This window comes from Nuphar pumila, chromosome 10 (genome assembly GCF_984573655.1).
Source record: "Nuphar pumila chromosome 10, dmNupPumi1.hap1.1, whole genome shotgun sequence".
Taxonomy (NCBI): domain Eukaryota; kingdom Viridiplantae; phylum Streptophyta; class Magnoliopsida; order Nymphaeales; family Nymphaeaceae; genus Nuphar; species Nuphar pumila.
In genome coordinates, this window is record NC_143258.1 from 93906462 (window position 1) to 93978550 (window position 72089).

Here is a 72089-nt window from a genome sequence, read left to right on the forward strand (position 1 = left end):
GCAGTTCTCACAGATATGTCCCATCTTCTTATAATATGAACACTTAGCACCTCTTCTGCGACCTTGTCCCTTGAAGTTATATCCTTGTTGTATTTGTTCATTCTTATTTGTGTTGATAATAAAAGTGCTTTTTTCAGCATTGTCAGTATTTTCAAAAGTAGTTTCAAGATTCATAACATGCATGCGAGCCAATTCATGCATAATTAGATAGCAAACTGAATGAAGAGAAGGCAAGCTTTGAGTCATAAGAATTTGACTCTTCAAGTGTTCATATTCGGGTCCTAAACATGCCAACAACTGAAAAAAATGATCTTGTTCTTTCAACCTTTGTATATCAAGAGGGTTATTGAGATTGGTGGTGTATGAATCTAATTCATCCCATATGCTCTTAATTTTTCTGAAAAACTCACTGAATGGGGTCTGGAAATTTTTCTTAATGTCACGCAATTCATTTGTCAATTGATACATTCTGGATATATTATATTGCTCCTCGTATATAGCCTTTGTCATGTTTCATATTTCTTCAACCGAGTCAAGAAAAAGAAATCCATCACGATTTTAGGGTCCATAGAATTCAGCAGCCATGACGTTACGAGATGGTTATTGGATTCCCATTCCTCGTATGTTAGAGCGCTTAATTATGATTTAGGTTTTCTTCCATTTATGTAGCCTAGTTTCATTTTTTCGCTTAAGAACAAGGTAGCGACTTTGGACCATGGTAAATAATTAAATCCATTCAAGAGAGTATTTGTGATTTTGAGGTTAGGACTAACCTGTTCTTCAATCACTACTTTTTGTGTGCTATTGGAACCATTGCCGAATGATTGAGAAATTGATCCGTCTGCCATTGAAACCCCAACTCTAGAAAGATCGAGCTCTTCCACAGGTAGATCCTTAAACCTAAAGCTTTGATACCATGATGAGAAATAAAAACACACGACAAACACTCACAAAACGAAGACAATAGTTATGTGGTTTGGTCTCATGTAGACCTATATCCACGAAAAGGTCGAATCCATATTCTTTTTTAATTTTTTTTACATACACCGTATAGTGCCTTATATACATTTTTCCTCATAAGATAAGAAAAGTATGATACTCATCTATTGCCTGATTGTTAGGCAATACAATCTTCTCAAAAAAATTGTTAGGATCATTGAAGATCCTTATCAACAGAAATCTTTATCGGATATGAAAAGAGATCATCTTGACCCAGCTTGGATAGAGATGAATTCTCAACATAAACAAACAGAGCAACTCGTGACTCAGCTCGGTTCCGCTCATCGCAAACTAGTGTGTGATCAGTTTGTATAGTTGGTGAGTTGAGCCATGAGCGGCTCGTTTAGCTTAAATGAGTTGAGGCCGAACACAAGGTGTTCATCTTGGCTCGGCTCATATAAATAAAATATATATACTTTTATAAATAATATATATTTTGTGTAATATGTAAAAGGAAGAATGCATAAAATATATATAAAAAAAAGGATGAATGAAAAATATATACACAAAATATGGACTATTTAGTATAATTTATATATATTTTTAAGTATAATATATAAAAATGCATATACTATGTATAAATAACATAAAGTGTTTTTACACGAGCCAGCTAGTCTCAGAGACAAGCTGAGCTCGAGCTCGGCTAAACATGAACACGAGCAGTAACGAGCTCAATCCACCAGTAAACAAGCCAAGCCTGAACATACCGTGTTTGGTTCGTTCAGACCGTTTACCAGCCCTAGGTGCACCTACATCCATCCATGCATTAGAGACCATAATTTTTCATATTTTTTACAAATATAATCTACGTAGATTGTTGAGAGAGAGAGAGGTGTTGGTTCTGTTCATCGATTGAGTAAAAGGCAAGGAGCGTGTTTTGTTTATTGTGGCATGTACTTCGTGGACATTCTTTAATTTCTTTCATTCTTCTCCTGCACCCACCGCAGAGAGAGAGGAGGGGTTGTATCCACCATCTCTACAGTAAAGCAATTGGCCTTATATCCTCTTTTTTCTCAAACCTCAGATCTGCTTCTTTATTTTTTCCTGTTCTCTTTTCTTTGTTAATGTAGTTAAACAGTCCGTCCAATCTTCCTTTTTGTCTCTCCCATCTCCACCGGTTTGACAAATTCTTCCCATGATTTTGAGTCTTCTACTGAACCAGCTCTCACAAACTTCATCTGCCCACTCCCTACATCCTAGTCCTGAGATCAACCTTTCTTCCAATTTCCTTTCTTTCATCTTCTCTAGAAAAGATTTCTGAACACATTCTTAGGATTCTCTTCAGAACTGCTGCTTTTCTTGGGAAATGTTTAAGTTTCTTAGCTGAGCTTTACCTGAACAGTCTCAGCATCTTGGATGGCATTAGAGATCTTCTCTGACAACTCCGGCTGGACCATTAGCCCCCGGATCTCATTCTCAAGCGATCTCTCGCAGACCGATCGGCTCGGCAATCACCGGGAAGACTCCTCCCTCTTACAATCTCCCTCCTGTGATTTCCATTTCTGCATCCCCGAGCAGAATTACTCCTCCCCAGCTGATCAGCTTTTCTGCAACGGGAAGATCCTCCCTCTTGCAGCCGTCTGCACCCCTCCCCGGCCGACAGCGCCTCAGATTTCGCGATGTGAGAGCCTAAAACAGATCTTCGACAGTGAAAAGCAGCCGTCTTCGACGCCCACCGCGTCCAAGTCCTTCTGGGGGTTCAGCAGAAGCAGCAGTTTGAATTGCAGGAGCATCACCAAGTCTGGTTTTCTCTCTTCTCTGAACAAGTTGACAAGGAGCAAGTCGATGGGATCGAACACGAAGGAGGTTCCTGCGAAAAAGCCGGAAGCGCAGCCACCATCGCCGATGAAGGCCGCGAAGAAGCCACAGGTGAAGAAGAAGGAATACACCAATGGTGTGAGGATCAGCCCAGTTTTGAACGTGCCACCACCTTACATTTCTAGAGGGACGAGCAGTCTGTTCAGTTTCGGGTATTTTCTCTGCAGAAAGGAGAAGAACAGGAAGGCATTCTGATAAACTCTGAATCTGTTTTCTTCTTCTTCCTCTTCTTTTGTGTGGGTATTTTTCTGGATGTTGTGATTCTGCAGAGTTTGAAGGATGAAGATGTAAATGAATATTTAGGATACCTCACGTTGTGCAGACATAAAACTGGTATGTTTGTCTATAATGATCTGTCTATGTTGCTTTCTTTCTCGTCTTGTTGTGTTTTACATTATTGAGGTCTACTACCAGCGTTAAAAAGACACTATGGTTTAATCTTATCACTGTTACCATTTGAAAAGTAAACCATTTGTAAGCTAGTTAATGAATGAGTTGATAGCCCATAAGGGCTCCTACCTCATCTGTCACAAGGCAGATCAGGTTTGCACACTAGTGTGCCGATTTACATGATCCGCCCAACATCTTTTGTTGGGGTGCACTCCCCAAGAGGCAAGGAGGATCTTAAGGATTTTTCCACCGATATCTGCCAATGTGTGGTAAGTGACAGGGATTTTCCCTTGGCCTAGTGAAAAAAAGAAAAAGAAACAATAAGTTGATGCTTTGACTCTTATGAAGTGTTTGAAGGCAACCACTTATCAACTAAACTTGGGTAAGCACAACCATGACATCTTATCTCAGTTTTGTTGATAAGCTTGTGCCTCCCATCATATGGTTAGCATTAAATTTTCTTCCTTCTAGACAATAACTTCTATTGGTGGTAGTGGTACTGGTGGTGATTATTAATATGAATTTTATAGGTCAAAGACCATTAGGGTTATGGTAAATTAAGGCTAAATTGATATAATTCATGGTATGCCAATGTCAAAAATATTGTGGAAATTATGAAACTCAGTTGAATTGAACCAAATAAAAATAATACACTTCATGCTCAAATAACCAGAATGCCTACACTTCTCTTTCCTATGAGGGTAAATAAATAGTTTTCAACTAAAAAAATCATATTTCGTGATAGGATGGACATTAACTTGAAGTCGCTATTTGGCAGTTTTTAAGGAAATGCTGTGGCCTATATCAGAAAAATCAGGCTCGTTTTTGTACTTAAGGGCTAAAAGTTGAACCCTAAGTGGAAATTTCTAGAAAACTTGAATCTAATAGAGTTTAAGGATTAAATCATGTACTTTCGTGTGCATATTGAGTTTTCATTGTGGTTTAAGGCTTTTACTCTGACTTCAACAAAAAATACCATTTTTTCTTTTTTCTTTCTTGGTGGATCAGACCTTGCGCAGATGATCTACATGGTTTGTTTTGGTGGAAATCGGCTTCTGTATTTGTGATTATTATATGTATGCAGGTTTTTCAAGGGCTTGAAAAATCAATGATTCAAAATACATCAAAATTTCACTAGTCAAAACTTTATGGGGTTAGATTGAGTTGATACAGACCTATGACTTCCATCTACATTGGGCGGTCATGTCGACATGACCAAACGTGATCCCTTTGAACTCAGAGAGTTCCAAACTTTGCAGTCTTGGTAAGAACAGGTTGAGCTTGTTGGTTCTATGAAGTTAATGAAGGATCACCCATGGGATCCTGCTCTTGTTTAATGCGCATAATGGAACCTTGCACAATAACAAGAGTAGATCTAATGATCGCACCAAGTACCTTTAAGTAGGGATGCAAATGGGTCGTATCTATGATGGGGGTTTCATAATTTTTTACTGTGTTGGATCCGAATCCGATCTGAATCCCCATGTATTTAACTCTTTCGGATCCCAACCATTTGCATCTCTGCTTGCAAGGCACTCGGTCTAATCGGCCGCAATCAAGGTTCGATTTTCATGGATGTCGCCCTTCTGCACAAGCCAATGCGTAGCATAGGCTCCGAGGGTAGGGGTCCTAGCCTCGGAGTTTTACGCTGTCAGCATGACCACCAAAGGTATAGACCAAAACTTTATGCCAGTGCAGTTTCTTCAGGTTATGAATCCAAAAAAAAAAGGCACTCGATCTAGGGATGGCAATGGACCGGGGCGGGGGACAAGGTCTCCACCCCTGCCCCGTCTCAAAATCCGAACCTCCATCCCCGTACGGGGATGGATTTTAACCTCCACCCCCGCCTCCATCCCCATTTCATGTTCTCTATCCCCGGTCCAAACAAAGGCGAGGAGGGGCGGGGCCCGTCTTCCCTCCGCCTATTATCATCCCTTAAAAGGATTGGGGATGGGGCAGGGCAAGGATAGGGATGGGGACGGGGCGGAGCAGGGAAAAGTGTAAGTCCATCCCCGCACAGAGATGAATTTTAACATTTATCCCCACCTCCATCCCTGTTTCATGCCCTTCATCCTCGGTCCAAACAGGATGAGGCGGGGCGGGGCACGGTTTTCCCCCAGTCCACTGCCATCCCTAACTGGGTCAAATCACTGGGTGACGTGCATCTCTTGGTGGAAAATGGGAGAAGTTCATTGGTCTGCTCTCTTTAGCAACTAGCCAAAATTTAAGCAATAGTTTAGACAAATGCACACCAAAAAAAGATGGTACTTATCTTCTTTTTCCCAATCATTTAGGTGAAAGAAAAGTAGACAGAATGCTAATGGTAAAGCAGTAAAATTTTGAAAAGAACTTGTTCATCATTCTCCAAATGTCTTTAGACCAACTGAATTGGGTCAAGTCCAAGCTTCATGATTGTTACTCCTCAAAAGTGAAAAAGCAAAAAAAATGACTCGTTGTGGTAAAAGCAAAAAAACTCAAACTTATGCCATCGGGCTGCAGTGAGCCTGGTAGGACCGAATCATGTTCTTGTCTTAAGGGTAATTTTCAAATGGCCACCAAACTTTTGTTACGTTTAACCAAATGCCCCACTTTTCTCTACCACCCTTGGCTTAATCTTGGGTTAATGGTGATTATAAAGTTTATCATTTATCCTTAGAAAATGCATCCGTAATTTTTTCTTATGCTTAATATATATTCATTTTTCTATATGTAAAGCATTCCAAGTATTAATTATTTCAAATTCCCAAGATTAGTAGAGCAACACATGGTTTTCATTTGTCAGACATTTTTATTGCTGAAGATGAGAAAGTCAAGACAAAGATGTGAATTAAAAGATTGACACTAAAATGGGATTAGTTATTCTTTTAGGAGTAGATTGGTCATTTTATTACATGAGTTTAATGAGATTATTTTCTTAACATAAAGTAAAACCTTAGGGGAATATATATATATATATATATATATATATATATATATATATATATATATATATATATATATATATATATATATATATATATATATATATATATATATATATATATATATATATATATATATATTATGACGAGAAACCTTAATTGAAAACCATGCCCCTGCGAGGTAAACCCCGAGTGGGGTGGCCGACACCCAAGCCCTCACAAAGCCCACCAGTTAAACTTTGGGGGATATATGAAAATTCGAAAAACATTGGTCGAAGATATTTGAAAAATGGAAAAAACATTGTCCGATATATTGAATATGGCCCAATTTTTTGTGATCATTTGAAAATTACCCTTGTCTTAAGTGTAATTTTTAGCTTAGCATTGATTTTTTTTTTTTTTTTTGTGTGTGTGTGTGTGTGGGGGGGGGGGGTGTCAAAGAAAGCACTTAGAGTTAGGGGTGGCAAAACCTGATACGACCCGCCAACCCGCCTCTTAGGCGAGTTCGGGTTTGGCTTAAACGGGTTCGTGTCATAAACGGGTCGACCCGCCTAACCTGTTTATTAAATGGGTCGGGTTCGTGTTAGGGGTATGTCAACCCGCCAACCCGTTTAATAAACAGGTTAGGTGGGCGGGTCAACCTGTTTACCCGAACCCGACCCGCCAACCCGTTTACCGGACCCGACCCGCCAACCTGTTTACCCGACCCAACCCGTTTATTAAATGGGTTAACCGGGTCGTGTCGGGTTACCCGTTTAATAAATGGGTCGGGTTCGTGTTTGCCATAGCCGACCCATTTAATAAACGGGTCGGGTTCGTGTTGAGGTATGCTGACCCGCCAACCCGCAGAACACGACCCGCCAACCCGACCCGATTGCCACCCCTACTTAGAGGACCATCAAATTATCAATGACAGTTGAACCATTTGAAACTTCCTCAGATCTCACGGGGCGCTTGTGCCACGAAGAAACATATGGAGCCCAATGCATTTTCTGCGGGTCCCACTGCCTGATTTGAGTTTGTATTTGCAATTGTGGTGCTTTGTTTTGCATAAAGTGGGAGTTTGGATTCCCAGACTCATTTGTAGTGTTGTAATTCCTCACTCGCTGAGTTCAGCTAGAATTCTAGCTTTGTTTGGATTCCCATGCATTTGGAGTCAGAATTCTCAGTTTTTTGTTTGGATATGATTGGAATTTCATGTTCTGTTCAGCTTTAAATATTTAAACTTAACAGTCTAGGCATTCACTAACTGCAACAGATTGTTAGTCTGAATATAAACCCATTTATCACTTCAAATCATGCTAAAGAAAAATGAGAAAAATGGGACCCTAATCCCTTAAAGTATTAAAAGAAGAAAAAAAGAAAAAACTGTGATAATTTGCAATGATATCTCACACTTTACCTCTAGAACTAATCATACAAACCAAAACCCTGGTCCTAACAAGGTGGATAGCAGAGGAGACCCATACATTTGAGGGAAGAAAATTGTCCATGATGGTGACTACCACATGGTCAACATGTGGGGCTTTGAATTCTATAACCTATTTAAGGTAGGAATCCAGGAAAAGGAATTGAATATATTATACTTTTGAATTTTTTGGAACCCCATTTCCCATTTTTGGGTCAGTTGAAAGTTTGAAACATGGGAGTTCTTATTGACATGGAACTTGAATTCTGAAATGGGAATTATAGGAATTTTCACTTCCATGAATAAAACAAACAAAACTTGCAAAAACGTCCACAACATAAACAAGGAACTTCAATATATTCCAGAAAAGGATAAGAACAAGAAAGACACTAGAAAAAAAAAAGCATCCAAGAAGCATTTGTTAATCATATTGCACAAATGTAGGACCCAGCTGAAGTAGATCTGGTGGAATCCAGAGGCTGTGCTAATTGTAGGACCCAGCTGCACTCAATGTTGGACCTGCCCCGGTGCGCAACAGGACCCATCTGTGTAGCCTTTTGGTAATGGATTGGAAGTCTTGTCATGATCTTTTTCTTTTTCTTTTTCCTTTTTTTCTTTTTTCCTCGTCTATTTATTTTTTGATATTTCAAGCTGAGGTCCAAGTGGAATTTGAAGGCATGGCCCCTTGGTTAAATGAGATTCCTTGGATCAAGTCTAACACATTCAACCAATTCATGATCTTCTTCTTAGAATTTGGGGACTCGGGGTTGCTTTCTCAACTTAGAGATCAGTGATATCTTCAAAGGTACCTTATGTGAGTTGATGAAAAAGCTTCAAAAGCATTTTGATCAGATTGTGCCCTTCGCTTTTGGGGTCCTTTCCTTGTGTTAGGTGGTTTGTTTGGACCGTTTGTGGGCTTATATCTGCAAGATGTCCATGCCAACCTTATCAAACTTGTTCAGGTTGAATCTGATTGCTGGATAGTTAGGTCACTTATCATAATCGAGGGGTCTAGGGTTTGAACTCCACTAGGACTATCACCCAGCTTGCCCATCAAAAAATTGAAAAAAAAAATTTATGGATCGCTTTAATCATGCTTAAAATCATTCTTCAAGCAAAATTGAACAGGAAATTTCTTTACTTCTTCAATTTATAATAAATGACCAAGATGTGTTTACATGTTATAAGTAGTAATTGTTCTTCCACCTTGGGAGGGGATGAATGTTGGAGTAATTCCCATAATGTTTTACCTCTCGTCGTTTGATTGTAAGTAGCTTTACGTAGGTCAAAACCCATTTTTTTCATGAAGGATGGAGAAACCACCCTCAGAGTATAAAGATACCTGGCCGCGCTGAAACATGCACCTATGATCGCGCGATGGCGTAAAACCATAACACACCCCTCACCCCAGAGAGTCACCTTGCTCCGGCTTAATATGCAAGGAGCTGACGCCTGCAAGATTTGAACCTAGACTGCCCGTGCGGCCAAAGCCCTATCCCACTATGCCAAACCCCTTTGGGGCAGTCAAAGCCAATTGGTTGATGTTTTTTTAACTCTGAAAGTTGGTATTTGTTTCATTATTCAAATAATGTGTGGCAATTTTTTATCTGCTGTTTAAATCAAAATCTGTTGGGTAATGTGGCTTTGACTTGCCACATGAGACATGGGACCTACTTAAAGTCTCTTTCCTAGGTTTCCAAGGAAACCCCAAACAATTGGGGTTTTCCTTTCTTTTGAAAACTACCCATATAAGAGGGTGGTTCCAACATGGGATTTTTTAATGAAAGGACTTTGAGGGTTCTTGTTCCAAGTGTAAATAACATCTTGTTCCGATTGCAACTAGGAAAGAGAAAGAAGGTAGTGCAGACTTCGGTTTTGACTCATAGGATCGAGGTAATCCGCATTTTCTGCATATTAGTGTTTTTCTTATTGTTCTTGAAAGGCCTCTAACATCGTGTACTTGTCGATTTCAATAGATTTTTCTCGCCCGTGAACGTAAATTGAATCGCGTAAATTTGATATCTTATGTGTTTGATTGCTTTCTTGTTCTTTCATTACATCATATATTTGCACGCTTTGAACACCCACAAAATAGTGGTTAATGGGTATCACCCACCATAAGTGTATTGTCTTTTGTGCCTATCATGTCATGGAACAAATGGAATAAAACGCAAATGTGATCATCTTTGATGTAAAGATTTTAGCCTAGACAAGGGTAAAAATGTGCATGGGTTAGAGAACAACCAAAATTCCAACCCTATCTGAATGTGGGCATCTACCATGTTCCAATTAATCTGATCTAGGGCTACAACCCAGAAGAATGTTAGCACCCCCCACCCACCCAGAAATCCCTGACAAGGAAACATGCAATTCAGATCTAGGTTGACCGAGAATGTTATTTACCTTATCATAAGCCATAAAATAGTGGGATAGTTCCAATACTGAGGTCCTGTTACACATGGGAGGGTCTCTGGCTTTGTGTAATGGTGTACAAAAACTCCAGAATTTAGTACAGAAATAATAGAGCAGACATATGGATTACACTTGTGACCTTTCTCATGTAAACACACAAGTACCACCAAAGAACAATAGTTTTTATATAAAAACATTAAAAAATCTCCTTATTTTAAGTAAATTAATCATATTGCACATAAAAAATTTATTAAATATTAATGTGTGCATAATTAGCCAGAATATGTAAATCTCAATAAGCTTGCAAAGTTTCTAAGAAGCCTGTTTTTGAGTGATGAGCTGGGTTTATTTATTAAATGATCAAGCTTGAGTTGATCTCTTACTAAGTTGTGCCTGAAGCTGGCAGCCTTTAGATTAGAGCCAAGAACTGAATGTGATCTAAGGGTAGCAGGTCCAACCTGGACTTGAACTTGAACTTGAATTTTAGCATGTGGGTTCAGCCCATTTTGCAAAATGAGCCAAATACTGGATGCTTATCATACCTATTTCTTTTCTTTTTCCTTCACTAACATGCATGCTTTTTTTATTTTAATTGGAAAGCTGGGATTAGGCAGACGTTACAAAAAAGATATCCGCTAAGTCATTACATATTGTGCTTGGATCCGAGAACTGATATGGATTGTTAGAATGCATGAAATGGCAAAAAGTTATTAAGTAATGAATACATGATTAAAAAGGTTTTGCATTAAAAAAGACTGATGAAAGAAAACGGCTCCAAAACTTGAGTCTTAAAAGAGCCACCGCCGGGGTCGCCCGCGTGGCCAGCAGTGTGGTTGTGAAGGTGTTGAGTTGAAGACCCCAGATCAAACCCCGCAGGCACACGGGTGTGTCCGTAGCTTTCAGAGCTAGGTGGGCCACATAATTGCAGGGTGGTCATGGGGCCCCACCCGGGGGTTTCCCTCACTTCGACATCATAAACAAAAATCATTTTAATTTTATTGAGGTCAACAAATTTGACATCTATATGATATTTTTATTTGATAATCTAGTTAGGGCATAGGAACTACTGAACTCAAATTTAAGAGCCAATAATGTGATCCAAACCTGAGATTGGATAGAACTTGTTCCATAATTGAGTTTTTTGAAAAGTATTCTTCATAAACAGGTGCAGTTTTTCTTTCTCTAACCAACAAGCCCTTTTTGCTGATATTTTGAAAAAGGCAGTTTCCTTTTTTGTTTTCAAATTTTTATTTAAGAAATGTGTTTTAAACAAAGCTTCTCCGAAAAAGAAACGTCTTTTGAGCAAAGTTTTTTCTAACTATTACCTGACCTACATTGAATAATTTAATCCAGTTGGTAGAAATGCATCAAAATTCTTTACAAAGCCAAGCCCAACCTACTGGCATCCTGATCTGGAAGTGAACACTGGACCAGGTAGCATGGTAGAGTTCATGTACCATGCATAAGAATTAAGGGCCAGATTTGCCCTGAAATTTTGGACCAAGTATGGGTGGGCCTACCGAGTAATCAAATGGAGCTCAAGCCTGCAAGCATTTTTGTTATTTATTTATTAATACATTTCTTTTGGTAATGGCAAATCTGTCCTGGAATGAACCCAACTCAGTATATAGCACACAACCTAGTTTAGGGTAATTCGGCCTCTTTTGGAACTGGGTGTAAGCTCAAGCCCAAAATGACCGGAAGTGGGTCCAGCTCTGCTTTCTTTTCTTCTTTTCTTTTTTCTTTTGTTTTTTTGATTGGCCCACTAGGGAGTACACCAGCTTCAACCTTGCAACAAAGGATGCACACCCATGAGTTTCAAACTCGAGTCCCGTCAAGTTTGCTAAGTTCATGAGTTGCCACTACCAAATGAGGACGCCTTGTGGGCAGGTTTGCTAGTTTTACTCAATCTCATAAATATTGTTCTCGAGAAGATATCAGCAAGGAAAATCTTATGATAAATGAAAAACTTTTGATTATTGGGAAAATATCAAGAAAATGTTTGTATATACAATATACAAAAGTATATGACATTATAATGGTAAAGAAAATACAAGGATGCAAAGCGGTAAAACTTTTTTTTTAATATTGTGTTAATATCGGGATGAGATTTTGACATTTTCAAAATAAGAGGTGTTCTGAAAATATCAGAATTTTTTAGGAAAATGTATTGGATTTTAGAATATATTGCCGAAATTAGGGTTTTACTCAAGTAGTGGCACTTGAGCATGGGCTTGAGTCTTACTCTATCTTGTAAGTTACCATGCAGCTGCATGTTTATGCGTAAAAAGAAGTGAAGCACATGGATGACAAAGGAACCAAGGATGCATGTCTTTGACTAATATGTAGTGTTTGTATAATTCATAGTCATTAAGGCCCATGGTCCATGACCTTTTTTACCAAAGCCTTCATGGTAGAACTGATCCTATATAGGGCACCTTGAGACCCATAAACCTTGTTCTTCTAATCATCTCTCTCCTGTACAAATGTGTAATCTACCCAAACTGTTACGTCTTGTAGGGCTAGGACTGGCAGCACATCCTGGTTTGAGATTCAGACTGGCTGGGTTAGGGCATTGAAATTAGATCCAGTGCTCTGATTAGCTAAACTATGCCCATGTACACTGCTAATTAACCCTGCCCATTGATAGCCTTAAGTGTAGGCCAGAATCCACCGTTAGGAGAGAGAGAGAGAGAGAGAGAGAGAGATGACAATATTCATTGTACTTGAGCATGCCCTTGCTATTTTCTACCCAAAAGGGTTCATTCATCTCCCAACTCATACCCTTTCATCATATTAGTTTTGATCAACTCTGACCTTATAGATGGATTATGATGGTTGATTTGATAGATATAGAACTTTTACTAGTGTTTTCTGATGAAAATTATGTTTTTTTAAATCATAAAATTTTGGTGTTTTTACAACCAGTAATTTTTGAACCGTTGAAACTCCTGCACACAGGTTGGATTCGGGCGATTCAAGTACCAATTTTCACTAAACAGACCATGGCTTAAGCCTCGGATAAAACGCCCCCTTAAAAGTATTGCAATATAGCTTTGGATGGGAGTTTTAGCTTTTCCTACCATTCCACCATATACATGCACTTATGCTGTCTATCTAATCCAATCCGAATGTCTAACCCTTTCCAGGATCACAGTCAGTTTCCAGTTGAGAGTTCTTACGCTTTTTTTTTTTGTTAATCCTGTCATTCTCTTGTTCAAAGGACACCAAAAGAGATTTTGGAGCTGTTATGGATGTTCAGGTCCCTCACATATGCTGCAGACTTTTATGTACACACTAAAGATTTAACAAGCCAGGAACATTGCCATGGTCAAGTTGGTTTTAAAGAAAATTTTCATATGTTTTGGAATTTGTAGTTAACTTTGTTAACATGGAACGCTGGATTAAAGCAATAATTACAACAATCATACTTGAGAAAAAGACAAATTTCCACAATTTTTCTCTACATAATTCATAGTATTTGAACATAGTAATTCTCTCATCTGATATAGGTAATTCTTATTATTATTATTTTTTACTAGGAGAAACCACCTCAGGCGCAGAGATCTAGTCGTGCTGGCTCAGCCTGCCATACTTACGGTCACTGTCCTGTCAGCGTAAAACTCCGAGGGTTTACCCCTCAACCCCAAGGAGTCGCCAAGCTTCGGCTTACATGGGATTTGAACCTAGACTGCCCATCAAGGATCTTAGGCCCCATCCCACAAGGACAAACCCCTTACAATAACCTTTTCTCACTGAGATAAGTGCATGTTCTCAATGAGGTAGGACAGCCTGCAAGAAGACTTTCTCCAAGGAGAGACCATGACACCTACAAAGAGTGCATACATGTTCCTCACCACAATATTCTGGCATTGGGGCAATCAAGGATGTCAAGAAACACTGAACATGGCAAAGTGCCACTAATATCTGCTATTTACATGGAACCAGAAAGGAATTGGCAAACAATCAAAATCTTCTCAAAAGCGGATGAGAAGAACACATGCACGAAAAGACAAATCCAATATCTTTAAATTCCGATAGGAGTTCTGCTCTGAAAATGAACATCCATGTCTATGTACAAGTAATGTTTCTCTTCAAAGTGAATAACCAAATTGCTGAGATGATCTCGATGTATTAAGCTGGGTTACATCTTTGCTTGGACTTTGCAGACATTAAAGCAATAATGATCTTCTTCCTTGGACCCTATGGCATCAAACCAACATATAGTCTGTTAATGGATGACAAACAAGGACGGACAGAATCTCACAGTAATCTGACAAGCCTAGAACAAAGTAAGAATACCATTGGCAACCCAAGCTCCTTGAGATCTTGTTCATTCATGTGCTTTAAAGCTATCATGTCAACCTGTAGGTACAAAACATTATAAATCTAGTTAAGTAAGAATACCATTGGCACCCCAAGCTCCTTGAGTTCCCGTCCATTCATGTTGCTTTAAAGTTATCATGTCAACCTGTAGGTACAAACATTATAAATCTAGTTTCAGTTGCCTGCCATGCAGAGGATTAGGGCCCATTCGTTTCACAGAGAGAGGAAATGCCCTTGGTATGAAAGGGATGCCTGTCAAGAACCAACCGGGACCCTAGTGGCCCAACGTTAGCCCTCCAGGAAAAGGTTCCCCAAGTGGGGCTCTATGAAAGCCCTGTAGGGGCCCATAGCAGGCCAAATGAGGCCTGTGATTTTCCAGTGGGAACCGTTTCTTTGAGCCATCATGGAACCACAGCCTATTTTCATACAGGCCTATTGGCAACACATACAATTTATACAAGAGAACATATAATCCCCCGCCAAAATAGGCAAAGAAATGCACAAAGTTCAAATATGGCACCAGTGTGGACAAGGATACAAGGACACAAGACCTCTTCAGCCTGAAAGATAATGGCATATTTGCTTAAGCCAAGTCTCCGTAGAAACAAAGCCATGTCCAACTTATCCTGTAACACAGAAAAGAAGACATGTTCAATTGGATTCAATTTAGAATTTGGATCTTGGCAATTGTTCATGCATAAGATCTGCTTGATTTGTTCAAGTATTTGAAACCAATTAATAACTCCAATGAAAGCCAAAAAAATTAATAATATGTAAGGATCCAAACTAAGGCACAGCATCCAAGTTTAAATATAGAAAAGCATTTTCTGACAGCAGAACTCCAATGAGGATCAAATTTAAGCAAGAGAAAAAAGTAGAAAATGGTGAATTAAAACTTACAGGAGCTGGCTTTTTCTCTCCAGCAGAACTTAGGGTAGATGCTACCTGCAATGCGGGCTTTTTTGCAGAAACAAGTTCCATGGAACGCCTTCCATTGCTATTCACCACGGGAGAGGGATTAGCTTTTGTTAATTGACCCTTAGGCATGTCCATTTTCTCACTTGGAACTCTTCCACTGCTTTGATGAGGATCCTTCAAGCTTTGGGGAAGGTCCTTCCTCACTTGCAAAGTTTCTGAAGCAGATTTCCTGACTAGAGATTAGCAGACAATGAGCAAAATCACAATCCAAAGAAGGCCATAAATTTCACGATTAAATTTAAGAAACATACCTAAAGGTAAGGATTCCTCTTGACGGAGTCTAAGGAGCACAACATGGTCTGATATTTTATCATCTTGACGCTGTCTGCAGGAACACATGCAGGTAATGGTTCAACAGAATTAGCTCAGCCAACAAGCATGAATCACAAAACGATCCAGACATGATTTACAAGATTCATCAAGTTGCAAATAAGTCTTCTTGATGAACTCTAACGGGCGCAACAGGATTTGATTTTTTACCATAAAAAAAACATGCAGTTAATGGATCAACAGAACTAGTTTAGCCAATAAACCATAAACCATAAAATGATCCCAATAAAATTATTTACAAGAATTCATCAAGTTGAAATGAGATTGTCAAGCACCCTAGACCCTTAGGCTGTTTAGGATTTGTTATCTGATAAATCAGTAATGCCACTAGAAACTCCATGAATGCTCCATATGGTGTTCACTCAACAGAGTATTACAATGTGCAGCTCAAAGCGATAGTAAATATGATTCATGTTAAATCTTAAAAAGAAAAAGTTCTTTCTACACCTTCAGAACATTGAAAATATGTGGTATACAATGTAGAATTGATAGCTTCAATGGCACTTAACAGTAAGATTGTGAGATACCTGCTAGCCATTCCAATCGATGATGGCAATTAATCTGTTGCACTATGCAACTACCAAAGGTCTGGCACACTATTAACCATCAGAAGCGTTTCAATAACTATTCCCAAATTTGTTTTAAGGTTTTAACTATGAAAAAGAATTCTTCGTGCTATATATATAAGGGAGAGAGAGAGAGAGAGAGAGAGATCATAACCAGTCTTATCTTCAAACTGTTCTAAAGAGTACAAAGTACAAACTGCATGGTTCTAGGTGTTTGCTTAATCAGAATTTAAAGATATATTTGATATAGCACAGTAGAAACATGCATTAGATGAGGTATTTTTCGTGTTCAGATGTGCTTTTAGAGCAATAAATAAATATCTCATATTGCATTAAAATTTGACGGTAGAAAAATAGTTTTTCTAGTTAAATTCATTTGATCCAAAGCATGGTTAGTAAATAAGCAATGATAAACACATTTACAAGGTGAAGTATAAAACACAATCAACCATGTTTTCTTGAAGTTGTTAGGATGGTTAGGAGATCAAACAATGCTAGGGCCTACCAATTATAACATGAACACACCCACACAAAATAGAGGTTTGCTTGTTTCTGAAAACCAGTTTCCACCGACTAATGGTGCAACCAACAAAGTATCAAAAAGCATACCTGCACATGCGCTATGACCACTTTTAACTTACCCTGCCCCCCACGAGCTTCCTTCCATCACCATTCTAAAATCCTAGATCTTTTCCAACACAAACTACTAAGCTGTGATACATAAAAAACATAAACTGAATAGAGAAAAATACCAAAGCCAATTACAGGTTGATGGTTGTTCTTCTGGTCACAGCCAGAGGCGGAGCCAAGTTATGGGCAGGGTGGGCATATGCCCACCCTGACCTCGAAAAATCCCCCAAGGAGGTATCGGGTCAGGGTGGGTAGTGTCCACCCTAGGGTGGGCACCACCCTAGCCAGACCCAATGGTCGGGGTGGCAGGGCATGATATGTGTGCCCACTGCCCAGTGCGCTGCGACCCCACCTCTCACTCTAACTCTCTTAGGCTCACCCCTCCTGACCCCACCTCTCTCTCCCTTGACCCTCTCTCTCTGCGCAGTGCGCCCCACCATGACCCACCTCGCCACCTCCCTCTAGCCTCAACACCACTAGACCAGAGGAGATCGAGACGCCATTGCCTCCGCCGGTCCGCCCTCCGGCCATTCTCCGACCACACAGGTCTCTCTCACTCTCTCTCCACCCAATTTTCCTAATGCCCAAATAGTGCTCTCAAGTTTTAGAGTGAAGACCTAGAAGAAACAGAAATTTCCCTTGGGACGACAAACCAGTTTGTCGTTCTGCATTTGGACGGGAAAGTAGTTTGTCATTCGGCAATGTGTCGACCATTCGTAGGACGGAAAACAGCTTTGTCGTCTGTCTCATCGAGGATAAGGATAAGCCTCAAAAGAGGTGTATCCCAGTTAGAGCTCACATCTTCCTGCGAGTTTCCAAGTGAGACTCTTCATGGATGAGCTTTATCTCCCATTGGGATAAGCATGGATCCATTTGGGATAGATTCGAATTCAAAAACCCCTTAATACATATATCATCCATGATTCTTATAAATAGGGGCCAACTCCTAAAGACTAAAAGATCTAAAAATTCCTTACCTAAGTGTTGGCCTTAGAGAGATCGAGCCATAGCCCTGTCCTCACCATGCCCCTCTCTCTCAAATTGTCATACCTTAAAAGATAAATGCACCCCAAAGTCTGAAAAAATAGATTTTCATATTGATCTGCTTGTTTATTCATTTGTTTTAATTTCTATATTTAATGTGTTTCATGAGTGCTTATACACATTTGATTTTATTGCATATCTCGTTTTGCAAAGGGTTGAAATCCCGAATCCGGACTATCTCGAAGATCGAAAAATCTGCCCCTGCTCTACCTTCTCGTAGGGAATGACGGCCAAGGCTTAAAACAAGTGTCCCACACCTTTTAAATGAATTTGAAAAAGGGTTTTGCAAAATTCAAGTGAGTCTTATTTCTTTTACCATAAAATTTATGTTAACAGTTTTTGGCAATCGCGGTGGGACACCATATTTTTTTATTTTTCGTACTTAAGAAGTGCATTGTCAAAGGATTTTGGGTCCTAAAGAGCTCAAAACCTCCAAAAAATTGAGTATTTTCATTTCGGACAGCAAACACCCTTTATCGTCTAGCCTTTGTCGTCTGCAAATTCTGTTGTTTGTAGAGTTTGCCATCTGCAGACCCCTTTCTACAAGTTGTGACGTCCGCTGCCTTTTGTCGTCCGACACTTTATGTCGTCAGAGTTGCTTTGCCACTACAAACCCCTGTCTTCCAGAGATTGTCGTCTGTAGACCGCTGACTCGTAGGTCTACCGTCTCCACCCTCTGCAGAGTATGTCGTTTACGGAGTCCCTCTTCTTGTGGACTTTGTCGTCTACAAACCCCGTTTTGCAAACTCTGTAGTCTCATAGGCTTTGTCTTTCAGAGCTCTGTCGGCCCATAAGATTTTGTTGTATGTGGCATTGTCGACTATTTATCCTTTGTTTTCCATTGTAAAACTATGAAAATCTCACTGTTGGTACCTTTGTATGGCCGTCTTATTTGCTTTTTCAATAGATTTTATTTTGCTTTAGGGTTTTTGTTTTTTTTTATCTCGAATATAGGGTTTTGCATTAGGTGCATGCATATATTAGGTATAGGTTTTATCACATTTTTAAAAATACTTATTCAAGAAAATTCATGTCACTTAAAAAATAGGAAAATACAACCTCTAACAAGTTAGGGTTTTGTTTGAGACCTTGTTTGATTTATTGTGTGTTCTTTATATTTTTATCCTATTTTATTTTAGGATTAGATCTTTCTTTTATTTGGGTTCTCAAAAATCTCTTGTCCTATCATTTGGAAATTTGAATCTCCTACCAGTACCTTTAAGTTGTTAGCTTGAGTATATCGGTAGAGGTATCTTAAAGCAAGATAATTCATACACCAGTACTTTTAAGTTGTTAGCTTAGGTATATCAATAGTAGACTCGAGAGGGAACCCTGAATAATAGAACCCAAATAGACCTCACAAATCCGTGGAGCAGCTTTCGAACAGAGCTAGGTTACCCATTGTTTTTAAAGTCTTGGATTACTTGTTTGGGCCTCTGTTTGAACCAGAGTTACCTGAAGTACCCTTGAAAGTGAGGAAGCACAAAACGTCGCACTTTCAAAACATAAGCTTGCTTTCCCCTTTTTTCTATTTTTATTTATTTATTTATTTATTTATTTATTTATTTATTTTCTCTTTTTTTGCTTCACCCTCGCCTTCTAGGTCGCTTCCGGTTTGCTTCCTAGGTCACTTCTGGTTGGCTTCCTAGGTCGGTTCCGAGACGATTCCTGGTTCGCTTCTAAGTCGTCCCACGCTTTCCGCTTCCTAAAATTTTAAAAGTACCCTGCTTCCGCTTCTCGTATCGCTTCTCGTTCCTGCTTCCTCGACTGACAACTTTGGTTTGAATCATTGTTTGGAGAATCATGAATACCCAATATAAAAACCGAATATCAAGATCTCAATCCATTCCTAAGGAGCGACCCGTGAAAAACCTTACCTACGAGATGCCAACCCACATGATGTCCAATATCATCTTTGACGAAGATCTTAAATGTAGAAGACTCCCCCTCAACCTCGAATCCTGGAGGTTGGTTCATGTAAACGGTCTCAGATAGATCCCCATATAGAAATGCATTTTTCACATCTAATTGGCACAAACGCCAACCATGCTGAACAGCTACTAAGAGAACAAGACGGATGGTACCCATCCGTGCCGTGCAACAGGAGAAAAAGTTTCAAAGAAGTCAATTCCATATGTCTGAGTATACCCTTTCGCAACTAATCTGGCCTTGTACCTTTCAATAGAACCATCAGATTTATACTTTATTGTATATACCCATTTACATCCAACAATGTCAGCATTTGCTGGGGAATCAACTAGATCCCAAGTATGCTGAGATACTAAAGCTGTCATTTCTTCTTACATAGCCAGCTTCCAGCGATTATCAAGTTCTGCCTGTTGATAGTTCAGAGGAATAGTTTCAGCAAATAAGGCTGAAATAAAAGACTTCATCTGATGTCCAATTCTGGCATGGGAGACAAAATGAGATATAATTATATAAGGTACATTGTCTTGTCCCCTTTCGTAGAGCAATAGGCCTGTTATCATCATTCTGAAGATCACTATTGTCAGTAGAACTTACCTCAGGAGAAGAAGAAGATGAAGGCTCTTGCGGAAGTGGAGCTCTACGCACATATACCAATGGAAGATTATTAAATCTAGAAGAGGATGAAGTTTGGTTCGGTAATGAGGGCACAGATTCCAAAGGAAAAGGAGGTATAGGTAATGGAAAAGACTCAGCTGGATCAACCTGCAGCGGGGAACCGGAACTAGAGTAATATGGAGAGGATTCCAGGAAAGATACATCCGCACTGACATACTCTCGGCGAGAAATAAGATCATAACATCGATAGCCCTTTTGATTTTTTGGATAACCGATAAATATGCATTTTGTAGCTTGAGCGGCTAATTTATCACGGTCAGGGCCAAGTTTGTGTACAAAACAAACACATCCAAATATTTTTGGTGAGAAAGAAAAAAGTGGGGCATTAGGTTTTAGGATATGTAATGGAATTTGATCACCTACAGAAGACGAAGGCATGCAGTTGATCAGATAGCAAGCAGTGGTAATCGCATCACCCCAGTATAACGCAGGAACATTGGATTGAATCATAATGGTCCTGGCAACATCAAGGAGGTGCCGATGTTTTCGCTCAGCCACCCCATTTTGTTGAGATGAATAGGCACAGGAAGTTTGGGGTTGGATGTCATGATCTTGGTAAAATTGTAACAGACCTTTTTGATTTAAACTCGAGAGCATTATCAGTGCGAACAATCTTGACAATAGATTCAAACTGAGTTTTTATTTCAAAAATTAGGGATTTGATAATACTTAGAACTTCAGATCGTTCTTTTATTAAAAATACCCATGATAACTTAGAGAAATCATCAACAATAACAAGATAATAACGACACTGAGTCCTAGTAGGAATCTTACTAGGACCCCATACATCTGCATGAAGAAGTTCAAAAACTTTATTACTTGACTGACTCTGACTCGAAGGGAACGAACTTCGATGATGCTTGCCCAACTGACATGCTTCACACTGAAATGATGTGGTGGAAGGAATCTAAGGAAAGACCGACCGAAGTTTTGACAATGAAGGATGACCAAGACGACGATGCCACTGAACAGGACTGAATGAATGTTCCACTGCAGCATGAACAGTACCCATTGGATGATGTAGGTAGTAAATTTCATTTTCTTCATAGCCTCCACCAATCTTCTTCCCCGTCAGCAAATCCTGAAAATGACAACCCATTGGATCAAATATTACTCTACAGTTTTGTTCTTTTATAAGGCAACTAACAGAGATTAAACTTTGAGGAAAGTTTGGAGCATGAAGAGCATTTTTCAACTGTAATGAGGAGGATATAAAAATATTTCCCTGACCAACAACCGGAGAGGAGCTCCCATCGGCTAATGAGACTCCAAGCTGAGCCTTAATATCCTTTAGATCTGAAAAAACACGTGAATTTCCACACAAATGTCTGGATGCACCAGAGTCAATAACCCACTTACTATCAGTCGGATGAAGATGATTTCCGGTTGAATAGGCAACACCAGCTACAGGAGGGGTGGAACTCAAAGGTCGAAGAGCTATCAGCTCATCATATTCCGCACGACTAAGGGTGATACTACTTTCATTTGCAGTGATATTCTCTTGTGCATTTGTTGCCTCGATAGTAGTAACATTTGCTTTTGGAGTATATGACTTTGATGAAGAAGAGGTTGGTCGACCATGCTTATCCCAGCAACGATCTTCTAAATGTCCAGATTTTCCACATAATGTACATTGAAGCTTTCCTCTGCCTCCCATACCACGTTCACGTCCTCGTCCTCTGATATTCTGAATATTTCTATGCCCATAACTAGATGGGACAACAAAAGCAGATGACTGAGTCACAGGCTGAGATTGTGGCAGAGAGATCGCAAGTCTACTCAGACGATTGTAAGCATCAGCAAGAGTGGGAACATCTGATCCAGTCAACATTTGAACTTTTGCAACAGAAAAAACTGAAGAAAGACCTGTAAGAAAATGAGCAACCATGGTTTGTTCTTGATGATCCTTTTGCTTCGAGCAACAAAGAGGCATGTGAGCATTAAGTCTTTCAAACGCAGCTTTGACAGAGGCATAGTACTGGGCCAAGGTCTGATCTCCCTGTTGCAAATTATATATTTTCTGTTCAACTTGCAGGATACGACTCACATTCGTTTCTTGTGAGTATGTATCACGAAGATTGTCCCACATCAGTTTGGCTGTATTATAGTAGATCAATCCATCTGCAATATGAGGTTCAACACTATTCATGATCCATGACATAACTATGTCATTATCTTCATCCCAAGTAACATATTTTTCCAATTTCTCAGTGGGTTCGCCTTCCAACAAAATATGTTTTCGACGATGTCCAGATACCGACATTATAAAAGTTTTGGACCACTTGGCATAGTTGGTTTCATTCAACCTTACGGAAGAGCCATACGATAAGGGGTTGGCAAAAGCCTCATACTCCCCAATATGTTCCATTTTGGAATCACATTTCGAAGTTTCAGCCATACTGAAGATATGATCCAAATTAAAAAAAAAAGATTACCTCACTTGAACAGCAAGTGTTCAAGAGGAATTATCAACTCAGCAGGAAATCACACCTGCTGTTTCCACAAAAAACAACAGCCCACACACAAAACAAAATTCAACACAGCAAGAAATCACACCTGCTATTTTTCACGACAAAAGGGTAACTTAAGCTACCATGCTTCTTTCCAAAAAAAACTCGACACAGCAGGAAATCACGACTGCTGAAAACCACATTCTGAAATAAACCAACCCACAAAAAACAACTAAAGTTCAGGAATCACGAACATTGTTGCGCCCAAACACATCACGACCAATGATAGAATGCAGTCGCAAAACAAATATTCACTGCACCTGCTGTTCTCCAACATATAAGGCACGACATCCAGTAAGTCTTCAGGGCACAGTTAGACAGATCAATTATATTTCGATCACAAGCAATCAACACAGAAAATAAATCTGTATTCACGGCAGAATTCTGATCACACGCAATCAGCACAGGAAAGAACTCAGCAAAAAAATTGATCACACGCAATCAGCACAGGAGAGAACTTCAGCAATCACGGCAACACAGGAAATGAGGATTTCTGTTGCTCCCAAACAGCAGGAACACACCTCGACAACTCACGAACCCAAGAAAAAAAAATCTCACGTCATGGCAGGAACAGGACTCGGCAACACAAGGTCGCGGCAGGAGATCCAGATGAGGAGAACAAATCTAGATCTTCTCCTTAGATCTGACGACAGATCTGGGTAACATCCCAGATCTGTTATCAGATCTTCCCCAATCAAGCACCACCAAACCTGATTTTAAGAAGTCGTAGGGTTATTGCTCCTCGTTGATGAAGATCAGTCCTTGATCACGCTCCCGAGATCGAGGGCTTTGATACCATGTAGAGGAAGATGGGATGTACAACCACCTGTTTGTGTAGAGAGAGAGAGAGAGAGAGAGAGACGGCTGCACAATAGAAAACTCGTTAACTTAATTGATTAGGGCTTCTCTATATATTAAATAGAGAGAGGCAAAATAGAAATTACATCTAAGTCCTTATTAGGACAAAAATTCAAAAGACCTCTAATATAAAAGAACTTAAACAAAGAACCACCTATTCTCAACATTAAAGAAATGACCCAGATGGATATCTCCGATAAGCCTAAGGATGACCGGAGAAAAGGAAAAGCTCCATCAATCCCAGAATCCAACTCACGTCAGTATTCTTGTAAAAATCCTCTCAGTGAGTATGAGACAGACAGTTCCAGCACAGGTAAGTCCACAAAGAGACGAGTTATTAGGATGCTACGTCTAAAATCTCCACTCAAAAGGAGGGATGTTTTAGCGCAAATGAAGCAGTATGTGGAGGAATGAAGGAGAAAATAAAGGAAATTCATAGGAGAGAAGAGTATGAGCGGGCCCAAGCGACAAAGACAAAAAGAAAGGCTAGGCTGGCTCATGAACATGAATATGACTAGTGGGGTGAATCCCAAGTGTCTGTGATGCAGAGCATCCTGAAGATCCGAGCTTTGAAGACAAATTGGATCCAAATCCAATTCCCAAGATCCAATCCAAGATCCAATCCAGGGCAGATCCAATCGAGCAGGACTATCAGGGTCCAATTGGATCTTTGCCAACCTAGACCCATTTTGATTATCGTGCTTCAATATCTGAGATATTTTGCATCTTTCTCAGATATTGTATTTTTATTATTTGATTCCATTTTGGCATGTGAAGAATAGCGTTAAATATGTCTTTATTTATAATCTTTTTTTATTTTTTTTAGGAGCCGGATTCTACGGATCCAGATAGTTCTGGTGCCCTGTAGGATCTTTTTATGGTACTAGAGGGTGTATGGGGAATGCGAGTAGTTTTTATTTTTTTCGCATTTGCATTTTCTAATGCGTTTTTGTGCAGGATCCAGTTCGCTACACATTTGGATCTAGATCAATATCCGCTTCAAAAAGGGGTCCTAGTTGGCGCCATTTTGGAGTGGATTATCTTGGACCTCATTCAAAATTCAGCCTTGACTAGTCCAAGTCAAATATGGTTGTTGGTCCCTTAATAGCCTTAGCCAAAAATAATCCAGTCAAAATCCTTTTTTTAGAGCATGGCTTGGGAAGACCACTTGCCTCTTTAATTTGGCTCTTCCCCATGCTCCTGAGCCTTTATGAGTGGAGGTTGACCAAGGGGGAGGGGGAGGCTTCTTCATTTTAGAAATTTGTTGTGTGGCTGGTTCTAGAGAGAGGAAAAAAACGTATTTTGGTGTAGCTGGTTCTAGAGAGAAGACGTTTTTGGTGAAAGAAGAACTGAACTTCATTTTTGGCGTGGAAGGTGCTCTTGCGAAGATCACCATTGGCGTGTTGCCACTTGGGTTCATGGTTGATGTTTGTTCGATCTACTATTCATGAATCTCCATTGGTGTACGTTGCTTCCCAATGACACTCATTACCATCTTCATCCGGATATTATTCACTGGTTCATGTGTTTTCATTTATGTTATTTTGATCATATGTGATTTGTGTTTCTCGTTGAAGATTGCTTGAAAGTTCCAATAGATTATGTGTTGTTTTTCTAGTGAATGAATAGAAGTCTTTTATGTTACAGAGTGATTCTATTGTTTACAATATATAACTCGGATTTTTCTGTCAAAACTCGGATTCCTGAATCCCGAGTTGTAAAAAACGTCTCCAAAGAAACGATCGTATCGGGCTCGATAATGGTCGGTTTCCGGTGTTCTTTAGCTTCCCGGAAAGCTAAGACATTTTTCTACAACTTTGTAGTTGAGGTCATTTCGTGAATCAGCCGTTTGAGTCCCTGAAAAGTGTTGTCAAAGTCTCGGACTGACAGGACTCCACTGTCACCAGTTTGGTTCAGAACACTCCTAGTGGTGTTGGGTATTTTTTCGTTATCTGGAGATTCCATGCATGAAAATTTGTTTTGTTTGATTCTGTGGAAAGCTAGAACCTAGATCTACAGCTTTCAGGTTCAGAGTCCTAGTTGAATCTTCGTTTAAGTGTTTTAAAAACATCAATCTTTGTTGCTGCTGTCGAACGGTGAAAATTTAGTTCATTCAAAAATAACTCATACCATTTCCAGAATTCAAAAAATCGTAGAGCATTGTAGAAAACTCAGAAAATTCTGAATTTTAGTTCATTGAAAAGGTCTGGATCTGACCTTCGATTTCTTAGTTGAAAGTTTTCGCAAACTCTATTGTTTGCAGGGTCGAACAGACTGTCCGCAGAATCCAGAAGTCTGTCATAATCTTGTTCGTCAGTCCCAGATTCGAGTCCGTAGAACGGACACCGCTGATCCGAATACAGTGATCTCATATTCGTTGGAAAGCTGTGTGAGTCATGCACAACTTTTATTTGGACCGCATCTGTCGAAACAAAGTGCACGGATCTCGAAATTCTGTTTTCCCAGAGTCCTATTCAGACTTATTTTTGTGAAAAGCTTTCGCGCGTGTTAAGATCCATTTGGATCGTGGATCGGTGTTCACTGAATCCGCATCAGTCTGACTGGGACAGAAAAGTTCATAGACCCCAATTGACCTGTCTGATCAAAATCACATCATCTGAGTCGGATAGAAAAATAAAATCCCTAGAAGACATGGTCTAAAACCTCAATGCCAAAATGAGATACATGGAAGAGAATACTCCCTAGAGGACTTTTTACCCGAAAGATGTGATGATGATGATAAAGATACTTCCCCTAAGTTTTTAAAGTTCAACAAAAAGAGGGACCTAAGAACTCACATGACCCTATTCATAGGGAGTATGGTTAAATATCGTAACAACGATAGGAGGTTCTGCTTTAAACTTGAAGCCCTTTCCACTATAAGTTAGTTATATGACTTGTGATCCATGACCAACAGAATGAAGGAACCAATATCAGACTCTCTTGCTCTGATCATAATTATGAACTTCTCCCAACTTCCGAGGAGCCTAATGGCTTAGGTTGAAAACTATGTTGAACTCATCAAGAAAGATATCGCTCTTAAGGTAGGCACCAAAAGAAGAGTGTATGATGGGTTCCTGAAGAACAACTGAAACAACGTCTACAAGAAATCAGACTCATCCAAAGGTCAGGTCAATACGATTCAAACCTCGGGACAGACCACTCAGAAGAATAACAAACAGGGCTAAAAGGTGGGCAGCCAGAGAACCGCCCTAAGAAAATCGAACTCAAATGGGAATGGATATGGCGGCAACCCGAAATAGACCAAGGACCAAAGGTTCATAAAGTTAAAGTAAGCCTGGCCATAGGTCGGAAATCTTTTATTGCAAGACGGTTTGGTGAAGTTGCCTAAGGTGTCAGACCCACCACAGATGAAGGGTAAAGACCCGTCCAAATGTTGTTGATACCATAGATTTGTAGAACACAATACTGAAAAATGCATTGTCCTCAAGCACATCATATAAGACAATATCGAAAGCGATGAGTTGCTTATTGATGAAAAATAATAGAATCAGAGCAACAATGACATGGGCATCTTTAAAGAGCCCTTCCCATATCATAATACAGAAGGAATTCAAGCTTGTGAACTAAAGGAGAACTAGCTTTCAGGAAAGGCCAATTGAGCTAGGACCACATACCAACACAGTGATTTGCATTCCCCGACTCCTCACTTGCAATACTGGTCCTTATCAACTTCACATGTCTCTCCAAGTGTATTACCAAGGAGGGAGGGAGGTAGAAGAAAGACAAATTCCAGAAAAAAAGTAAAGAGATTTCATGGGAGACCCCTTACATAAGTGTGATTCACCTAGACCCCCTCCAGACAATAATTACACCAAGATTCTTTAAACATCGTCTTATAATAGAGACATAATTGTAAAAATAGACAGTCTCCCTACACTCTCCCTTAAGAAGAACTAGGTAGAAAGTAATGCGAGTCAGATCACATGTTCAAGAAAGGTCTACCAGTCAAAAGTCCTAAGAAAAGGCTCACCTTTAATGCCTCATCAGATCATTTCTCAACCCAAATCCAACAAATAAACCCTAGAGAAGTCTAAAGAGGTAGAAAAAAAAAGGTATAATATTGAGACCCAACTAGCTCAGACATTTGCTAATATCTCAATATTGGAACAAGGTTTTAAATGAACACCAGAAGACAATAGAAGAAATTTTGATAAAGGTCAAAGTTCTCCCAGCATCTAGCCTAAAGGATTGGCATCCTTGATTTCTCAAGTCATGACTCAAATGCCAATTACCTTTTCATATTATAATGATGTGCCAAAGCATGTGACACGTATCAGATTTGCTTTCATATGTATCTGGTTCAACTTCCACAGCAAACAAGGAGAGAGAGAGAGAGAGGAACGCACAATGGCTGGGGCGGCACTCAATTGCTCGACCTCCAAAACCCTAAACATTATAAAGTAAAACATATACAATGATATTACAAGTATGCCATTAATGAGGTTATATGAGCATGTGTTTCATTTTAACATGCGTATGGATCTGGATCCAGATCCATACGCAAACTGTATTTTAACACCCTCCCTCAAGTTGTACGTGATTTTGGAGCATGTACAACTTGCTCTTCAATAGCCAAAATTGACGTCCTATTAATCCCTTGGTAAACAGGTCTGCCACTTGATCTTCTGTTCGAACATGACGTAGTTCTATCTCCTTCATCTCGACTTTCTGCCGTATAAAATGTTGATCAATCTCAATGTGCTTCGTTCTGCTATGCTAGATAGGATTACATGCAATGTTTATTGCGCTTTGATTGTCACATAAAAGAAATGATCGAATAATTGTCTCCCCAAGATCACTCAATAAGTGTCTAATCCATGTGGCTTCTGACGTGCCTGCAGCCATCGATCTGTATTCAGCCTCTGTACTCGATCGTGCCACTGCCTTTTGTTTTCTGCTGCTCCAGGACACTAAATTGTGCCCAATATATACACAATATCCAGAGACAGATCGTCTCTCATCTGGATCCCCTGCCCAATCTGCGTTTGAATAAGTGATGAGTTCATGTCCTCTATGCAGATTATCGTTCTTGCGATAAACAAGTCTGTCTCCTATAGTTCCTTTAAAATAGCGTAGAATGCGCTTTACAACTTCCATATGACCCTCCGTTGGAGCATGCATAAACTGGGATACCTGATTGACAGCATAAACTATATCAGGTCTGGTAAAGGTTAAGTACTGTAACATCCCCACGAGACTTCTATACGTTGTAAGGTTGACACAAAGATGACCATCTTCAGAGCTCAGCCTTTGATGTAATACACTAGGAGTGCTGACTGGTTTGCAATTCGTCATTCCGGCTCTTTCCAGAAGGTCAAGAGTGTATTTTTGTTTCATGAGTGTCAATGTGTCTTGTTGTCTGTCAACTTCCACACCAAGAAAGTACCGCAACTCCCCTAAATCTTTCATCTTGAAAGTTTTCATTAAAAACTGTTTCACGTCTTGCACATGATTATCTGAGCTCCCAGTGATCACAATGTCATCAACATATATAAGAAGAAGTATAGCAATGTCTGCCTTTTGGTAAATAAAGAGTGAGTGATCCAGAGAGCATCTTCTAAAACCATAACTCTGAATTTGCATAGAGAAACTTTCAAACCAGGAACGGGATGCCTGTTTCAACCCATACAGAGATTTCCTTAGTTTGCACACCCAGGAAATAGGATCCTTCTCGGCATAGCCAGGTGGTTGCTCCATATACACTTCCTTTAAAGTTTCATGCAAAAATGCATTTTTAACATCCATCTGGCTAAGGTTCCAACCTTGATCGACTGCTAGGGATATGATGATACGAATAGTACCCATTTTGACTACCGGACTAAAAGTTTCATCGTAGTCTTCACCATATTGTTGTGTGAATCCTCGAGCAACAAGCCGCGCCTTATATCTGTCAATACTTCCTTCAGGCTTATACTTTATTTTATAAACCCATTTTGAGCCAACTACATTCTTTCCTTCTGGCCGAGGGACTATTTCCCAAGTCTGGCATTCATGAAGAGCTTCCATTTCTTCATTCATAGCTTCAGTCCAATGACGGGATTGAAGAGCTTGATTAAAACAAGTGGGTTCATCCTATTTTGTGAGTTGAGACATAAACAACTGGAAATCAAGGGAGAAGGTCTCATAACTCACCCATCGTTGAATAGGATGCTTAATGCGTGACGGCCTTTGAGCCGAATCATTGGCGATGCCTTCCACATTCCTCGGCTCTGTATTTTTGTCTCGTCGAGTGTATATTTGTCCAGAGAAACGTTCTACTGGGAGTGGCTCAACTGGAGATAATTCAACATGCATCTGTGAGTCATTCAACTCCCTACTCAAGCCGAAGGAAGGACAATTTGTTTGACATGTTTCTCCTGTATTAGCAAAAAAGATCTGCGCTCATCCATGGATCATATACTTCTAATTCTCAAGGTGGCAACGCTGCAGAGTCATTGGCCTGAAAATTTTGTTCGTCAAAAACAACATTTCTGGAGGTCCTAATACGTTTTGTAGTAGGGTCATAGCATCGATAACCTTTGTATTCATCTGCATACTCAACAAATCTGCACTTGACAGCCTTGTCCTGAAACTTATTTCGCAGAGATGAATCAATATGTACATAACATACACAACAAAAAACACGCAGCTCATCGTAAGAGGGATGTTGCCTAAATAAAGTATAATAGGGAGATTTTTTATCCAAAAGTGCCACAGGAAGACGATTTATGATATGAACAGATGTGTGAAAAACTTCTGTCCAGAGACTAACGGGCACATTGCTATCATATAACATGCTCATCGCGCTCTCGACAATATGCCTGTGTTTCCTCTCCGCAACCCCATTTTGTTGAGGAGTATAAGGGCAAGAAACTTGTCGACTTATTCCTTTATCTCGAAGAAAGGCAATAAACTCGTTCGATGAATACTCTCCTCCACCATCACATTGTAAATGCACAATATCACAAGCAAACTTTGTTTTGACCATCGAATGGAATTCCCGAAATATTTGAAAAACTTCATGCTTGTGTTTTAAGAAATATATCCAAGTATAACGGGAATATGAATCAATAAAGACAACATAGTAACGACTGCCAGAAAGACAAGGAATAGGTGCGGGTCCCCAAACATCAGAACAAATAGTCTCAAATGGCTTTGAAGCTCTTTTATTTATAATATGAAAAGGAAGAACATGGCTTTTGCAGAGTTCGCATGAAGAACATTTATTATTACTATTAAAAAATGAACATAAACTAGACTCTGAAAGGAGACAATCAGATACAAGATTTTCAACGAAACCTCGACTACAATGACCCAAACGACTATGCCAAATATCTGGCTTATTACAATGAGATGAATTAAAAACTTCCAATGAAGGAAAAAACAAAGACTCTGAAGGCGAAGACACTGAAGAATGCTTGGACGACTTCAACTGGAGGACTGGGACTGAGGGCGAAGATACTGAAGGAATCTCCTTGAAGGCGTACATGTTTCCTTGTCGCTCCCCCTTAGCGAATGTCTCCTTCGTTCGTAGATCCTTAACATAAACAGAAGAGGGAGTAAATTCGACGGAAGAATTCATATCGTTAACAAGTTTAGCTACAGAAACAATGTTCTTTTTAATATTAGGAGCAAGAAGGACATTGGACAAGTGAAGTGAGGACTTTGACATAGGGATATGTGCATTGCCAGTATGACTAATGGAGTGATAAGTTTCATCTCCCGTAACTATACTACCTTTTTCAAAATAAGGCAATAAGTGAGATAACTTACCCGCATTACCCGTAACATGTGTGGCGGCACCTGAATCAACATACCATTCGCCTTGTTCATTTTGCTTGATCGTCATATGTGACAATGCTGATAACAAAAGTTGTTGCACATCTGTGGATGACACTTTTGTGTTCACAGCAGTAGCTGATTTATTCTCAATTTTGTTTATTTTTCCTCTATTCTGTAGATTGAACAAACAATCAGCTTTCACATGTCCTCTTTTGTTACATAAGAAACAAGTGGGCACTCTCCTCTGATTCCTTGTATTAAAAAACCCTGAAATATTAAGTGCAGGCAAGATACTACGTTCTTCCTGCCCAAAACGTCCGCGGCCTCTGCCTCCTTGATGCCCTCCATTCCCTCGTCCAAAACCTACAGAAGTGTCCATGGCCAAAACTGAATAAGGACGAGCTGATTCATTTCCTTCTGCCCTTTGCTTCATAATCATCTCATGCTGGAGAAGTTTCGCTTGGAGGTCGTCAAAAGTGGGCAAGTGAGGAAGGCATGATAAAGCTGTGGTAAACATGTCAAAATCAGGACCCAATCCATTGAGAAGTTGTTGAACTTTATCTTTATATGCAATAGCACTTCCAACAACAGCCAATTGATCAGTAATACTCTTCAAGCGGCCTATGTATTCCATGACTGTCATGGAGCCTTTCTTCAAACTTTGAAATTCATTTTTTAAGTACATAACTCGGGCTTCTGATATCTGAGAGTATGTCTGAGACAGCTTACCCCACAGATCCGCCGCAGTGCAATCATCTGAAAGAGTAACCAACACTTCTTGAGAGAGTGTTGACGTAATATAAGCAACCAAAGACTGATCCCGCTTCCTCTAAGCTGTATACTCTGGATTCTTAATAGAAATGGTAATTGTGTCACCCTTCTCATCCTTGGTTTCCTGCAAAATAAGCCGTGGTGGTATAGGAACTAAACCATCCAAATGTTCATCGAGATCCTGACTCCGTATAAAAGGAAGGATTTGCCTCTTCCAGGTCAAAAAATTAGAATGAGTAAGTTTTTCTGTAACGAGCTGACTCAAGAAATTGGCAGAGGGACCGGATGACGAAGAGTAATCCATATCAGTGGAACAATGAATAAGCAAACAAGATGAATGAAAAGAAATAAACAGATTTGAGATCACTTAATCAATCAGTAAAACTTTAATAAGGCATATACCTCTACTACCAAAAGTGTTGCACAAAGAACACTAAAGCAGCAATAAAGGAAAGGAAAAACTTGTGGAATCAAAAAGCTGGTTTGAAATAAAAAGGGGCTAGCAGTCGGTTTGTCTATAATTCAAGGATGCAGTCGTTGATGTTTAGGAAAAGATGGAACCAACACAGACGATGGAATGAAGAAGATAAACAGATACCAATGAACGAGAATAACAAAAAATGAGTAACAGAAAAGAAAGGAACGACGAGCACGCTGAAAGGAAAAGAGAAAGGTACCAACTTTCAGAAGATGAGATTTCAAAGGTTGTTGTTCACGCTGATCAGGGGTTTCAGAAGATGAGATTTCAGATTTGTTGTTCACGTTGATCTGTCCACGCTGGGACCTTCAGAAGATGAGATTTCAAAGGCTGTTGTTCATGCTGATCAGGGGTTTCAGAAGATGAGATTTCAGATTTGTTGTTCACGCTGATCTGTCCACGCTGGGACCTGTTCATGCTGAAAAGGAAGGGAGAAGGTCTCGATAAGCACGCTGTTCTCGATGAGCACACTGTTCACGCTGAAAAGGAGGTTGTTGTTCACGCTGATCAGGGGCTTGATCTGCCAAGTTTCAGAACTTCTTCACGCACAGGATTACTCCAGTTCTGATACCATATCAGATTTGCTTTCATATGTATCTGGTTCAGCTTCCACAGGAAACAAGGAGAGAGAGAGAGAGAGGAATGCACAATGGCTGGGGCGGCACTCAATTGCTCGACCTCCAAAACCCTAAACATTATAAAGTAAAACATATACAATGATATTACAAGTATGCCATTAATGGGGTTATATGAGCATGTGTTTCATTTTAACATGCGTATGGATCCAGATCCATACGCAAACTGTATTTTAACAACACGTCACACTACGGCCATGTATATTACTATGAAAATCAAGGGCATGTCAATCACTAATTTTTTGGAGAACGGTGGTGGTGGAATGAATATATGTCTAGTCATTACTGCTAAAAGACTGGATATTTCAAAAGCAGAGTTGGGAAAGCATGTGACCCAAATTAGCGGATATGATGGCAACACTACAACCATAATGGGGATCGTGGTATTGGATGTGGCAATAGGTCTCATTGTTTAAAAGACATTGTTTCATGTGGTGGACGTGTCGCCCTCATACAACCTATTATTAGGGAAGCCCTGGATCCATGAGCTTAAGGCCATCCCTTCCACATTCCACCAATGCATCAAAACACCGTGGCAAGATTAGATTGTGGTGGTGTATGCTGATGACCTTACCATCAGGATAGTACAAACTATGTTGTCCAGACCCAAAAGGCAAACTGACATGCCAACTATTTTGTTAAAGAAATAAACAACCCCTCATCAAGCTCAGTCATAAGTGTAGCATCATCCACTTCAGGCAAGCATTAGTTATAGACCTCTCCAAATGGCCTAAGGTCTTCAAGATCAAAGGAATGATAGATGATTTTCATCTCAAACATTACCCCAATATCGACAGGTTTTAAAGTATATTAATGGGTGGAGAATTGCCTTGTACATGGGGTATGAGAGACTGGAAAAAAGGCAACAGGAGATAAGAGTATTTCTCACAACACCCAAGATGGAAACTCAAGGTCTTGGTTATAAGAGGCCTAGAGGGAAGGAAGATCAAGAAGAACTCACATGAGTTTTAAGGGATCACTTCAAAAAGAGGGCAACCATCATCACCTTAGTAAGCAGTCCCATTACATTAGATGACACAAGATTAACTCTCCCCATGCATGAACTCAGTCTTCACTCTCAGAAGCCAAACAACAATCTGAGCTAAATCTATGAATTTTTTAAGATTTAGGGTATTGATTTGGATTTTTCAAATGACATAAATGTTTAATTAGAGTTTTATTTTTTCTTATGTTTTCTTTTTTCAGTTATCATAATGTATGCTAATAGCATGAACATTTTGGTTTTACAGGTTTTATTTTATTTTTTTCAAATATTAGGGTTTAGGTTTTTTTATTTAGTTTATTTTTTAAATAACATATATGTTTAATTAGGGTTTTAAGGTTTTTGTGTTTTTTTTAATTTAGCATTCATTTAATGGATGCTTAATTTTGGTTAAACAATAAGGTTTTTTTTATGTTAGCATTAATTTATGATTTTTTTAGGAAAAAAGTATTTATTTAGACTTTTCCAAATGATGTAAATGTTTAATTAGGGGTTTAAGTTTTTTTGTGTTCTTTTTCTTAGGAATTATCTGATAATAGCATGAATGTTTTGATTTTAGGGATTTTATTTGTTTTTTTAGCATAATGTATGATCCTTGTTAGGGTTTTTGTTTTTTATTTAGTTTATTTTTTAAATAGCATAAATGTTTAATTAGGGTTTTAAGGTTTTTTGTATGTTTTTTAATTAACATTAGGCATGTAATGAATGCTTGACTTTAGTTTTTTTTATTAACATTTATCAACTTTAGTTAGAATATAAGGGTTTTGTTTTGTTTTTCCAATGAAAGTAAATCCATGATTATTTTTTAGATTAGGGTATTGGTTTGCATTTTTCCAAAATTATGCAAATGTTTAATTACATTTTTTTTGCTTTTTGTGTTAATTTTTCTTTTTATATATCATTAAGCATGATTCCATTAATGAATGCTTGATTTTGGTTGTTACTTATCAAACCCCTAAATCTTTGATTATTAGAATTTAAGTTTTTTATTTGATTTTTTAAATGCCATGAATATTTAATTAGGCATTTTTGGTTTTTTTCTTCAATCAACATTAAACATGATTCCGTGAATGCATGCTTGATTTTGGTTAGAATTTTAGGGGTTTTATGTTTCTTTTTCAATTAACATATCTATAATCATGTTGTTAGAATTTAGGGTTTTAATTTGTTTTTTTACTGTGCATTTTTGCCCAGCCTAGTTTAGATTCCTGGCTCTCCCCGGGTCACAGACCATAATGAATTGAATTAATTGCACCCACTGCCTTTCCTATGAATTTAACGCACATCATAAAAGCTCTAGTCATATTTCTCAGGCTAGACCAAACTGTGGGCATCAACAGATCCGAGAAAACCTCTGCTACTTGCACGCAGTACCCATTCTTCAAACCACGTTTAACTCTGCAACTAAGACCTTATACATGAAAAGGAAAAGGGAAAAAAATGTTACAAACACAAACCCTGTTAATAGCCTACCATTCTTTCAAATAAACTGGTGATTAAATCGACATATATCAATGAAATGGGGATGAAGTAAAGCTTCTAAATAGGTGATATCATTCATTTTTACACCATCATTTATAATGAGACCTTCATACATATATAAAAAACGCTAAAAACCCATAACCGGGTCATAACCAAATGCTTCTGAAAACCACCAATTAAGGGAACTAACACACCAGAATGCAACCAGTGTAAAATATAGTCGATGGTCGTTCATCTCTGCATCAACGGGGTCAAGAAAAGAAGCTTCCAAACCTTTCACCGATACACCAACCAAATAAAACGCGTTAAGAAGAATTCCATTCTGGGGCACCACCACCAATTCAACAGATAATTTCAAGCTACCAATCCATCTCTCCAAAAGATCAGGGCAAAATTCTAAGACCACCAACGAGAAAGAGGGAATAACCGAGTTTCTTGCCAAGAAGAAGAAGAAGGCCAGATTACCGTTTCAGAACCACCTGGCTATCGCTTCCGCTGCCGAGCCGGTCTTTCACGGATCGTTTGGCGCCCACCGAGAGAATGCGGTCTGAGTACATCGCCTTCTTCTTCTTTTCTCTCTCTCTCGCGCACGCGCACTCTCTCGCTCCTGTAGGCTGAGGAACAGTTTTGAAAGAAAAGCGAAGAGACCACGGAAACTGACCAAACTGCGCTCGAGGTCTTAGTCAAAGACACAAAGGACGTTTGTTCCACCCCACAAACGTGAGAAACGGATCCACTTTCGTATGAAAGTGGGCCTTTTCCCACATGGCATGAAACAAATGGCCCTGTGAGAAAAACATGGTGCGCCCCATGCACAGGTTGTCAGAAAGGGAAACGGAAACGGAAACGGAAAATGAATCGGGAAACGAACTAGAAAACGAACCGGAAAATGACGGGGAAACATTTAGGAAAAAGTAATATAATAAATTAATCAAACAAAAAATGAAAACCATGTCCCACATAAAAGGGAAACGCCTGGGAAACGTGCGCACCTCCTACCCTGGGGAAACACTTTTCGGCAAAAGAGTGGGTTTAGCATGAAACCGCCCCCTTTAGGATCTATTTGGATTAAGGGTGTCAACAGGTAGGGTTTACCCGGACCAAACCATATAGGGTCCGAGCATGGTGATAAATAAGAAGACCCGATTAAGACCCAGGTCCGGACCCAAAGGTTCGATTAATACATGGATCCAGGTATAATTTGTGAAATTTTATACCAGACCGGGGCCTGACCCGAGTTTCGATTAAGATGCGCAAATTTTCAATAAAAAATGATAAAAATTACTATTTTACCAGGTATGGTTGGAGTCTGGTTCATGTAGTTCTTATCGGGTTCGGGTATGGTTTCTCTTATAATAAACCCGATTAGACTGCATCCAGATCAGATATCATACCCAAAATCTGGTCCAAGTCTGGTTCTACCTGGGTCCGAACCAAACCCAACCCGTTGACACTCCTAATTTGGATGCCCATTGCTCAAGGATGCTGCCATGAAAATGTGGAGTCACCAAAGTCAGCAATTGTTTGGATGAGTGGAAAAAGAGGGGTGTCAATGGCTAGGGTTTACCCGGACCAAACCTTATAGGGTCCAGGTATGGTGACAAATAAGAAGACCCGATTAAGACTCGGGTCTAGACCCTAAGGTCCGATTAATACATGGACCAGGTATAGTTTGTGAAATTTTATACCAGATTTGGGCCTGACCCGAGTTTCAATTAAGACCCGCAAATTTTCAATGTAAAAATGATAAAAAAATATTATTTTATCGAGTATAGTCCGGGTCTGGTTCAAGTAGTTATTATCGGGTTTGGGTATGATTCCTCTTATAGTAGACCTATTAGATCTGAATCCAAACCCAAAAATTTGGTCCAAGTCTACCTGGGTCTGAACCAAACCCAACCTGTTAACTAAAGTGATTCATACCATATAAACATGTCTCATAGCCATAGTACTTGGGGATGGCAGTGCACTTGGGGGAAACGGGGCCCCACCCCACCTCGCCCCGTTTGGATCAAGGATGGAGGACATGAAATTGGGATGGAGGTTAAAATCAAAACCCATGTGGGAATGGAGGCGAGGATGGACTTACGCTTTCCCTTGCCCCACCCCATCCCCGTCCTCGATCCCCTCCTTGCCATGCTCCTCCCCATTCCCGATCCTTTTTTAGAGATGGCAGTCGACCGAGGGAAAATGGAGCCCCACCCTGCTCAGTTTTGACCAGGGATGGAGGGGGGGATAGAGGTTAGAATCAAAACTTGTGTGGGGATGGAGGGTAGGATTTTAAAACGGGGCGGGGTGGAGACCTTGTCCCCCGCCCCCACCCCCACCCCCCACTGCCATCCCTAATAGTACTTTCTCCATACCTCTATAAATGTTTTTGTAGTTAAAATATCATACATCAATGAATTAATATGGCAGGCAGTTAAGCTATGTTTAATTCAAGATAATTGAGTCTTACATGATTTATTTTCCGCTTAAATGGCATTCCTTCATTTGGATATTTTCCATGGAAATGATTTATGTGATAGCAAAGCCAGCTTGGAAATTGTTTCGTTATGATTGTTTTGAACTCGCTACCTCGACAAGTAAGTTTCTTGCTCTATTTGGAATAGTTTTAGAAAAAGACAGAAATTATCATTTCAAAATAGTAGTATTTGATTAATGTGCCACAAATTTTTTCTTCACTAGTAATTTGTTTAAAGTCTTATTTCATTATTCTTTCTATTTCATCGTCTTTTGATCATTTTTCTACTTCCACATCTCACTTACCCCTTAACTTTTTTTTCTAATTTTTGCATGTCTTTGAAAACAATAAAAATACAAAAGTTTCATATTCCAGTTGTTTGATGAAGCTTTTCTATAATAAACTGAAAAGCATTCACCTTTTACTCTTGCATATAAGAATGCTTATTCATTTCTTGCATGGAGATAATATGTCAATCTGTAGCACTGGACAAACAAATAATTATATTTAAAAATAAACACATCAAATAACTCAAATTATACCATGAAATAAATGGCTTATTATCATGACAAATTAATCTTTGTTAAGCCTACAAACTTACTGGATGAATATAAAAATAAACAAGCTAGAAATTTAATTAGCAATATTAACAAAATTTATTACATGAACGAATATGTTTTCAATTTATAAGTAATTGCACTTTATCAACATATGCTCGTCATGGTACGTAGATAGAACTTTTTTTTATGCTTCAAAAGACCTAAAGGGCCATACTTAGAGGGGTCCCATATTCTAGGGTGGTAAGGGGGGGGGGGGGGCAGATTGAAAACAATCTCAACTTTTTGTCATTTGAAAGAAGTGGTTGCACCAAAACTTAACCTCTCATTGGCAGCTTGAGCACTTTACCATTGTACCAAGAAGTGGCTCCCTTTATTGATGCTTCATAAATGAACAATTTATAGTGGATGACTTTACATATGAGTATATCATAAGCCAAATAAACATGTGTTTTCGATGAAAATAATATATTTGGAGCCTCAAAAAATTACAAAGATTTTGGTCTATTGATTTTTCGAACCTTATAAGAACCCACCCATGTGTCGGAATCTAACACTTTAAGAGCTGATCCCTATAAAATTAAGTCCATAGATCAAATTTGTACGGTCAAAATTTAAAAATAAAACAAAAAAAACCTTAAAAATCCATCAAGCACGTATCACTACTATATGTATATATATATATATATATATATATATAAGGGTGGCAAAATCTAACACGACCCACCAACTCGCTTCTTAGCCGGGTTCGGTTTTGCCTTAAACGGGTTCGTGTCGTAAATGGGTCGACCAACCTAACCCGTTTATTAAACGGGTCAGGTTCATATTAGGGGTATGCCAACCCGGCTGACCCATTTAATAAACGGGTTAGACTGGTGGGTCAACCCGTTTACCCGAACCTGACCTGCCAACCCGTTTACCCGACCCCGACCTGCCCGCCAACCCGTTTACTCAAACCTGACCTGCCCGCCAACCCGTTTACCCGAACCCGACCCACCAACCCGTCCGCTAACCCGCCAACCCGTTTACCCGACCTCACTCGTTTATTAAACGGGTTAACCGTGTCGTGTATGGTAAACCGTTTAATAAATGGGTCGGGTTCGTGTTTGCCACAGCGGACCCGTTTAATAAACGGATCAGTTTGTGTTGAGGTATGCTGACCCGCCAACCCGACCTGATTGCCACCCCTATATATATATATATATGAAGCGCACTTATCATTTGAACAATCCCCTATAATTTCTCGTTTGAAACAGAAATAAAGGATAGTAGGAAGCACATGACCAGTCATCCCAAAGCCTCCTGGTACCCCTGATTACAGACTGAACAAGGACGTGTTGTTTTAGTGGACCTACTTATATCCTTGAAAGTGGGATAACCTGGGATAGAGAGCAGAGTACAATATCCCAACTTTTTCCAGGCTTTTGCCCACGAGAACTCCGCCTTCCTGGTCAGAGGCCACCATGGGTGTACTCTATAGTGTGCAGGGAGAACCTAAAGGACTAAACAACCGGAAACCTGTTAACGTTTGGTCAGTAAGAGTTTTACCTTGCTTAAATTCATTACAAAAAAAAGGCAAACTTATCCCAATTTCCTGGATAGTTGGGTGCAATTTAGTACACCCCAACGAGAAACCACCAGCTCAATGCTCACGGAGAAGTGGGTACATCGAAACTCCGTCATGGGGGCTGGTGCCAAATGCAGCAACATGATCTGAAATGCAGATCAAGATGAACGGTATTCAACCACCATGGTCTTTTGATTTTGCTCGCAGTTATCCATTCATTATGCACTAGATGCCGTTGATCTAGAGAGCATGAACGGCTTTGAAAATTTTCTTTGGACCCATTGCCATGAATTAGTGGTTGTGTTGTGGTTTCCGTCATGCTCTTGCACTCTCCTCTCTTGCTGTTAGGAAGCAGTGGATTTGTTGAAACATGCAATGAGAATAGTGTTGACAACTTTATCTCTCAACGCCACACATTGGCAAAATAATATTTTGGCAACACTCAAACCCTGTTTCCATCTCATTGAAAGACTCCCAAACATAGCCCAAGTTTCTTTTGTTTCATTTAAATGTAAAGGAAAAGCTTTATGTGAAAATGATCTCAGATTTCTAAAAAAAATCCTGCAAGTCAACATTTTTATGTGAAAGCTATCATAAATGAGGAGGTATGAAAAGATTTATGTTAGAAAGCGATTGGTGGTCATAATAATTCGGCTCACTTATGCCGGCATGATCTTTTTCACCATGATGGTTTGACGACGGACTTTCCCGTGGAAGTTGAGCAAATCTAATTCTAACCATGGGACTATCAGCAAAAGCATGGGCATGAGGGGTCACCCCATCACAGGTAAGGCCGGCCCACATGGACTTAAACCAATCCTTGTTATGTAATAATGTGTTTTCGGAATACCCTGAAAGCTTTATTCAATTCCAATTGTGCAATTATAAGTCCACGTCTCCCAGATGAAGACAGACAATAATGCTGTGCCCCAACTCATTTTGGTTGGAACAACACACTATCATAAACGAACGAATGGTATATGGGTCAATTCCTTATGAGGATAGCTATGATGCTCCTGGCAGCATTTCTGCTTTATAAATGCATATGTTACCCTGCAAACCCTGCCCCCAAACCGATACAATTCAAAGCATCAAATCTTACAGCTCAGTTCAAATAAAAAGCACCAACTTTTGCAGCTCTGGTGACAACTTACAGTTCCAAATTTAAACGTTCGAAACAATTTTACATAGGCATCACAGTTTGTGCACATGAGAAAGAAATGGAAAGCTGAGAAAAGACAGACAACAAGCAAGTAGACATTGGCATTAATCACAATTATGGTATTCTCCCCGTTACAGACGATGGTGCAATTTATTCTGGTCAGGATCAGGTGCCATCACACGGCACACTTTGAGTGTGCTTCTGAGCCCCCACAACTGACGTACTGTCAGCCAAAGATGGAGGGCAGCCAGGTACAGGTACAGAGACACACTCATGTGATGGCACCCGTAAGGGTATGTTTGAATCACTGTCCCCTGCCGGAGATGAGATGAAATGGATGCTGGGGACGGTGATTTTAACAATAGTTGGATGTGGTGGACGCTCGAAACAGTGTTAATCGCATCCTTAAAATCATGTTCTTTTTGTAACACCTCTCCCCTTGTTACAAAAAGAATAAGACGCGAAAAACAAGTTTAAAAAAAAATTTGGGGGTAAGGGTCCCCCGACTCTCTCTCTCTCTCTCTCTCTCTCTCTCTCTCTCTCTCTCTCTCTCTCTCTCTCTCCTTGGCAGCCAGGGGTCACCGACACCAAGGATGAGGCTACCGCCGAGAGGCTAGCGAGGCGATGTGAGGCTGGGGATGAGACCGCCCATGAGTTTTCCCCTTTTATTTCTTCCTCTTTTCTTCTTTCTTTCTTTCTTGTTTTTCTTTTATTTTGGTTTGAATCAATTTTTTTTAAGGTATTTTTAGGTTTTCATATGTGAGGGTTTTCTTAGATTAGGGGTTTTAGTTTGATTTTCATAGATTAGGTTTTCATTTGATTTTATTGATTAGGGCTTCTCCTTCTTGATTAAGTTTTTTTTTTCTATTGATTAGGGTTTCTTCATCTCATTCTTTGACATTTGTTGGACTTTGAACAAAAAGAATAAAACTAACAAAACCAATTTTAGGTTCCGTTCTTTTTGTTTATTTTGCCTAAACCCTAGACAAACGATCAAACATACCCTAAGAGAACATGAAAGACAATAAAAAATGAAATTAAAGCCACTTCCCTTGCAAAACAACTAATCATTTGGTGAGACAATAAAGACAGAGCATTAGAGCCTGCTCTCTATGATTTATAAGAGTAAAAGAGACTTATTAAGCAGGCAAAAAGCACCTGCTTTGGAAAATTTTATAAGTTGGACCATTCAACTACTGCCAAGACGAGCCAGAAGTATGATAATTGGCCCCAAGAGGGGGGGGGGGGGGGGGGGGGGGGGGGTTGGGAGAGTGGGGTGGGGCCTTGGCCACTTGACTGGTGATTAAGGTTTCATTCTCAATGCCCAGCATAGGCCCCAGGGGGTCTTAGCCTCAGAGTTTGAGATGAAGGCAGGGATATACTAAAGTTTGATCCCCCACCCCCACCCCACACCCCCCGTGTTAGTAAACCTTCTCCTTCTCCTTCTCCTTCTCCTTTTAGGGATGACAGTGGACCAAGGGAAAACAGGATCCCGCTACACCTCACCCTGTTTGGACTGGGGATGGAGGTTAAAATCAAAACCCCTACGGGGATGGAGACAGGGATGGAGGGCCTTGTCCCCCTCCCCGGTCCACTGCCATCCTTAATTGAGCAAAAGCGATCAGGTCTTCGTGCCGTGTGCTGTTTTTTTGGGTTATAGATCCAAAAAAAAAGTATGACAATTGATATCAAGTGAAAATGGTGTATAACGAAGATGTCCAGCAACAGGAGGAACAATTTTAAATTTTGGCATCACCAAATAAAAATGCGTGTGGATTGCACATTGTCTCCTAATCTGGACGTGATAAGCAAGAATAGATGTTCTAGCGTTTCGTTTTGACCAGTGCTAACATGTTTAGAATGAACATTCTGTTCCATCTAATTACGCTTAGAAGAGATAACAGTAAGAGAGAGATTTCAGTTTTAAACATTACTGAAGGAAAGCGTTCACATGAGTTTGTGCAACTATAGCCACAAGAAGAGGAATAAAAGAAGCGGGGTCAAATTTGGACCCCTTGCCACCAAACTAAACTGCAGAGGTCAAGACATCAAGAGCAACATGCAATGAAACATTTTGGGTATCAAAAAACAAAGCATGATCTGTCCAGATCATTTCAGCAAGTGGACAATGTTTGACATGATAGAAAGAACAGTATATAACATAATTTCGAACACGGGCATTGCATTGCCAAAAGAAATGCACCAAGGGAATCAGCACCCACGGCAAGACAAATAACAGGAACTCCAATCAATGGTCACAAGTACAGAACCTATCTGAAGCAATGGTCCATACAGAAAACTGCAATTAAAAGAGGAGAACATACAATGAAACAAATTACCAACTTGGGCATCCCAAGACAACATTGCATGCGTTATCCCAACCATTCTAGCAAATGCACAATGGTTGGCATGATAGAAAAGCCACCAGGAATTTAACAGGATTTGAGCACGGGTATTGCATTGCCAAAACAAATTCAACAAGGAATCAGCACCATCCCTGCACATTCAATTAGCACCCATAACAAGCAGGCAAATAACAGGAACACCATACGAATCACCATCCCAGCTTTACACGATAAACAATGGCCCGCAAGAAGAGCAAAGTCACGCAAACTAAATGAGCTCGTATCATATCAAAAGTTGTTTATTCCCAAATAAAAAAAGCAGATTCAAGTCACATTTCTCACTGTTAATTTGTCAGTTATTCCAAAGCCTAACGGCAATGGCTAGAAGAGGAAGAAAAGACATTACCAACAGCAAGAAATAGCCAATTTTTTGCAATAAATCGGCCATCACCAAACAGGGGACCAACTATCTCATCACCATCCCATCAACCAACTATACGCCCCCAACTCCAACCCTGATCCCGCGCTGGCTTGGAACCAAAACGAGCACCACAATCATCATTATTGATCGTCCGCATCACCACAGATTCGCTACACCATCATCGTTAATCATCATCACCATCATCATCATTCGTCATCACCATCACCATCACCATGATCATCATCATGGTGGTGGTGGGGAGGCAACAGGGTCTTCCTCACCAGCCGTGGATGAGGTCGTTGCACTTGCCCTTGATCCAGCGGATACTCCGCCGGAGGGAGGCCTTCACACGCCCCTCCACGGCGTACACCTTGTAGGAGGCCACCCTCTTCTTCCGCTTGAGCTCCGGGTCGCTCAGCCTCCACGCCTTCGACGACGACCCCTTGTTCCCCTTGCCGCCGCCGCCGCCGACGCCGCCGCCCTTCCCCTGTTGCTGCGGCGCTCCGCCGTGCCCGTTCGCCGACGCCTCCACCACCTCCATTCTGTACCGGTCCCCCATCGCCCGTCCGATCTTCCCCTTGCTAGGCCTGTCGCCCCAGATGGACGGTCACACAGAGAGAAAGAACCGGAAAAGCTAAGCTCCACACGTGCGAGATCCCCGGGGCTACTCCGGCACGTGCGGATATGAGAACTCCCCGAACCAGCTGAGATTTTTTTCGCGGCCACGCTCAGGTTGGGCGGCAGCGGCCGTCAGTCGCACGTGCGAGCGTCTCCATCGCCGCGTCAAGGAAATCGGCGGAGAAGCTCGGAACGATCGGTCGGTCGATCTTCGTCCGTCCCCCGCCAGATCGACGGACGACGCTCACGGGATTGGAATAATCATGCTAAAATGAGCAGAAAACACGAAAAAAAATGGGCGAAAGATAAGAAGAAATGAAGAATCGATTTTGGGATGAAATCTACGACACGAAGAGAAAAAAAAACAATAAAAAACGCAAAAAAATCATAGAAAATTAGGGCGCATTCCACCGACGTACCTTAGGGTTTTCGAGAGCGGAAAATCCGATTCTCCCCCGCCGGGAACTGGGTGGATCGAGCAGAGGACGTTAAGTTCCCGAAATTGAGTAGAATATCACGACGAAGATCACGAATTCGAAGGTGAAATGCCAAAAAATCCTCCAAGAGGATGGAGCTTTCGGGAGCGGAAATCGTGAAATTTGAGAGCCAAGATCGCGAAAAGATGGCCGTCGGAGAACGAAGGAGTTCTTCGTGGACAAAAAAAAGGGAATCGATCTGTACTTTTAGGAGGAGAAATGCTGAGTTTTCTTTTTCTTTTTTCCCCTTGTTTTTCTGCCTCGGAGCTGGAACCGTTCCCTATTGTAAAGTATTTCTTACGTCAGCGTCGCGTCTAGGTTAGTTTCTTTAAGGTATTAAATTAACGGCTCGTTAAGATGATGGACGGCTCAGATATTGATAAAACGCGAGATGTATAGCACGCTTTTGTTTTAAATTTTTCTCCGTCGCAAAGCTAGGGTTAGTTTTTGGGTCGTAGGAAGGGATAAATTACTAATGTGCCACCATCTTCAACACGTCCAACGGTCCAACGTAGTGAGATGAAAAAAGCAAAAACTATAGATCAGTCAGAAGCCCCACTCCACAAATTAGGGTGAACATTCTACTTCACATGATACGGACACGAATCGTTTTTTTTTAAATTGGGGACGCGAGCTTTTTGCAAAAAACGTGGGACAAGGACATCTATTTATTATTAACTCATTGATTGAAAATAAATTTATAAAATTGTTATTATTAAAATACCATTATAATTATCAAATCAAATGCAATATTGTGTACATGTCACGTGACACAGTGTCGTGTTCTTAGTAGAGCAAAAATAGCGTGTCCCCGGTGACGTAAGTGTAAATTGGAAACCCACGGTTACGAAAGAGGATGTGTATCCGAACTAGATTTGATGGGATCGAGGTGGATCCAGGTCCGAGGTTGAGGTAACGATGCTGGATCCAGTAAAAAAAATGTCTGAAACAGGCAATTTTAGTTGCCTATAGAGATTACGACGGTCTCCCTTAACCATGAAGAGTCTTTGTGGCAACTTATCAATGTGTTTATTATTGCTTATTTACTAAATAAGGCTATGGACTGGACCAATATCAAGATAAAACTTTGCTTTTATTTTATTGAGTCTTAGTGCAATGAGCTGTTTATTTTTTATCATTATAAAAACAAATCTAAACATAACAAATTGCATAATTCGATACATGTTTTTTCACTATATAAGCCTTAGAGAATACAATTATAAGTTCATAGTATGCAGGCGAAAAACAGGGCCTGGCTTCCTTTGGATCGGGAATGGAGGTTAAAATCAAAACCCGTGAAGGGACATATGGACTTACGCTTTCCCCCTCCCTGTCCCCATCACGATCCATGTCTTGCCCCGCCCTGTCCCATCCCCAATCCTTCTTTAGGTACGGTCGGACCGAGAAAAAATGGGATCCCGCCCCACCTCACCCTGATTGGACCAAAGATGGAGGATATGAATGGAGGATAGAAGAAGAGAGGGAGGTTAAAATCAAAACTCATGCGATGATGGAGGCGGGGATGAAAGGCAGGATTTTGAGATGGGGTGGGGGTGGAGGCCTTGTCCTTTGCCCCCCGCCACGGTCTAGTGTCATCCCTATCACTAGAATATGATAACTATTGTGTGAATCACGATTTTCATGATTTTTTTTCTTTTCTCTTGAATCTATATTCTTGGTTTTATAAGAACCTATTTTTTAATTATTTGATTATGATGCATAAACAAGATTTTTTTAAGGTTTTAAAAATCAATGGCTCATAACCTTTATAAATATTCAAGCATTCAAAAATCATATTTTTTATCAAAAATACACTATCCAATGATTGATTACTAACAAATTCACCATGCCAAGCACATCTAAATTGTTGGATTTGAAAAAAACAAGTATTGGAAATACCCATATTTTTCATTTTTCATATATATATATATATATATATATAAAGAAGTCGCTGAATAATTCTCATTAATAGCATCCAACCATACACGCAACCGTAAACTTTGACCAACATTAAAATGCTGTGCCATCAAATGAAGATAAGAGTACATGGAAACTCTTTATTTTTATGACGAGGAACTACCCTGCCTGGACCACCTCTAAGAAGGAGTACATCGAAGCTCGTACCATTTAAACGTGCTTTAGACATTAGTGAGTTGAATAAATTTTTAACATTGAATTAGTCATCGACATATAATGTTTTGGTATATTGTACATGGTTAAATTTATTAGTATGATGAATAAATCATATTAAACACATTAGTGGTTTTGGATTTGAATCCTATCTAAACTGAACATGAACAATAGGTGTTCGGCTCGCCAGGCTCGTATAAGCCCGTTAAGTTGTAAATGTATTTTAGATATACTATACATCACAGAATATAGTGTAAATCAAATGATTGAAGCATTTAGTGTGCAAGCCATAAGTTTATAGGTAAAATATTATTGTTGTTAGCTTTGAAATAGTTTATTTTTTTTATAATCTTATTACTTCTGAAACATTGAAGTTTGCTGTAAACTAGCCAGCTGGAGCTTGGGTTATTTTAGCTCAGACTGATTTAGAGCTCGAACTCATCTGCGCTTGCTCCAAGAATGAGCCAAGACCGTTTACCAGCCCTACAGAAAACAGGTGGTGCTGGGTCCTCATCTGATGAAACAGTTGACCCGGATCCAGATTTGAGTAGGGGTGCCAACATGTCGGGTTTGGTTCAGACCCAGGTGGAACCTGACTAGGACCAGATTTTTGGATATGGTATTGGGTCCAGACTTGGGTCTAATCGGGTCTGCTATAAGAGAAACCATACCCAGAACCGATAAAAACTACATGAACCAGACATGGACCATACCCGGTAAAATATTTTTTTTTCATTTTTACATTGTAAAATTGCGGGTCTTAACGGAACTCAGGTCAGGTCTGAGTCTGGTATAAAATTTCACAAACTATACCCCGGTCCATGTATTGATCAGACCTTCGGGTCCAGACCCAGGTCTTAATCGGGTCTTCTTATTTGTCATGTACCCAGACCCTATGGGGTTTGGTCCGGGTCGGGTCTGGGTAAACCCGACCCATTGACACCCCCTAGATTTGAGCTAGACTCGAAGAGGAGGAACTGGATCAGAGTCCATATAATTTGTAGTAAAGGCGCATTTGACAAAAATGGTGGAAAACAAGAACTTGACATATTAAATTTATCAAATGGGTCGGATCTCATTTGGATTTATATCTAAGTTGAATACACAACATATCCACCGATGACAAGATCTGATTGGAGAAGTTTCAACTGGATCCAAATAATAAAGCAGATCCTATTGTTGAATCTGAAACTGGAAAAATAAGTACGGATCTCAATAGGAGGTCTGATTAATCATCAAACCCTCCCCATTTTCTCCAATAGGCAGCCTCCCTAAGTGCATCGGATCCAAGTAGACTACTTGGTATAGATCCAACTGTTTGGGTTCTAAAAAAGCATCAGTATTTGGGTGGCAATATTTCAAATTAATTGTTCCTAATGGGGCTTTTCGTTTTATTTTTTTAGCATGAGCTTCTTATGTTTATCCCTTAAACATATTATTATGACTAATTAAAAATAAAGTCCAATTGAGTCCCTTTCTTCTCATTATTGATTTGGACCCAGAAGAAGGTCCCAACCTCTCACACAAAGACAAAGCCACATAGTGGCTTTCCAATTAGGGTTGTCAACGGGTCGGGTTTGGTTCATACCCAGGTTGAACCAGACCTGGCCTCGATTTTCGGGGTATGGTATCGGGTCCAGAACAGAGTTTAATTGAACCCATCATAAGAGAAACCATACCCAGACCCAATAAGAAATACATGAACCAGACGCGGGTCATACCCGGTAAAAAAATGTTTTTATCATTTTTACATTGAAAATTTGCGGCTCTTAATCGGAACTCAGGTCGGGCCCAGGTCTAGTATAAAATTTCACAAACTATACCCAGGTCCATTTATTAATGGGACCATCGGGTCCAGGTCTTAATCAGGTCTTCTTATTTATTAATGGGACCATCAGTTCGGGTAGAGTATGCGTAAACCCAACCCATTGACACCCCAATTCCCAATGTTCAACATTTAGATCTCCATAACTTGGATCCACTTAACCTGCACCAAGGGGGGACTTCTTATTCGAAGACCAATTTTAGTGCCGCAAACAGATAGGACGGGGGCCGGATCCTGCCTGATCTGAAACTTTAGGCCAGATCTAAATGAGATCGAAAGATGTAAAGTTGAATGTAGATCCAAAATATGTGTACTAATACTGCATCCAGTAAAAGAAAACCAAAAAAGCAAGGTTTTTACTTGTAAAAATATCCAAAATGGACAGGGTCAGACCAAAACCAAACAAAGATCGATCAGACTTAAAATGTTGGTGTGAATATAATCCAAATCTGAAAATAGTCCGAATGGGTTAATCCTAATCTGATCTGAAAACCTTTTACATCTTCCTTTATGAATCCGACCTTCCTTTTAAGAATCCATATCTGCAAATAAAGTGTTGGATTTCGATTGGAAACCTGACCAACCATATTGAAAATAAAGATCCTCCATTGCAACATTAAAGACCATGGATATGTCCATATTTTTGGATCTGGGTAGTATATATAGAATCCCGGTCAACCTTCTTAAACACCGACTTTGGTCTACAGTAAAGTGACTCCTCTCCACCGGCCGGCATGGGACATCCGAACCATAACAATGGTTTATAAAACAAAAAAACTTGTAGATCTTAATCAAAAGCTTAGCTAAACCTGGGTTCATCATGAACCTTTGAACTAGATCTGGATCCGTTCATTAGTGTCCAACACCAGCATCACGAACTTTATCATTTATGAACCGTTCATATACGTACTCATGGATCACAGGCGTTTGTGGTGTGTTTCAGTAGTAAGGGATGGTTTTTTCTAGGTTGGCATTAGGTGTGGGCATTGAGCTGGGTTCGTTTAGAGCTCGGTTCGGACTTTAAGTGCGGCATGGCCCAGAGATGGCCCGAATCATTTACTAACGGGATGGGTTTTGGCCTGGTTCTTAATGGGCTCGGGTTTGAAGAGCAGCCCAGGGCCCCATCCATTGGCCCAACGAGCCAATGTGAAGTGGGCTAGGTCTGGTCTGGCCGGACCCGAATTCATATGTAAATAGTAATAATAAAAAAGTTTCGCTTTCCATGTACCCAACTAATTATATTTCTAGTTTTCATAAAATTATTGCAACTAATTAGGTAAATAATAACAGTTATCAAGTTACTATGTAATAGTTAATTTTTAAAACTTTATATTATTAAAAAATTAATACCATCCAGCCGACCCAGTAGCCCATGTGCAGGCTTGGAGTTGGCCCACTTAGGTTTCTGCCTGGTACCTAATGGGTCCGGGTCTAAAATCTTGATCCAAACTCAGCTCCATGGCAGGCTGGGTCAGCTTGGCCCATCGAGCTCACCCGTTGCCCACCCCTAGTTGTTATTGGTTATTTTATCATCAATTATCTAAGCCCCATCCACCAAAATTAGAGCATTTGGTGGGGCTGCTAGAAACAACAATACCCTCTGCATAATAAATAACAATACCCAGCATAATTTATTGAGGCAGTTTATTGTTAAATAATCAACACCTAAGTATTGATTCTTTTGCTTTATAAATTGGTAATTGAGCAAATGTTAAGTTGGTATTGAGGATTCTTAAACGCTTAGTAAAAATTCATTAGTGATAAGAGTGACTCAGAATAGAATCTAAAAAATAAAGCTTATAATATTGTGATGCTACCACTTGTACAAAAACAAAGAACTATTTTGTGATAAAAAATGAAAGGATGAACTATATTCTTTGGAATCCATCTTTTACATGCGGCAAGAAGTTCTTCCTTTTCTCAAAAGTAAAAGTCGCATCACTAACTTGTTCTCTACTTAAGAAAATGCTTTCTTGAGAGAGATGAGCACCAAGCTCATTTGTTTGAATGAACATTAAAAACTGGCTATAAATTCCTAAAAATATACTGTATACATGGTATAGGGATTTGGATCAGAATCAGATCAGGAACAGTCAAAAATTGCAAAACTCCAATCATGAATCACTATTTGTATCCTAGTCAGATCAAGGCCCGAGGGCCATGCATGCCTGGCCTTGATCCGCATGTCAGTGTATCTCCTCAGAGATCCACGGTACTCAAACGCACCCTTAACATAGAATCATATAGGTCTTGGGGCATGCTGATGCTAGGTCAGGCATGGCCCAGCCCAAGTTAGGTCTGTTAACTAGATGGTCTGGAGAGAAGGTCCAACTACTCTCATCTGTCTCAAGTAGTGGTGTCAATGGGTCAGGTTTATCTAGACCCGACCCGTACCAAACCCTATAGGGTCTGGGTATGGTGATAAATAAGAAAACTCTATTAAGAACTGGGTCCAGACCCGAAGGTCATAGTTTGTGAAATTATATACCAGACCCTGGCCCGACCCGAGTTCCGATTAAGACCGACAAATTTTCAATGTAAAAATGAAAAAAAATATTATTTTACTAATTATGGCTCGGGTCTGGTTCATGTAGTTCTTATCAGGTCCAAGTATGGTTTCTCTTATGGTGGGTCCGATTAGACCCGGGTCTGGACCCAATACCATACCCAAAAAACTGGGCCAGCCCGGATTTCACCTGGATCCTAACCAAACCAAACCCTTTGACACCCATTGTCTCAAGACCTCAAGCTAAGCCTGGTCTCAAACCCAAAACTGAGGCTTGTCTAATGTGTATATGGGTAACCATGCCCATTAAAATGAGCTGGCTTCCACTCTTTCCCATCTTCATACCCCTCTTAAATCTTATAATGCAAATTGTTTTGATCAAATGTGACACTATAAATGGATTAAGCGAGGTCGATTTAGTAAGAACCTACCCTTAGACCGTATTTTTTTAACGAAAAATATGATTGTTTAAATCACAAAATTTTGTGTTTTGTCAACTGTTGGTTTTTGAATCGCCAAAAAATTATGCACACAAATCGGATTTCGACGATTTAACTGTCGATCTTCACTAAATGAATAATTTAGATAATCTAGATTTGATATAAACAACTTCCATCAATGAAATCCCATGAAGGAGTATTAAGATAGGGACGATATAGGGGGATGAGTGGAACTGATTTCTATTAAAATGGAATTCTATTAAAACTTGAGGGTTGCGAAGAAAGGTAGCTAGCTCAATGTAGTATTCTTCAAGGTTGGTACCTACTGACTCTAACGTTCATGTCAAGCACTGAAAGTGAGGGGAGAAACTTAATGACCAAGTAGTGTGTCTTCGCAGTGCTAGCTCATCCTTCCTTGTCTTCTTTCTTACAAAATAATAAAAAAATCGAAAGGTTATGTGATACCCCACATGTTCCAACGGCTTTTGTGTGCTTTCTCTGCACCGACCATACTTTCCAGCTTTCTATTGGACTACTCATTTCACCCTTTTCTCATTCATGAAAACCCTACCTTTCTAGTCTCTATATATGTCAATGAACTTCCTTAAAGAAGACCCACAAAAGATCTTCTATTCTCATTCTTCACTGAAAAGAACACAGCAATGGGCAAGAAGAGATCTTGGGAGCTCTTGAACATAGCCATTCTAATCAGAGAACAGGGAGGAAGGCTCAAACACAAGCTCCTCCTCCTCAAGAAAGCCAGGAAATTCAGAAACCATGGCCTCCTCAGCTACAATTTCATGGCAGATTATGAGTTCTCCCCTGACAGCACTCCTGGTTTCACAAGGAAGAGAGCAAGAGGCTGCCTCTACCCATTGCTCCTTTGTGCACCATGCAAGGGAGGGGCAGAGGATTTGGATGAAAGAATGCTCGAGTCAGAGGATTTGGCGATTATGGTGGCCGAGAACGGAGCCGGAGAGTTGTCGGAGTCCGACGAGGGAGGTGAATTTGCCGAAGACGGGATCAAGAGTATCGATCGGAAAGCCGAGGAGTTCATTACCAGGTTCTATAGGGAGATGAGGCTGCAAAGACAGGACTCACACTTGCAGTTCACTGAGATGTTAAATAGAGGTTGCAGTTGAGCTAGCTTGACTCTTTTATGCCATGGAGGTTTTAGTCTCTAGATAACAATTCACTTATTTGTTTATTTATTTTGGAGGGATGGTCGCATGAGAGTAGGTCCTATAGAGGAATGGAGTTTATAGGTATTGGTTTGGTGTTGGTCATTCTTTATTTGTTATTGGTACAGTTTAATTCTTTTTTACTGATAGAGACGATGTCACTGATAAAGTTCATGTAGTAATAAGTTTGGATTGATAAAAAAAAAAGAGGTGAATAGCTTGACTGCATAATTGCGCACCATATTGCTGTATTTACTTTCACCATTAAATTTGCGTAGTTGTTGTTTGTTGTTGTTGTATTAAATTTGTTTAATTTTGTATTTGCATTTTTCTTTTCAATTTTTATTGATGTATCGTTATATCTCTATAATCAAATGATAATGATCTTGTTGGCCATCAAAATGAGCACAATTTGCTTTCTTTTTCCTTGCCTTAATATGTCATGTTGTGGGACACCATTATTTAAGGCTGCTGCACCTAAGAGGCTTGGCTTAGCATACCGGGCCTTTTTTGGCTAGGCCAAGGGGAAAACCCTCATTGCAGCCATACATTTGGCAGTCCTCTAGTTGGTAAAATCATTGAAGTCCTCCCTGCCCACTGGAAAGTACATCTAGTTTTAACCTTTCGGGAAGGGATGTGCGCACCTCCTTCCCATGTGTTTTTGATGCAGTGAACAGGAGGATAACTCTTGAACCCTGGCCTGCAAGAATCGGCACCCTAGAGCAGCTACAATTTAATCAAGTAGAAAATTAATGGAAAGTAACACAAAAATGCTAAAAAAATAACTAAAAATAATTCATCATCAACTTCCCTCTCTACTTCTTTACTAGAATACTTATAGTAAACAAAAGAGAAACCATGAAAACCCTAATTCTAATATGGATCTAAATTAGATATGAAACTCAACTAAGATCCAAAAACCAATATCCAACTTGATAATTAACAAAGACAAATAATCAAGATAGATTTGAATGGACCCTATGGACTCAGCAGTGTCTCGCTCCCGCTCCTGTGTCAGTTTTAAACCCTATGTCAGTTTAAACTCGTCACATTTCAACTAGGTGACGTTCATGAGTCAAGGAGATCAGCCCTTGTGGGCATACCAAGCTTTACTTTTGCTGAGATGATGCCAGTGTTATATTTATAGTTGAGCCATATGAGATCACAGGAGCAATAGAGTTTGATCACTATCTCAACCGAGGGTTATTGTTTGGAATCTCAGAAGGTGCTGCTCCCCAGCTTGCCCACAAGAGGGCAGTAACATGCTGAAGGCCTTATGTGAATTTTGGAGTCCACAATTATGTGAAACTTAAATGAACACGGATCCCATCATTTGAAATAGGATGGGTTCCATCATACGTTCCATCCTAGCCATCCAGACTGGATGGCTAGGATGGAATGTATGATGGAACCCATCCTATTTCAAATGATGGGATCCGTGTTCATGTTGGGCCTCACCTTCCAAACCATACATGAAGGACTCGATAGATACAATACACGAATATACAAATTTTCAAAATTGAGACACGAGGGCATAAATTTTAATTGATAAACAATATTGTTCAATATGTAAAGGTATATTATTACTAAAATATTATTACATTTTTTTAAATAGTATTAAAATAATATTAAACTAAATTACGCTGTGTCAACAGGGAGCACTTATAACGTGTCCCTGTGACACAGCTAGAAGGTAAAGTGAACAATATGGCAAACTTAACCAAAAGCAATTAAAGAAATGGAGAAAGATGATTGACCTTAGAACTGCTGGCCAGTGCAATATTCCGCAATTTGCATTAAGCCATTGGTATCAACAAGGAGCTGACATCAAGCTATGTAAACAGAGGCATGGGAGTAGAGGTGCAAACGGATCAGATAGTCTGGGTCATGATAGATCTGACTCCAAGTACAGATCCAATGATATGGAGTTGAATCAGATCCGAAATATACATAGTAATTTGGGATCCGGTAAAATCAAAATGAAAGCAAGGGTTTTACATGCAAAAAATGTAAACAAATTGGATTAGATCTGAACACAAACATATATATAGTTCTAATCAAGAAATCGATCTGAATCAATACTGAATGTGAAAATAATCCAAATCCAACTGAATGCAATTTTGGAACTTATTTTGAGAACTTGCATCCAAAAAGAGCGTCGGATTAGGATCGGATGTCTCACCAATTCTGATGCATTTCCACCCTATACATAACACCATTTTAGCTGCCTTGCGAGTTGGGAGTTATGATCAGGTGCAATGTGATTGCACACTTTTAGTGTGCTTCTGCACCTGATTACCACACATCTTTGGGATACAGTCTGTCAGTTGTGGGGCCCAATAGCAGATGATGGTTTTTTTTTTTTAAAGGCAAGCTGGGTTAGGCAGGCCCCTGCCAGATATCTCTTAAACCTCATGTGGTATAGGGATTGGAATGTGGACCTTCAACTTGGCACAGGACCCCGCTTATCACATGGGAAAAGAAACTTTTGCCTATGAGAGTTTTTGATATGAGAAGTTTTCCAAAAGAAAGTTTTTGGCTTGTTTGTGTAGCATAAGAAAAAACAGAATGAAAAAAATTGAAGAAATAAGAGAGAGGAGGAGGGTGGTGGTGGTAGTGGGTGGTGGTGAGATGGATGGTGGTGGTGATGGTGAGATGGTGGGTGGTGGTGGTAGTGAGATGAGTGGTGGGGAGTATAAAAATAAATTTTCTCTTAGTAGGAAACATTCCTCCACCCCTCCCCCCTCTCCCATGGAGGAATGTTTCCAATCAAAAAGTATACTTTAAAAAAAACTCTCGGCAAAAAAAAAAGTCTCTCATTTGGAAGAGTAAAAAAATCCATACGGATTTTCCATTTTACATCACTTTTTTGCCATCTTTCTTGCTTCAAAGCATGCCCTAAAGAATGTAGTGATGTATAAAGGTTGGATTTGTGCAAGTTAATCAGACTTAGAGTAAGATTCAAACTCGGAGAAATAGATCCTTATATAACAAACTCGGATCCAATTAAGGTATATACTTGGATGTACATTTGCATATAATCAAGTTAGATCAATCTCCCACTCTTAGTTGGACTTGGATTCAGACGTAAGAATGATAAAATCCGAATTCTGATCATCAATCATATAAGTTTTGCTTGCCAAATCCAGCTAAATGATGCAAATTTTAGTAAGATAACTGACTCAAACATGAACCGTTTACATCCCTATGGGAATGACAAGATATTACTACAATCCTTAATGTCATTTAATCTTTGTTTGGAAGCATTGCATTGACATTGGAACACCATTTCCATGTGTTGCCAAAATATGGTTTTGCCAAAAATGTGATGTTGAGGATGGAGTTGCTAAAAACACCTCTTGTGAACGGTGTTGAAGTGTTGTGTTGGGGGCTGCCAACTCTATTCTAAGCCTAGTGTTTTGGCAACACCACTACTCCCAGGACTCTAGAGAACTAGGGGAAACCACAAGAGTGATTCTTTTTTTGGAAGAAGAACACACCAATGATTCAAGGCTCCCAAACAAGAGTCCGAATCCGGTGCAATATGATTCCACACAAATTTGTGCATTAAGCACCCCATCCATCAGGTCTTGGGTCCCACACTTGACAGGCCCTGTCCCCAAAATGGAGGGTGATCAGATGTTTAATGCACAAATATTTGTGTAATCATATTGCACCCGATCTTTTCACCCCAAACTGAGCATTAATCTTGTCAGTCAAAAGACTAAAAGTGAACGAACAATAATAATGTTGCCTCTTTCTTATTTGTATATAGCTATCCAGCTTTTTCTATGAACCTTGTGAATTGAATCAACAAATCCCTCTAGACTTGAAAAGGAGAAGCATCTCTATTCAGTGCCTGTGTATATAAGGCGCTCGTTAAATTTGGGGGGATCACAACTATTCTCCTACTAAAATGGTTGTCTTCCTGCAGGACATGAAACAAATGTGGTTTGCAGGAAACATGTAGGGCCACAATGTTAGTGACACCTCGATCTGAAACTTTGAGAGTCCAAGTTCGGTTGGTATTACTTTTTAGAGAGAAATCATACAGAGTTCACACTGAGAAGACATGGCTATTTTTTTTTTCTTTTTCTAATAACTCAATTTCTTTTACAAAGTTCATCATTCATAACATGAGAAAATAATGATTACATAAGTATTCAACAATGAAAAATAAACTAACAAGTACTCTGCTGCAAAGTCAGAGTAGCCGATTATGTCCTACCTGCGCTAGTGTGCCTAGAACCTACAGTTGTAATTATATACTTATAACTGTAGTGGGCTCTAAGCCACTAGTCTGAGTTTAGTTTTCGACACACCACACAAGGTTTGTATATTTTAAATTTCTCTGTCAACTCTCTCAATCAAACGTTCACTCACACCAAACTATAACACTAAGTCAGCTATACTAGTCATAGTCATTTATAGGGATAGCAACCTACAATAGAACACCCTAATTCTATATTGTTGACTAAAATATGAAAACCCTTTTCTATGGTTGGCTCATGTAGTCTACGATGAGGCTCACATGTTTACCATATGTTCTCGCAAGGCATGATTTTTCAAACGAAAACCCTTCCCTAGGGTTCACCCTTAGCAAACATTTTCACGTAGAAAAACATGTGGCTCGTAGAGGCGTGGTTGTTTCTCAACGGGTGAGTCTTGATGCACGAGTGGAGCAAAAGACCTGAGTTCATGAGGGTCCATTTGAATTTTGGATTTTTATTTGCAATTGTGGATCATTTTGTATTTGGATCATGGATTCATACATTTTAGGATAGATTTTATCTTTTAAGAAGGTTATTTTAAAAAGCGGGTTGTTTTGATTATAATAGGGAAATCTTCTTTTTTAAAACGGGGAGATATCTAGTTGTCAAATCAGTTTTGAGAAGAGTTAAATCTGGTTAAATATATTATTTTTCAGTTATTTTAATTTCTTATTATTTCTTGTCTTTTTCACCTTTTAAATATATATCTGGAAGAGATAGTGGCAGCGTAGTAGCTTTCTTTGCAAATCCAACAACCTATTTATGTTAGTCTTTCATATGAAAGGTGCGCTCCACGAAACAAATTAATGAGCCCTAGGGTTAAATCTTGAACCATTGCTAGGTACTTGGTGAATTGCCTCATGAGTATGCATATAAAATGTTTTTTGGATATTGTCCATCATGGAGCATGGACTTGATTGGGATCTAGGTATAGTTCATGCAAGTACTTGTGAAATCTCATTCTGAAGTTGGATACAATACATAGAAGCTGAAAATTAAGACCCTAGTAGGATGTATTATGTTTGCATTAATAAGGAAAACAAGTATACCAGATACACCTGCATGTAAAACATGAAGCCAAGTCTCTAAGATAATGGAGTGCTTCTTCACCAGAAGAGGAAGTTGGTTCAAGAGTATGAGAGCTTGAATCTAAATCTCGAGAGGCATGTAAGCAATACATAAAGTAGTATTATCACTTGTGTATTGTTTTTTATGATTTTCTAATTTATGAGCTCATTTTCTCTCTTATTGAATGCTGATTTTCTGCTTTGCGAGCTTATTTGGCAATTTGCTGGTTGGGGTCTTCATCTAATTAACTTAATAATTGAATTTTTTTTCATTAGAAGTCTTTTTTTTTACAGCATTGAATAGATGGTGTATCTAGTTATCTATTATCTTTCTTATATAGCTTATTTTATAGGGTAGACTAATGTAGAATTTTGGAAAAAAACAAAATCTAATGCAAGAAAACTAGTCTCAAAGTTTTGTACAAAATTACAGAAACTAATAATAGAAAATCAAAAGAAACAACAAACAAAAAACTACATAAACTAATATAACAAAAAATCAAAGGAAAAAAAGCAAAAAACAATTAAAAAATCATTCCTATCAACTACTTAGAGAAAGAGAGAGAGAGAGGTGTTAGGATTTCTACCTACCTCAGAGAAAGAAAAGAGGCAAATGAATTTTTCAACAAAGATCAGCCAGGTACTTGTTAAGTAATATGGTGACCTCGAGATCAGTAAAACTTTAGTTCTAAGGAAAAGGAGGGAAGAAATGATAAAAAAAAAAGAATTCCTCCTTTAGATGGTAAGAAGCCCCAAACTAAGATGCATTTGAAAGAGTTTACCTCCTTAATGGTGATTCAGATTAGCAGCTCACCCAATCTATATGAGTTCCACCCATTCTGAACACATTTTAACTTCAAGTTTTTTTAGGATGTGCCATGAGATATTACTCTGTTAAGAAGAAGAATAACTAGAGATTGAACAGTACTGACTAGTCACTCACCCGTAGTGATCTCCAAGCAAAAATGAACAACAATATGATGATAAACTAGAGAAACAGCTCAGTGAGGATGATGGACTGTTTGATCATGACCAACTAGACTTCAGTTTTAAGGAAAAAGATGGAAAAAATAGTAAAAGAGTGAAAATGCAATAATTCATAATAATAAGCCCTAGATTGGGAGGTATTTGGATGATTTTACCTCGTTAATGCTGATCCAAATCACTAACAGCCGATTCACGTAAGTCCTACGTGATCTAACAACTATTACTTCAAGATCATGTAGCATGTTCTACATGCAGAAAAGTAATCCATTTGAAGAAGAAGAACCAGAGAGAGGAACAATCACTCACCCGTAAAGCAACAAAGAACAAAAATGTGTTGATTAACCATAGAAAGAGCTAGGTGAGGATGATAGAGTGTTCAATCAAGACCAAATAGACTACAATTTTGAGGAATAAGGAAAAAAGACAGTAGTAGAGTACAAAATATAATGATTCATGATAATAAGCCTAGATCAAGGGGTATTTGGATGATTTTACCTCCGTAATGGCGATCTAGATCACTAATGGTCAATCCATACGAGTCTTGTATGATCTAATGAGTATTACTTCAAGATCTTGTAGCACGTTCTACACGCGCCAAACTGCTCCATTAGAAGAAAAAGACGAAACAAAAAAAAGAAGGCAAGGATTCATCGAGACTCTCAGCTAAGAAAAGGAAAAAATGAAGAAAGGGAGAGGTAGAAAAAAGAGAGAGATTTTGATCGGTAGGGGAGGATGATGAAGCGTCTGTGAGAAAAGAGGTGGAGGAAGGAGGGAAGGCGAAAGGGTGGTAGAAAAGAGAAGAGGGGAAATGTCGGAAGAAAAGAGGAAAATAGCTTTAGTGATGGTTGACACCTTTAGTGACAACTTTAACTGTCACAAGATTCCTTTATTCGATAGTGAGGGCTTAGACTGTTACTAAAGGTGTTTTATTAAGAAAAATAAAATAAAAAAGATCATTAGTGACAATGCAATCTGTGTGTGTGTTTAACATATCTATAATCTGAGAGAGATAGAGAGTACTCAAATTTGATTGGGCCTGCTATAAGAAGAACCACACCCAGGTCCTATTAACATCACAGGAACCAGACCCGGTCCATACCCAATAAACACTACAAACAAAAAAGAACCGTAGTGACGATATAATCTGTCACTATAGAGTTCCCAAATAAAAAAAAAAGTAGCATGGTAGTCAGTTACTGTTGCTAGATGTTTTAGTGATGAAAGGTATAGCGAAGGTAGTCAGAGCTACAACGATGGCTTTTGTGGGTTTTAGTGACAGTTTTGATCATCGCTAAATATCAAAATTGTTGTAGTGCTAGTTGTCAGATTAGGCTTTGTCGGGTTAAAAAAATGAAATATCAAACTGGATCTATATAATTTAAGGAGCTTAGTTTCACTAAAAGCACATATAAAACACTTGGGTCAAATATCCAGCAAAGATCATAACCCAAACACAACCTACATATTACTCAGGTCACATTCCAATCAACCTGAATAATGTTCAACATTTTTTATGTCCATACATAGGAAATCAGGTTCGGGTCACGTTGAGTACCTGATAAAAACATGACCCATTGACAACCATAGCTTGGGGATAGTCCATGTTGGGCACGTTAAGTCCATTACGCCATTATAGATGTCTAACTAAACTAACTTATATCCAACCCATTCATATTTTTGATCAGTTGTATCGTTATTTAGTCTATAAAGATATATAGGCATTTTTTTATGCAGTGGCCTTGCATGATGCAGTGCCCCTGCCGCCACTGACATCAACCCATCTCAACATTTCTGCCAAGATAATGATCAGAATATTGTTGGATGCAGGTTGAGTAGATTTGACTAGCAATTCCAAAAATGATAGCCATATCCATATTCAGCCAAATACTACGTTGCATCCACATCTTACTCTTTTATCTGTATGCTAGTATAATGATCTATCCATGAAATCAGATATGGTTATGATGAATAATTGACCCCTATCCAACCTGTTTTCAAACATCATCAAAGTAAAAAGTAAAACAAAGTAAAAATATAAGCAATAAATAAAGCAAAATTTATTGTTGGAAATGATGCTTGAAATGTAAATTATTTGAAGGATTCTTATTGTTCACCTGTGACCTACTTTGTACACTTGTGTCTAGAGTCTGTTTTGCTTTGGTTGAGTCTTGATGTAAAGTATTGAGTCACTTGCAACTTTTTATGGGCCATCCATGTATTTTGGTTAAGGTTAATGAATATCCTTAAGGGTTAGCTCGTAAATATGAACTGTAACAAGCCCTCGAGCAAAAATGTGAATAAATGCAAATGCAAAGAGCTTTCTTTTGTTCACCGTCACTGTAATTGCTTTCGAGTTATTGCAATTTCTCTCCCACTCTATTCTTGCACTCTTTGTTGTCAAAGCTTCTGCAGCGGCAAGCGAGTGATCAAAAGGCTTGCGGCGATAAAGAAGGATTGTCGTGCCACATTGAGATATTGAAGAAGTAGGCCCGTGACAAGTGGTACCAGAGCCCATTTTCGAGCTGGAGAAGAAATTCAGGAATCAGTGTCGAGATACACGACAACAAGCCGTGATTTGTGAGCAAAACATTGTGGCACCCCAATACAACTTGCGAAAGCCGAGGAGATGGGTTTATCTCGGGGTCATGAGCAGATGACTGCGATCATCAACAAACTAGTAGCTGATGTGACTTCGTACAAGGAAGTGATTTCACTCATAGTTGAGTCATTCGAAGGACTGGATGACGAGGTGACAAGCCTATGAGAATAGGTAAACTTGTTGATGGAACACGTTACTTCACTAACTACAATAGTGACCATCCTGCAGACTGAAATTTAGGAGATTCAGTTGAAGAACCGCACTCTGCAGTAGATAGTTACCCTCAATGGCAGAAATGATGATAGGCCATCAAAGATAGATATGTCGAAGTCAGCTAAATTTAATGGTTCCAAAGATAGCAAGGCCATAGAAAACTTTCTATTCCAGGTGAAAGACTATTTGGACATTCAGAATATATTGACTAAAGACCTCAGGGTGAAGGCGACAACAACTTTACTCGACGAAGATGCTACAGCCTAGTAGAAACGGAAGCAAAGCGACATGAAAATGGGCCACTGCGTGATTGATACCTTTAAAGCTTTCAAAACTGAGCTACGAAACTACTTTATGTCAAGAAATATACAATGTCAAGCTTATCGGATGGTGGCAGAACTCAGACACACTGAAGCCTTGATAGACTATATCAGGACGTTTCAGAAGCTCATGCCAGACGTACCCAATATGCCGAATAAAGACAAACTCAACTGGTTTATTGTGAGACTATAGCTTTGGGCACAGTCTGAAGTGAAAAGAAACAATCTCTAGACTTTGAAAGATGCGTATGTGACGGTCAAGCGATTAGTGGATACACAGTGCAATCCCTTCACTCCATCAACTAAGGTTCGGAAGAAGCCGGACCACGTTGGCAAGAAGTAGGATCGACGTGATAATAAAAGTGAGTCATCAACCCAACATCATTTTGATAAGAGACAAAATTATAGAAAGCACAATAATAACGACAACAAAAGTGGGTTGTGACTTGTTGGTTATGTTGAGAAAGATATATTATTAGGCAATGTCCAAAGCACCTTATGAAGGACAATGAGCAGGCCAATGCAGTGCAGGCAGAGAGTAGTGATGCCAAGGTCGTGCAACCAAAGATGGGAGCCATACAAAGGATCAATACAATTAGAAGTCATGTAGTCGAGAGCATGTCGATTAATAAAGATCTCATGTATCTGGAAGTCATTGCGAATGAGAAGTGTACTACGACAATGGTAAACTCTAGGGCCACACATGACTTTGTCTTGCGGGAAGAGGCAGCGTAGTTGAGCTTGAAGCCTGAGCCAAAGCAGAGGATCATAAAGATGGTGAACTCTAAGGCTAAGTCAATCCTTAGTGAAGAAAGGGATATGGCTATCCAAATTGAAAGTTGGGTCGGTAAAGTCAACTTCTTATAAGTGATGTCTCTAGACGACTACAAAATGATTTTGAGCATGGAGTTTCTTCATAACCAAACTGTGATGATGTTGTCGACGTTGACAATCATGGGGCCAAACTTTTCACACATGGTGCAGTGCCTTACTCTTTAAGGTAAGTCTTCAATGCTATATGCTATATAATTGAGGAATGATGTCAAGCAGTGAGATCAGACATTCTTAGTCATCGTGCACACCGAAGAAAAAAAAGGTAAAAATAGCAGTGTCACCGACCCTTACCCCATTATTGGCTGAGTTTCGGAAAGTGATGCCCTCATAATAGACAAAGCATCTACCACTGAGACGTGAGGTCGACTATAAGTTAGAGTTGACCCCTGGAGCAAAGCCCCCTGCCATGGTCCCTTATCGCATGGATCTGGCTAAATTAAAGGAGTTACGCAAGTAGCTGAATGAGATATTGGAGTCAGGCATTATTCATGCTTCTAAAGCACCCTTTGGCGACTTAGTACTCTTCCAAGTGAAACATGATGGCTCCAAATAGCTATGTGTAGACTATCATACATTGAACAAGGTCACGATAAAAAACAAGTATACATTGTCACTAATAGCGGACTTGTTTGAGATAGCCACGAGACAACAACCACTGACCCCGCACAGGAGAAGGAAATGTCATCCTTTGTCTATCAGGTTGTTCGAGATTAGCACTATCAGTTTGAGCTAGCGAATGCATTTCTGCACAAAGCTGTCAAGAGAATGAAGAAGTGGGCGGACAAGCACTGTCGTCCTGCTAGGTTTCACATTAGGGACCAAGTGTTGGTGAAACTCTATCTGGATCACACAGGCATCTTCCGTGGATGGCACTGTAGACTGATCAGAAAGTATGAGGGATCATTCACCATCACCAAGAAAGTGGGCAACCTAGCGTACAAGCTGGACCTGCCCCAAAACTTCAAGATGCACCCGATGTTTCACGTGTGCAACCTGAAATTGTTCCATGCAAACGAGAGGGATCTAGAACGTAGCATACCACAACGCGCTCCTATCTGGCAGAGGGCTCCAGCACCACAACGGGTCAAGAAGCATCTCAGCAAGATCCTTCGCCACAAGGTCAATTACTTGGGAGAAGTGAAGAAGTATCTGGTGCAGTGGGAGGAGACAACAAAGCCGACGTGGGAGCCAGCATTCCGGATAAAGAGCCGCTATCCAACCGAAGTCAGGGCCTAACACAAAGTAGATGGCACCGAGGGTAGCACATGACTTGAAGGGGGGAGACTGTTCCCCTGTGACCTACTTTGTACAGTTATGTGTAGAGTCTGTTTTGCTTTGGTTGAGTCTTGATGTAACATGTTGAGTCACTTACAACTTTCTTCGAGCTACCCATGTACTTTGGTTCAGGTTGATGAATACCCCGCACAGGAGAAGGAAATGTCATCCTTTGTCTATCAGGTTGTTCGAGATTAGCACTATCAGTTTGAGCTAGCGAATGCATTTCTGCACAAAGCTGTCAAGAGAATGAAGAAGTGGGCGGACAAGCACTGTCGTCCTGCTAGGTTTCACATTAGGGACCAAGTGTTGGTGAAACTCTATCCGGATCACACAGGCATCTTCCGTGGATGGCACTGTAGACTGATCAGAAAGTATGAGGGATCATTCACCATCACCAAGAAAGTGGGCAACCTAGCGTACAAGCTGGACCTGCCCCAAAACTTCAAGATGCACCCGATGTTTCACGTGTGCAACCTGAAATTGTTCCATGCAAACGAGAGGGATCTAGAACGTAGCATACCACAACGCGCTCCTATCTGGCAGAGGGCTCCAGCACCACAACGGGTCAAGAAGCATCTCAGCAAGATCCTTCGCCACAAGGTCAATTACTTGGGAGAAGTGAAGAAGTATCTGGTGCAGTGGGAGGAGACAACAAAGCCGACGTGGGAGCCAGCATTCCGGATAAAGAGCCGCTATCCAACCGAAGTCAGGGCCTAACACAAAGTAGATGGCACCGAGGGTAGCACATGACTTGAAGGGGGGAGACTGTTCCCCTGTGACCTACTTTGTACAGTTATGTGTAGAGTCTGTTTTGCTTTGGTTGAGTCTTGATGTAACATGTTGAGTCACTTACAACTTTCTTCGAGCTACCCATGTACTTTGGTTCAGGTTGATGAATACCCCGCACAGGAGAAGGAAATGTCATCCTTTGTCTATCAGGTTGTTCGAGATTAGCACTATCAGTTTGAGCTAGCGAATGCATTTCTGCACAAAGCTGTCAAGAGAATGAAGAAGTGGGCGGACAAGCACTGTCGTCCTGCTAGGTTTCACATTAGGGACCAAGTGTTGGTGAAACTCTATCCGGATCACACAGGCATCTTCCGTGGATGGCACTGTAGACTGATCAGAAAGTATGAGGGATCATTCACCATCACCAAGAAAGTGGGCAACCTAGCGTACAAGCTGGACCTGCCCCAAAACTTCAAGATGCACCCGATGTTTCACGTGTGCAACCTGAAATTGTTCCATGCAAACGAGAGGGATCTAGAACGTAGCATACCACAACGCGCTCCTATCTGGCAGAGGGCTCCAGCACCACAACGGGTCAAGAAGCATCTCAGCAAGATCCTTCGCCACAAGGTCAATTACTTGGGAGAAGTGAAGAAGTATCTGGTGCAGTGGGAGGAGACAACAAAGCCGACGTGGGAGCCAGCATTCCGGATAAAGAGCCGCTATCCAACCGAAGTCAGGGCCTAACACAAAGTAGATGGCACCGAGGGTAGCACATGACTTGAAGGGGGGAGACTGTTCCCCTGTGACCTACTTTGTACAGTTATGTGTAGAGTCTGTTTTGCTTTGGTTGAGTCTTGATGTAACATGTTGAGTCACTTACAACTTTCTTCGAGCTACCCATGTACTTTGGTTCAGGTTGATGAATACCCTGCAAGGTTAGCCCGCAGTTTTGAACTGTAATAAGCCCTTGAGCAAAAATGTGAATGAATGCAAATGTGAAGAGCTTTCTTTTGTTCACCCTCATTGTGATTGCTTTCGAGTGATTGTGATTTCTCTCCCTCTCTATTCTTTGGCTCTCTTGAACTCTTTGTTGTCAAAGCTTCTACAGCGGTAAGCGAGTGACTAGAAGGCTTGTGGTGGTAAGGAAGGACCATCGCGCCGCACTGGGCTATTAAAAAAGTAGGCCCGTGACACTTATACTACTAAGAGATTATAACATCTTGCCATGTTCATTTTCTTTATTTTGGCAATTAATTAGAAAAATGACGTCCATGAAACCATATGATCCCAAATATAAGTAGACATTCTTAGCGTATCCACATATTATAAATTGCTAAACTTTTAGGTTTTTGATGTCCTATATGTCTAGTTATAGATGCATGATATAAGTCTTGATTCTATGTTATGATATCTAGCTTTTTTCTAGGTATTACTCACTCTTTCCTTTCTTCAGCAATAGAGACGAACAGAGAGCCTCAAAATAGGGAGATACTATACATGGACTTACATCAATCTGAAAAGATGTGCTGCATATAGTAAAGTTGCTACTAAGGATAAGGATTGTCTAACTATGAAGACGTGTGATACTCTTGCTTAGTGATGTGGTGTGATCTATTTGCATTTTGATCACTTTAAGTACAAGCAATTAAAAGCAAAAGCTAGCAGGTTGTACTCCATAGGTGAAAGAAAAATCCCAGTGATAGACCCTTGATAAGAATCAAGAGCTTTAGATTCATTACACAATCCAAGAAATGTTCCATAGGTTCTTCTTCATTGTCTAGAGGTTGTTTTTCCTGTAGTTATAGTGGTTTCTTAACATTCTAAATTACTGTTCTCATATAATTGCTAAAGCTTCATATTTGGTTTGACGTAAATTCCTTAACAAATCTTGGTTCTAACCACAATTCTGGTAAATGCTTGCACTTTGTGATTGGCAGAGGACCTTATCTTGTTGGTGATGGTAAATTATAATTCTTGATTATGATAAAGGTATAGATTTTGCAATATATCCTTTTGTTTGTCTAGAGTTTGAGAAAAATTATTCGCTTCTTATTGTCCTAATAAATTAGATATATTAGTATTCATTGTACTCCTTAGGGTTCGTGAGTTCCCAAATCATTGTTTGGCCTCTTTCTTTACTAACATTGTTAAAATATAATCATGTTACCTAGTGGAATTGTGGTGTTACTTTTTTCTTGAGTTTAGATAGGAATTTAGTGACACTAATTTTGTATTCCTACAGGATTTAAGGTTAGTATACTGTTGTTTTCAGCATGATCAAATGAATATTTATTTTTTTCATGTGTTTACAATATGAATCATATTTTTGCAAATTTATTTCATGTGTTCTATGATGATTTAGCATGCTATAATCTTAACTAGATATTATGTGCATAAATCATGAGTTATATGTATAGCTTAGAATTTGATGCATATTTTATGATCATGTGATATTTTTTATGAGCATATGTAGTGTGTAGCTAATGTGTATGTGGTTGATGCATGATTGAAAATCAATATTACATATTGATGCTTGTGGTTTTCTTATATTTAACATGTTTTATACTATGATGCACATGTTGTCATGATTTTTCTAATTGATTTGCTGCGGCAAAAAAATTATAGCCCTCAAACCGAATCACTTATGATCAAATCTTTTTATGAAAACTTTCTAGACATCTAAGAGGTGTCTAAAAAATGGGTCTCAGTTGTGGTACAGAATTGAGGGTTATGGATGCTGCAACACAAGACAAAAATTCTATCATGAGTACAGAGCGATTTTCGACAAACAATTTTGCAAAATTCCAATAAATCAATAGTTTAGTGCTTATGAATAATTTTTTGATATGTTATGATTTGTTATCTAAGAAACCCAGAGTCTCACACAAGTAAGTGAAATTCAGGATTCTGTAAAAAAACTGGATTTCAAACTATCTCAGGTAGGGTCCGATTCAGAAAATTTATATTATAGAGTTTTTTTGTGAAATCAGATTCATTCGAAAGCTAACAAGTATAGCTATCACCCAAAAATTTGAGAGGTTGAGAGTCCTCCCAAATCAGGTATGATGATTGCTTCTTTGTGGAGCAAATTTCTATTATGTTCTAACAAAACTGAAAAATAATTTCTGCTCTGTGAATTTCTATGAGCAATTGAAATTCATTTTCTTTGAGCTATTACTTGAATACGAAGCCAACACCCTGTGGTGTACAACAACTACGCCTTTATCCCAAAATAATTGGGGTCGGCGATATGAACCAACAAAGAAAATCATTCTGGGTCTTCCACATGAATCCTTCTCCTCTAATCATTTCTATCCAATGCCAGGTCCTCGGTAAGGTTCAAAGCATTCATATCCTTTCCTATCACCTCCATCCATGTCTTCCTAGGCCTACCCCGAACTCTTTTAACTAATATATTTTCCCATTTCTCCATCCTTCTAACTGGAGCATCATTAGGCCTTCGCCGAATATGTCCAAACCACCATAAACGATTCTCTCTCATCTTATTTTCAATGGGTGCAATGCCTACCTTCTTACGTATCTCCTCGTTCTGAATCTTATCTTTTATTGTATTTCCACACATCCACCTCAACATACGCATCTCAATTACACTCATTTTTTGAATATGATGTCTCTTGGCAGCCCAACATTTCGTACCATATAGTAAAGCGGGCCTAATAGTCGTCCTATAAAACTTTCTCTTCAACCGCAATGACATTCTACGATCGCACAACACTCCAGTTGCACTCTTCCATTTCATCCACCCAACCTTTATCCTATGATTTACATCTCCATCAATTTCTCCATACTTTTGAATGATAGATCCCAAATATTTGAAAGAATCATCCACCGGTATTTCTTGCTCACCAAGCTTCACTACACTCCCATCACTACTTCGTTGCTTACTAAACCGACATTCCATGTATTCTGTCTTGCTCTTACTCAACTTAAAACCTCTTGCTTCCAATGTCTGTCTCCATAATTCTAACTTAGCATTAACCTCAGCTCTAGACTCATCAATCAAAACAATATCATCAGCAAACAACATACACCACTACACATTTTCTTGACTTGATCTCGTAAGCTCATCCATCACTATAACAAATAGAAAAAGGCTTAAAGCAGATCCTTGATGTAACCCAACCGTAATAGGAAAATTGGTTGTCACCCTTCCACAAGTGCAGACATTGGTTACTACTCCTTCATACATATCTTTAATTATACTAATGTACTTGAGAGAAACACCTTTCTTCATCATTGTCCACCAGAGAACGTCCCTAGGTACTCTATCATATGCCTTCTCCAAATCAATAAAAACCATATGCAAATCTTTGTTCCTCTCTCTATTTCTCTCAATAAGTTGTCTAAGAAGATGTATAGCTTCCATAGTTGATCTTCCAGGCATAAAACCAAATTGATTCTTCGATATCATAACAACCTTCCTCAACCTAGACTCAATCACCCTCTCTCAAAGTTTCATAGTATGACTCATGAGTTTTATACCACGATAGTTTGTGCAATCTTGTATATCACCCTTATTCTTATATAGAGGCACCAAAGTACTCTTCCTTCACTCATTAGGCATCTTATTTGTCCACCAAATCTTGTTAAAAAGATTTGTCAACCATTCTAAATTTTTCTCTCCCAAGCATTTCCAAGCCTCAATAGGTATACCATCTGGGCCAACTGCCCTTCCTGATTTCATTTTCTTCAAAGCCTCTGCAATTTCTTTCTTTTGAATCTTGCGCATGAAGTCATGATTCATCTCATGAAAAAGGAATGGAGAAGTCTCCAAGATCCTGAGCATGACTTTCATTAAATAGCTTATCAAAATAATCTTTTCATCTCTTCTTAATCTCATCATCTTTGACTAAAACCCTTTCCGTTTCATCTTTGATACATCTAACCATACCCAGATCCCTCGATTTCCTATCTCTCATCTTTGCAAGCCTATAAATATCCTTCTCGCCCTGTTTGGTATCCAACTTGTCATAAACCTCCTTATATATCTTATCCCTCGCGTTCCGAACTATTTTTTTAGCTTCCTTCTTTGCTATCATATACTTCTCCAAATTCTCATTATCACGACTCTTACTTAGATTTCTATAACACTCTCTTTTAACCTTAATAGCTAATTTGACATCCTCATTCCACCACGATGTATCCCTACCTAGCGGTGCACCGCCTTTAGACTCACCCAATACCTCCTTAGCCACCTTTCTCATGCCCCCCGCTATCTTATTCCACATTGATTTTGAATCCTCCTCGAGACACCAATCAGCTTCCTTAACTACCTGCTCTACAAACATTCCTTGTTTAGCTCCTTTCAGTGCCCACCACTTAATTCTAGGATCTATCCTATGGCTATCCCTTTTGCTGCATTGTCTAATTCTAAGATTTAAAATTAAGACTCTATGTTGTGTAGCTACACTTTCTCCCGATATAACCTTACAATCAATGCAACAACCCCTATCTCTCTTTCTAAGTAGAAAAAAATCTATTTGGCTCGTATTAACCCCACTTTTAAATGTTACCAGGTGAGACTCCCTCTTCCTAAACCAAGTGTTTGCTAAGATCATATCATAGGACAAACCAAAATCTAAAATCCTTTCTCCACTTTTATTTCTTTCTCCTATACCATAGCCTCCATGGATACTCTCAAATTCATCCCTACTAATGCCTACATGTCCATTAAGGTCACCGCCGATGAAAAGATTTTCTCCATAAGATATCCCTTGTACTACTCCATCTAAATCTTCCCAAAATTGATGCTTAATAGAATCATCTAAACTTACTTAAGGTGCATAAACACTAATAATATTAATAATATCTGTACCTAATACTAATTTAATAAGTAAAATCCTATCACCCTTCCTACGGACCTCAACTACCTTATCTATAAACTCACGACTCATAACAATCCCTACTCCATTCCTATTCCTATTTATTCTTATATATCAAATCTTATATCCCCAATGTTTTATCACTTTTGCTTTCTCACCTACCCATTTGGTCTCTTGTAGACGTAAAATATCAATCTTTCTCCTGCACATGACATCTACTAACTCTACCAACTTACCAGTTAAAGACCCTATGTTCCAAGTGGCTAACCTAATTTTATGGTCTTGGACTAACTTCTTTACCCCCA

General features: G+C 39.5%; 4 protein-coding genes across 5 annotated transcripts; 2 read left to right on the forward strand and 2 right to left on the reverse strand.

The window, feature by feature from the left end:
- Positions 1-2355: 2355 nt before the first annotated feature.
- LOC149827407 (uncharacterized) lies at positions 2356-3012 on the forward strand. Its single transcript, XM_090018507.1, has one exon. It carries the CDS (start codon positions 2356-2358, stop codon positions 3010-3012), a length of 657 nt encoding a protein of 218 aa, XP_089874633.1.
- Positions 3013-13872: 10860 nt separating this feature from the next.
- On the reverse strand, positions 13873-36549 carry LOC149827408 (uncharacterized). 2 transcript variants are annotated; one of them, XM_090020309.1, is made up of 6 exons: positions 36414-36549; positions 15504-15577; positions 15175-15425; positions 14826-14900; positions 14251-14313; positions 13873-14151 (listed from the first exon to the last, which is right to left on the reverse strand). In XM_090020309.1, the coding sequence occupies exons 1-6, from the start codon at positions 36503-36505 to the stop codon at positions 14083-14085; spliced, it is 624 nt and encodes a 207-aa protein (XP_089876435.1). In that variant the 5' UTR covers positions 36506-36549; the 3' UTR covers positions 13873-14082. The 2 variants fall into 2 exon arrangements, 1 of the variants encoding a protein (XP_089876435.1); XR_016435163.1 differs by having other exon boundaries at positions 14066-14151; positions 14251-14419.
- A 7698-nt stretch (positions 36550-44247) lies between these two features.
- Positions 44248-45819, reverse strand: LOC149827409 (uncharacterized). The gene is made up of 2 exons (XM_090019338.1): positions 45502-45819; positions 44248-45348 (listed from the first exon to the last, which is right to left on the reverse strand). Exon 2 carries the CDS (start codon positions 45021-45023, stop codon positions 44742-44744), a length of 282 nt encoding a protein of 93 aa, XP_089875464.1. The 5' UTR covers positions 45024-45348; positions 45502-45819; the 3' UTR covers positions 44248-44741.
- A 7302-nt stretch (positions 45820-53121) lies between these two features.
- On the forward strand, positions 53122-53601 carry LOC149827410 (uncharacterized). The gene has a single exon (XM_090018508.1). It carries the CDS (start codon positions 53122-53124, stop codon positions 53599-53601), a length of 480 nt encoding a protein of 159 aa, XP_089874634.1.
- Positions 53602-72089: the final 18488 nt, after the last annotated feature.

Coding starts and splice junctions, on each gene's coding strand:
- LOC149827408 (XM_090020309.1), bottom strand. CDS start 36,505: ATGTACTCAGACCGCATTCTCTCGGTGGGCGCCAAACGATCCGTGAAA. Junction 14,901..15,174: donor GAGAGAAAAAGCCAGCTCCT/GTAAGTTTTAAT, acceptor TCTGTGTTACAG/GATAAGTTGGACATGGCTTT. Junction 14,152..14,250: donor AGGAGCTTGGGTTGCCAATG/GTATTCTTACTT, acceptor TTGATGCCATAG/GGTCCAAGGAAGAAGATCAT.
- LOC149827410 (XM_090018508.1), top strand. CDS start 53,122: ATGGGCAAGAAGAGATCTTGGGAGCTCTTGAACATAGCCATTCTAATC.
- LOC149827407 (XM_090018507.1), top strand. CDS start 2,356: ATGGCATTAGAGATCTTCTCTGACAACTCCGGCTGGACCATTAGCCCC.
- LOC149827409 (XM_090019338.1), bottom strand. CDS start 45,023: ATGGGGGACCGGTACAGAATGGAGGTGGTGGAGGCGTCGGCGAACGGG.